General features: G+C 31.3%; 3 protein-coding genes and 1 long non-coding RNA gene across 37 annotated transcripts; 2 read left to right on the forward strand and 2 right to left on the reverse strand.

Moving 5' to 3' along the window:
• Positions 1–8,114: 8,114 nt before the first annotated feature.
• On the forward strand, positions 8,115–12,130 carry LOC107403778 (tetraspanin-3). Its single transcript, XM_016010692.4, has 2 exons — positions 8,115–8,765; positions 11,613–12,130. Exons 1-2 carry the CDS (start codon positions 8,253–8,255, stop codon positions 11,955–11,957), a joined length of 858 nt encoding a protein of 285 aa, XP_015866178.1. The 5' UTR covers positions 8,115–8,252; the 3' UTR covers positions 11,958–12,130.
• Positions 12,131–12,746: 616 nt separating this feature from the next.
• LOC107411307 (tRNA-splicing endonuclease subunit Sen2-1) lies at positions 12,747–27,276 on the reverse strand. Of its 27 annotated transcripts, none has more exons than XM_060811982.1 (7): positions 26,590–27,224; positions 26,246–26,429; positions 22,299–22,644; positions 16,084–20,339; positions 15,524–15,650; positions 15,329–15,405; positions 12,747–13,650 (listed from the first exon to the last, which is right to left on the reverse strand). In XM_060811982.1, the coding sequence occupies exon 7, from the start codon at positions 13,642–13,644 to the stop codon at positions 12,883–12,885; it is 762 nt and encodes a 253-aa protein (XP_060667965.1). In that variant the 5' UTR covers positions 13,645–13,650; positions 15,329–15,405; positions 15,524–15,650; positions 16,084–20,339; positions 22,299–22,644; positions 26,246–26,429; positions 26,590–27,224; the 3' UTR covers positions 12,747–12,882. The 27 variants fall into 27 exon arrangements, with proteins under 27 accessions (XP_060667965.1, XP_060667967.1, XP_060667963.1 ...); XM_060811984.1 differs by lacking the exons at positions 15,329–15,405; positions 15,524–15,650 and having other exon boundaries at positions 16,084–16,313; positions 16,799–16,883; positions 17,333–20,339; positions 26,590–27,222; XM_060811980.1 differs by lacking the exon at positions 15,329–15,405 and having other exon boundaries at positions 15,524–15,646; positions 26,590–27,223.
• A 12,294-nt stretch (positions 27,277–39,570) lies between these two features.
• Positions 39,571–44,175, reverse strand: LOC107405216 (probable dolichyl pyrophosphate Glc1Man9GlcNAc2 alpha-1,3-glucosyltransferase). Of its 2 annotated transcripts, none has more exons than XM_016012244.4 (5): positions 44,057–44,175; positions 42,492–43,217; positions 41,938–42,144; positions 41,112–41,349; positions 39,571–40,151 (listed from the first exon to the last, which is right to left on the reverse strand). In XM_016012244.4, exons 2-5 carry the CDS (start codon positions 43,212–43,214, stop codon positions 39,745–39,747), a joined length of 1,575 nt encoding a protein of 524 aa, XP_015867730.3. In that variant the 5' UTR covers positions 43,215–43,217; positions 44,057–44,175; the 3' UTR covers positions 39,571–39,744. The 2 variants fall into 2 exon arrangements, with proteins under 2 accessions (XP_015867730.3, XP_015867729.3); XM_016012243.4 differs by having other exon boundaries at positions 43,903–44,088.
• A 140-nt stretch (positions 44,176–44,315) lies between these two features.
• Positions 44,316–48,365, forward strand: LOC107405218 (uncharacterized). Of its 7 annotated transcripts, none has more exons than XR_009634538.1 (5): positions 44,316–46,352; positions 46,465–46,657; positions 46,949–47,523; positions 47,653–47,935; positions 48,037–48,365. It is a non-coding gene; the product is annotated as an uncharacterized LOC107405218 (long non-coding RNA). The 7 variants fall into 7 exon arrangements; XR_009634542.1 differs by having other exon boundaries at positions 44,316–44,548; positions 46,256–46,352; positions 47,653–48,365; XR_009634541.1 differs by having other exon boundaries at positions 44,316–44,503; positions 45,402–46,352; positions 47,653–48,365.
• Positions 48,366–72,089: the final 23,724 nt, after the last annotated feature.

Consider the following 72,089-nt stretch of genomic DNA (forward strand, 5'->3'; position numbering starts at 1 on the left):
CAAAGAAAATCTAATGCAAGCAGAAAATTGTCATCTTTTAATTGGCTGAAAAAATATAGTATAAAATAATACATATGAATCTGGTTGAGATAAGTTTGACCATAATGTCCGGAAAACGTTATCACATTAACACCGACACCTTTCTCCGAAGTTCTCTTTTTGCAGATTCTACTCCTAATTTTGAAAATTGCAAGAGGACCCCACCTCCCCCTTATCAACTCTGGACGGTTTGATTCCCTTTTGGTATCAAGCAAAATTGTCTGGGGTATTTGGTGTGCCGTGAGTGCCAAGTTTAGAAAATTGACTTGCCTACATTTGGTAAACCCAGTTTTAGCATTTAGATAAACCTATCTTCAAAATTAAAAAATTAAAAATATAATAATAATAAAAGGGGTTGTATAATCCTTTAAAGACCGAAAAGATAGGCTCTTTTCACACCGTCCAAATGCTAATAATCACTATTTGTTCATATTATTGGATAATGATAAAATCTAGTCTGAGTGAAATTCTATTTCATTTTAGTTTAGAATTTATATGGTCGCACTAAAAAAATTGGTAATAATTAATAATATTGACGTTTAAATTCTAGGGTTAAATCCGATTTGAGATTACAAATAAGAAAAATAAGTGATAGAAGGAAGAAAGCGGTTACGATGGAGGAGGGTTATCCAAAAAACAAAGAGAAAAAAGGATGGATGAGGAGGAGGTTTTCAAAATAAAAAAACAAAACAAAACAAAACAAAACAAAACAAAACAAAAAAGCAAAAAAAAATGGATGCGGAGGATGTCATCATGGTGATAAAGAAAGAATTAAGGTTGAGACTCATCGGTTATGCATTACCTCGTGATGGGACCCATACGTTGTCCATGAACTACTTGATATTTTTTGGTGAAATTAAGTATGAACCACTTAATCAATCATGATGTTCAATGACTAGATGATTATTGTTGCTCCGATTATTACTTATTCACTAATGTATATCTACCGACATCAACTTCTTCAAAATTACTCATCATAAAATAATAATATTGTTTTAAGAAAAACTCTCCGAAACAATGTTTCAATTATTATTATTATTTTTTTCTTTTACTTTTACTGCGTTCTCATTCCTCATTTTGCGGGTGCCTTATAAGCCAAAAACAAACCATCAAAGTGTAACAAAAAGTCATCATCAGGATTGCGCCTCAAGGCTTTTCTCCTGATTCTTACGGGCTATTAAAAAGCAGACAATTGATCGGTGTCCGCTCATTCCTCATATGCATATGTTTTTAGATTAATTACATTTTGCACTTCACTCCAATCAAAAGAAAAAAAAAAAAAAAAATTACTGTGCATTCAAACTTTTAGATACTCTCATATTGCATATTAAACTATCATTTTATTTTTCGTTTTCATCATTTATTAACACCATTTAAAATTTGAATGGAAAAAAAAATCAAATAAGCAAATAAAAATTTTTGAGTTAGATATATTTTTATTTATACAAGCAAGTACTTTAATATTCATTGGTCAATTTCATCAAAATCCAAACAAAAAAAAAAAAGAAAAATAGGACAAATTGAAATTATGTTAAAGTTTATGGAGAAATTTGCTTAAGAAAAAAGTTTGGGTGAAAATAAAAACATGGATGAATCTAATGAGGGTATTTTTTTAATTTTCCCTATTTATTTCCTAAAATACTTATATTTTATCCATTTCTAGTTGCTTTTGTATGAAAATATTCTACATTAGAAGGCATGTGCCTCATATATATATATTTTTTTAATCAAAATTTTGAATGGTATTAATAATTATACCAAAGTGAATTAAAATTATATTTTGTGATGCAATATGAAAGTTTTTAAAAATTGGAATGCAAAATGAAAAATATTTCATAGTTTAGAGAAGCAAAGTACATTTAACTTTTTTTTTTTATTTGAGTTTTAGAGAGAAAATATACCGTCTTAACCTGAGTGAAAACCTGATTTTTTGAACCACAATAACTAGTGAACGCAAAAGCAATTACCATGTTCCATCAAAAAAACAAAAGCACTTACCATTTTTTTTTTTTTCTAATCTTGTTTATATATATCCGTACCTAATCTTTTCGGCCCTTGTACAAAATTCAATTTCAAAACTAATTATATATATATATATATATATTAATTAAGAAAAAAAAAAAGATAGTTGAGCAAAACCATATGCACATAATATTTTATCACCTAAATGGTATATAATTTTGGATATATTTCACCTATCTCACATAAGATTTGTTTTAAATACTTTTGATTTAAAAAATATCATCATTTTTCGTAGGTTTTACAAAATCACCATCCTTCTTACCTATTATTTCATTTATAATTTATTCACACTTCCTTTTAAAATATTATTATTCACATTTTTATAAAAATAATATTTATAATTTTAAAACTTAAACAATTAAATTATAATTAGTGTAAATTTTAAAAGAATATAGATAAAATATAGCCTCCAACTTCCAATAAATGCCGAGTGAAGGAAGTCGAAAAGAAAAGCATCTTTCCATTCAAGAGTTCAATTTAAGGTCTGCACAAGTTGCGGACTCAACTCACATGGACCAACAATTCCTTCCACAGCACATAAATTAATTATTCTGAATCTTTTAGTCATACTTGATCTGAAAATACAATTAAAATATTCTAAGTCTAATCAACAGCTTGAGGTCATCCCTTCGAGTAGAGATGTGGTAATTTCTTCACGTTAAAACAAAGTAATATGATAAACTATTAATTTCTTAAAAAAATTTATTTGAGTTTGACAAATTAGGTGTCTTTATAAAATAAAGGGTTAACTATATCTTTGGACTTGTTTTAATGTACATACATACATACATACATACATATATATATATATATATATACATCTTTGGACACTTTAGTTTGTCCCCAATTTCGGTTAATTGTCCCAAGTTTTAATTTTTAATTGAGTACCTTAATTTTGATTTCAATTTCGGCTTCCATTTTCTTTTTCTTTTTCTTTTTTTTTTTTCAATTGAGATACTTAATTTATTTTTATTTCAAATTAGGCATTATATATTAATTTAACCTTTATGAAAGAAAATTTTATTTAGTTTTAATATTTTAAGTTAATAGCATTTTTTTTTATCTAAATAAGATATTTATTTTTGAATTACTTTCTTCGAATTTCAAGGATAACAACCAATGATCTCGCATTTTCATTTATCTAACAGAGGAGGATACATGAGCGAGATTGTCAGTGAACCAACCAAGTCAATCCCAAAATTTTCATTAGATTTTATTCATATCGAAAGAAAAACTAAAATTGAGAATTTTAATTAAAAAAATTGAAAATATAAATTGAAACCAAAATTAAATTGGTGGCACTCAATTGGAAATTTTGAAACTTAAAGGCACTTAATTGAAATTGTGTAACCCCTCATCGCACTGGCATTCTGACATTTTCTTCCTCCATCAATATTATGCCTAATTTATCCAATACATTTCATATGGTATGGGATTTGTGTTTAAACTTCCTAGGAGACTAAAGCACACTTAACTTTAGAATTCTTTAGAATCTTAAAACCAACCATTTTAAAAAATTCTCGATTGTTAATAGAGTGACTATTTTTATATTTAAATCACCATTGTTTCACATTAGAGCGATGTGCAATTAGACATTACGAAACTTTTGCCAGTATGATAACCTACCAGTGCCCTGCACCAGACTACACTTATCCTAATAGCATCATAGTAGTTTAGCCTAGTCATCATTATCCATTTCAGTGTATTGTTCACTATTTTATCCCATTTTGCCTCATATTCTTTAGGGTTCACATGTCTTACAATACACTCTCATTGGAACCCAGTGTCTGCCCAGCCACACTTTCAATCGGATACAAACTCTGACACCATTTATAATGATTCATTGAACTGGAATCTCATCACTCTATTTCTCGATTAATATTGTCTCCAATTTATTCACCACATTTCAAACGACATAGGATTTTTGTTTGGACTTACTAGAAGGTTACCCAATCTAGTATTGCTTTTACTAGAACAAGTTTAATCCCAAAGTTATTTCGAATCTTGAAGCTAACTACTCTGAAAAAGTCTTGGTTGTTAAGAGAGTGACTATCTTTACATTTGAACCATTACCGTTCCACATCCGAATAAGGTAGAATTGGACACAAAATAACCTTTACTATTAAGGCAATCTACCAGTGCCCTTCACCCATTCATATTTACCTTGGAAGCATCATATTGGTTCATCCTTGGTCATCATAATTTACCCTAATCTATTGTTCATTAATCTTATCCCTTTTTGCCTCGGATTCTTCAAGACTCACATGTTTTACAAATTGGGGCAAATTAAAAGGTCCAAAAGTATAGTTAATATTAAAATAAAATCTCACGCTGTCAAATGTATTAATTAGTTTAATATGGATGGATAAAACATCCTAAAGTACTTTACAAATCTATATCATTGTAAAATAACAAATGAAATAAGATCCTTTTTTTAATTTGGGTTAATTGTATTTTGGTATATAACTAGAATTTTGCCAGACTACACATTAGACCTTCAAGTTTAAAACATTCACATTGGGTTGTCAATTTACATTTGTTTCATATTAGCCCAATCTCATAATTAATTCCCAAGTTGACTAACAAAAAAGATTTAAAAGTTGAAAAAATTGATTAATTTTCTCATAGATCAGTTAACCAAAATTTTTTTTTCTTATCTTGTTTGTAAAATGAAAAAAAAAAAAAGGTCAATTTTCTCAATTTTGAAATGTTATGTTAGTTAATTTAGGAATTTAACTAATGTCAAATAAATTATGTTAACGCCTGGATTTGGGCAGGTTTTATAGTCTAAATTTGAAAGTGCTCGGTTAAGGGGCTCCAAGGCCGATAAAAAATATTGTCCACCATTCTCTTAGTTCTTCAACAAATGAAAGAAGCTTTCATCCAATTACTTGCTACCAAAGATGGAAGGCTAAGGGGGAATGAACGGTATTGCCAGCACAAATCCTCCAATGCCTAAGTTAGGCCGGATTTCAATCCAAGTTGCCATTTGCTTACAATCTAGAGAGTAGCAGTAGGAGGAAAAAAAAAAAAGGAGAGAAGAGTCAGGTTGAAGACTCATACGTACACTTTTTATTGATGTGGAGAGTTTATGGTTGCATGCATATTGCATGTAGCTTGTTGATGGCTGCTAATTGGACGTTCCATTGGTTTCTTGGAGCTTCTTTGCCTAGTGGAGTTGCTCTTATTTTATAGCCTTCTTCTAGTATACTGGAGATCATGATAAACCCTACTTACTTCGGTATTGTGCCCTAGCATTTAAGTCTAAGTAGCACTTTCCTATTAGCATTTTTCCTTTTCTTACTCCTCAAGTTGAAAGTTTTGCATATATGACTGATCATTTGGAGATGTGAATCCTATATGAAGTTCTTTGGATTATTCTTAGGTGATATATGTTTTCCATTCATATTCTTAACCCATGGAATTTGCTCAGCCTGGTTACAATTGCACCTTCTCTGCTCATGGTATGACCTGAGCCACCTTTCACTAGTTACCTTCTCAACCTACTTTACTTTTAGTTTTCAGGTTGTAAATGCCAAAGTCTGCTAAGACAAAGTGGAAAAAATTTTACCCATAATAATTGGCCCTTTAACCTGATTCTTCATTTAGAAAGTCAGGTCGAATTCGAGTTTCTCTTCTTTCTTGCTTATGTTCTATTATGAAAGATATTCAAAAGATTTCATCATTACCTAGATATGGTCCCTACCTCAGCATGGGGAGCATTTCTTCTTTCTAGGTACTATATTCACAGCTTTTTGGAGATCGTGTACAATGATTATTCAATATTAAGTTGAGAAATGTTTTCACATGGCAGAATGGTGGGCTTCTTATGATCATAACCTATATTAAGATCAACAGTTGAGATTTTCTCTATTATTTATTTTTTGGGGCATAAATAGGGATTTTGAACCCCCTCTTTCTCACTCTTCTTTTTTTGTGATAGTAAAACTTTGTCATATTTCAAACTTAAAAACCTTCCTAACCTACGAACCCAAGCTCTTACTTTTGTTTTCAAATTATCCACTTATTTCAAGGGTTATTGCCTTGCATGGTTCTTTCATCTCATTAGTTTATGTTTCTTTATTCCTCTTACGTGCCCCTTTGCTACAAGCTTTTGCTTCCACATTGGTTATTTCATTTAACATTTTTTTTTTATCACTTTTGCTATCTTTGAATGTTGTAATATTTTTACGCTTGATTTGCTTGCTTTGTTTTACTTGATTTTCTTGAATGCCTCGCAATTTAAGTTTTAGGACTTTCTCTTTTGCATTCTTTGATCTATGGATTTAGGATTCAAAATTCGGCTTGATGTTTTTCATTATTTATCCTTAGTTGTTCTGAGTTTCTTTTTGTTAACCTAAAACCTAAAAGCTTAATTGATGCATTCTTGATTTCGACTTTAAGCATATGTGGTTGCATTTTTCGAGGCTATATATTAGGTAGAAATTGTATGTTTAAGAGGGATTTCTTGGAATCCATGCTCCTTTAGGTGTGGAAGAAACTCTGAGGCTTAAGTTGTCTAGTATCCCAAATTCTTCTTGTGTAATTTCACCTAATCCCTCATATAATGCTCTTGGAGCTTTCCCAAAATCATTGCTTTATCCTTCCTTTTCTACTATCTTGGGGTTTATGGAGTTTGTGGTTGCTCGCCTTGAACTGATAGATATTTGTTCTTTTCTTTTTCAAGCTATGTTGTCTCATAGGAAGCTAATGCCTTGATGGCTTGAGGAATTTCCCACTTACCCCAACCTTTATCATGCTAATCAAGGTCTTCCACAACCTACTATTCCACCTTTACACACTTCTCCTTATGCTAAAACTATCCCTTTATCCTATCCTAGGATTTTGCCTCCAAGAGCCCACTTTGCATATCAAACTCCCTCATTTTGATCCATCATGGGGATTCTTTAGCTATATCCACTTCGAGCTCTCAAGGTACTAACCATAGTTCATCCACTAGTGACAATAGTTCATTAAGCCTACTTTCTTTAAAGGATTCTTTAGTGGCCATCTTTTGTGACATCGAGAAATGGATCCAAGCCTAGGCTAAAAGAAATAATTTCATCTCTCCTGAAGACACAACTGATTCTTCTCTTCTCGCTCATGACAAAGTTAAATCTCCTTCTCCAATTTGAGGTTCTCAATAGCAAATTGGTGTCTCTATTAATATAGGGAAAGCTAAAACAGTTATGACAGAGTTATGGGGTTTATTTCAAGCGTTGATGACTGGATGGTATATGAGTTTTAGAAAAGCTATATGTGAAAATTGATTCTTAGCTTGTGGTTTGCTAGATGAAGGAAGAGATTAATTATTGTTATCCTGATTATTCCTTAATCTTTTTGGTAAATGTGTTTATTCCCTAATTTGCATATGCAAGGAGCTTCTAATGGAAAGTGAGATATTACTTTTATCTCATTTCAACATAGAAACTAACATTAAAGTTGATTTTTAACTTCTTTTGTTACCAAAATTTGGGTTTGAAGGCACATATTTATATATTTTCTCCTGATTGAATGGGATATGTGTATTAGGTTAGTTTTATTTTGGGCTATGCCCCCACTAGTACCAAAGAAATTAATAATAATAATAAAGGTTAAAAAAAAAAAATAGTATTTTGTAAAAATTTCAACTGATATTTATATTTAATCCCTGTAAAACTAGTGACAATATGCATAGTTGTCCATATGTGAAGTTTCAAATTCAATTCACCCCAGTGATAAATAAAAGTAAAAATGATAAAAAATCAATAAAAATAAAAATAAAGCCAATAACTATATATACAAATGCTAAAGGTAAATACAAAACTAATTTTCAACAGATGTAAGTATGAAAGCTACCATAATGACCAGAACATTTACCCTCATAAACAAACAAAACTTACGTGTATTTTCATATAAATGTAGCCAAGCAATGTATCTTATTTTAAGAAACCCAAACCAATAATGTCAGAAACAACTGGACACGTGTATTTAATGCAATAGCGAGTAAACCATCTTTTATTTTCTTTACCAAACAACTTTTACATCATTTTCCCATTATAAATAATAAACCTGCGTTTGACAAAAGCTCCATTATGATTGTTTACTCCAAACTTCAACTTCTCTGAAAATACCAGTACAAAAAATAAAAGCCAGTAAGTAAACAACAACAACAACAACAAATACTTCACCCAAAAAACACCAAAAGAAAGATGAGAGCCAGCAACCACTTGATCGGAGTTGTAAACTTCTTAACCTTCCTCCTTTCGATCCCAATCCTCGGAGGTGGGATATGGTTGAGCAGCAGAGCCAACAACACGGAATGCCTCAAGTTCCTCCAATGGCCTCTCATCGCCATCGGCGTCGCCATCATGATAGTCTCTCTGGCCGGTTTCGCCGGCGCGTGTTACCGCAACACCTTCTTGATGGAGCTCTACCTCTTTGTCATGTTCTTTATCATCGCCGCACTTATCGGCTTCATCATATTTGCTTACGCCGTGACCGATAAAGGGTCGGGCCGGCCGGTTCAGAACAGAGCTTATTTGGATTATAATCTGGAGGACTATTCCGGTTGGCTGAAGGACAGAGTGACGGATAATAGCTACTGGCCGAAGATTAGCTCTTGTATAAGGGACTCCAAAGTGTGTAGCAAGATGGGTAGGACCGTTAATGGTGTGCCTGAGACCTCTGACATGTTTTCCTATAGAAAGCTCTCTCCTATTGAGGTTTGTCAAATATCTTTTTCCTTTTCTCTTTCATATTGCTTTTCATGATGTTCTTTGAGAGCTTGAAGAATATTAGGTATTTCTCTCTTCTTCTTTTTTTTTTTTTTTTTCTTTTTCAATTTAATTTTTTGTGGTTGATAAATATATGTTGCAAATAGAGAATTTTAAATTGGAATGAGAAAGTTTTAGGGGCAGTAAAACGAAACTGTTTTTTGTTCTTGTCTTTATTTTTGTTATTTTCTTTTTTTGGAACTGGGTTTTTAAAATGTGAAGTTGATGATGAACAAAGTTTTTTTTTCTCTTCTTTTATTTTATTTTTGCCGAGAAAGTTACTTTAAGGGTGGTAGATCTGGTTCATAATTTAATGGTTAACCACCTTTAAAGGGCATGTGGGAAAGCCAAAATGACAATCATGGCGTTGAGTCCCAATTATGTGTCCCAATTAATTATTAGCATTTTGCTTTTGATGCCAATACTGTTTTTCTTTGAATAGTGATGTGAGACCGCCATCGACGCAGGAGATTACTCAACTTGTACTGGTCGCAATCCTCTTTAATATTCATTTTTCAGCATATAATATTACTTTCTTAAAAAATTTGGTCAAGTTCAATTAGAATTGAAAAAGGAAGATATTTTAGATGATATTTTATGGCAATAATCATAATATATTATTTTTGAACCCTGCTGTAATGGTACTGGACCACTGGGGCGGTGGAGACTGGTGAGTACCTTATTGAGGAGAATAGAGCTAAGCCCAATAATTATGTCTGGTATTAGCAATTTTTGAATCTGGGAAATGATGTTTACAACACATCATTAACTCCACAAATCAAGAAAAAAATCACCGGCATGGTTTTGGATTTCACTGCTCAATTTAAAAATTGAAAGGATTTTTTTGTTTCTTTTTATGTTTTTCACTTTTACATTTTCAAATTTGTAAATTATCTTTTTTATACTTTTAAAGGAGGCCCAAATGCTTACGAAAGAATGTTCTTTTTTAAATTCTGTTTGGAGGTGTTGAGTAGACCTTTTTGCTTTATGCTTTTCCTGTATTTCTTTTGCCCTTTTAGGTGGAATATCCTTTTCTATCTTTTGTCTGCTTTTTATTTTTTTTGTTTGATACATATCTTTTGTCTGGTTGCCTGAGGATTGGGTGGTGAAATATATGTGGTTTAGAGAAACTTATCCTTAAATTGTTCTATTTGAAATTTTGGTAGAAAAATTTTGATACATATACTAATACAACTATTCACTTATCCGGAAGGAGCATGTGTGAATGTTATGCAACATATTGCAAAAGGTTGTTCTGTCACTCAAGAATTTTGGATAAATTTCTTCTTGATGAGAGAAAAATTATATGCATAATATATATATATATAGATATATAATTGTTTTATCTACTAAACCACTTTATCCATAGAAAACTTATATATAGTTTTGAATCTTATTTTATAGTGTCAAATAATGATGTAGTACAAAACTAAATAAAATATATATATATATATATATATATATATATAATTTTTTTAAAGAAAAATTCAATGCTATTTCGAAATCATGGGATAATTTAATTGATTTCTATTAAAAAATTAACTCTTTTTTATTAGGCTTTTAGCATTAAAAAATAAAAATAAATAAAATATTTTAAATCAATATTATCATATAGGATTTGTTTATCATATTTTTAAATAGTTAATAATAAAAGTAGATTAGGTAATTCCCTAGACTATTATATGTGTGTGTTTTTTTTTAAGAATGGAGATTATAAGAGATTCATTTTGTGTGTGTGTGTGTGTGTGAGAGAGAGAGAGAATGGAGACGATAAGAGATTCATGTTACTTGAGACCATTGTTCCATACTTCTTTCACAATCCTTATTCTTGTACATTGAATCCTTTAACAACTCTTGGACCATCCGATAACAGGTTACAAAATTTTATAAGGGAAAAAAATAAAATAAAATAAAATAAAAATAGAAAACAGGGTATGTGTAAATAGTCTTACGATGATAAGGTCAAGATAGTGATGAAGAATTATTTGGCTAATTTCGGACAATAGTCACTGTCTTTTCTTTCTAGGGTAGAAGGTGATTTTATTATTTTGTCTTATCCTTTTTCTAGTCAACTCTCTATGATACCATGAATATATTTTATATTCAGCACTAAACAGCATGTATATCAATATTACTAAATGGCTAGCTTTAATTGGTATATTTACTGTCAGCATGATGATGGGGAACTTTCCTACAAAATTCCAATAAATTGGGGTCCCATATATATATATATATATATATAATGTATATCATATAACATGTATATTGCTAAAGAAAAGGATCGCATTTTAATCATTAATTAATATGTGGTTTATCTAATACTAAAAAATTATATGAACGGTAAACCTATCCCACATGCCAGTAATTAAAATGGAAGGGTGATATCACATGACCATGTATTTATTAAATAAAGTATATTTTTTTAAATAATAATAATAATATAGGATGTGAAGATTGTATTTAATAGTGGTCTCCAATTTTCTCTGTTTTCTAATCACATAAAAAGAAATACAAAATTATGGATAGTTATCTCATCTGAACGTCTAAAATGCACGGTTTCCATGTTTCCATTGCAATTATGATAGAAGAGTACTGCTTTAGGCTCCAAATTTGGTTTACCAAATTTTAAATGCCAAATTACATGACAGTTTCTTGATGTTTGACAAATATAACCTAAAATTAAATTGTGAATCCTATAAAATAATGTCACGTGATTTTGCATCCAATATTTTGTGACTAGCATTATTGATGATAGAAATACTTTGATTAATTTACTCCCCATTTTGCTTTGTATAGTCTGGTTGCTGCAAGCCTCCAGCGGAGTGTGGATACACCTACGTGAATGAAACGACCTGGACGCCAGGAGGGGGGTTGGTCGGAGCCAACCCGGATTGTACTACTTGGAACAATGATCAACAAATGCTTTGTTATTCCTGCAACTCTTGTAAAGCTGGTGTTCTTGGCAGCCTCAAGAAGAGCTGGAGGAAGGTCTCTTTGATCAACATTGTGGCATTGATAATCCTAGTAATCTTTTATGTCGTTGGCTGTGCAGCATTCAGGAACAATAAGCGGATGGATAACGATGAACCCTACGGGGAGGCTCGGATGACAAAGGCACAACCTAGTAGGATCCATCTTTAACCATGTTGGGGAAAAACAGAAACTAATACTATGTGTAAACTGTTTGTCCAATATTGTATTCTGAGGTTTTGGCAATTTACTAGTAGGACTGGTTTGTATTATAGACGGTAGACATGAATCTGTAAACTGTTAAATTTAAGATACTTCATGGTATGCTATGTTATTAATCTTTATACATTTTTGTAAAGTTCATGAGAATTGCATACACTAATGCGGAAAGCTATGCAGGGTTATAAACACGAGACATTAGACATTTATATCATCAATCTAACCGTTTTCCTCAACATGTTATACTCCTATTAAATTAGGAGAGCCTAGATTCTCTGAAACCATTTCGTTCCCAAGAAATTACCAAGTTGAGATTTATTTTCCATTTTCTAATACTCTAAATCTACCACAGTGAACGTAAGATTTTAGACCGCTTATCTCTAACTGGTTTCTTTAAGGTTAAAAAACAAAATGGCTTCTTGGTACATTATAAAAGCTTTAAGCTGTGACCAATATGTTTAAACACCTTTGCATGCAAATGCCAAATATATAGTAGGTGAAATCTAGTAATTGTACAGTTAATTTGCTCAACTTCTAATAAAATTTAGTCACATAGTAGCATTACCGTAATTGAAAAACCAATTCTGTTAATCTACTATAAAAAGAATTGGGCAAATAAAAGGACAATTTATCATTCTTGAGAACTATTGGTATAAATAAGGAGCTCCCACAGGGCAATGCCGCTCATCTCATCAGCTTGAACCTGTTGACAGAAAGTTTGTGTTGCTGGAGACAAGAACATAATAAAACTGTGTCGAATATCTGATGCTTCCTATTTTTTACCAAGTAAACTTATGCCAAAAGAATTTTTAAAAATAAAAAATAAATAGCACCTGAAATATGGAACTGCAGGATGCAAAAAGTTAAAATAATAGACTTATTTTGTTCCACTTTCAATTACAGTATGATTATTTGTTTCACTTTCCACTACTGTATGATCTTCACGACATTTTTCTGGATTCCATCGTCTGATTGTGCGCTCCTTAACAGTGTATTTTTCTACACAAGATGGAGAAACAGCACCTTGACTATTTTCATTGATGTTGAGGACTAACAATGTCTTTACAACGCCGCCACAGAGCCGAGTGGTGCAATGAACATCAGACCACATCTTTATTCTCCCATTTACATCACCCCCTCCTTCTGTTGAGACAAGCACAGCAAATTCTGAATGAACCAGAGCCGGATGATGACGGTAGGCTACAAAGTCCACACCATATCTACTTCCTGATTTCACTACCCAGTTTTTCATTCGAAGATGAGAATAAGCTTTGTAAAAATCAGGGAAAATTGCTTTTTTAGACTTCATGAACGACCAAAGCTCTTCAACATTCATTAAGCGTTTGTCTTCACCAACTATGTTGAGGCATTTTAGAGAATAGCATAGGTAAAAGGCTTCCTCCAGGCCTAGCTGAAACCACTGCTTATCTTTCTCAGCTGCGGTAATGGGCTCACCAAAGCATGCACGATTTAGGAGAACAGCTTGTTCCGCTTCTGCTGCAAGAAGCACACTGCATCCACAGAGTAATCCTTGAGACTTTAACTGGATCAAAGAAGACTGAAGCTCCCATACTATTTTTGACATAGGATCTTTAACAGCTTTGGCTTCTGAGTCCTTTCCTTTCCACCTAGGTCCCATTTAAGCCTACGATAATATCAAAAACCAGGATTTGCTTAGAGTCCATGCCCTCTCAAGCAAAGTTAGATTCACTCAAACAGCAAATACATACCAATAACTAAAGGACAAAAAAAGAAAAGAAATGGTTTTGAATCTACATGCACATTCAGAATATTCTACTTGCTAGACTAATTACAACTTATAGATCAAATTTTTATTCGTACACATTGCTTTGAGTAAACACAAACAAAATATGTAGGGTAACCTATATCTTACAAATGTTTCTAAATAGTGCTCAGGATGTAATTTACACAATCTCAACCCAAGACTATTAAAATTCCGTTGATGCCAATCTATTTTCTTATCTTGTTAACTAAACATCCTCTATATTATAAGGGAGCTTTGCCAACAGAAAAGCATAGTTCTTGAACATGTTAGTAATTTGACAAGATACAATGGATCTATCATCCAGCTTGGATTGAAATTTCAGAAAAACAAGAAGCTTCCTTTGAAGGACAATTCAATATGCAAGATGTGGCTCAATTATGAGAGATATTGATCAGCCAACTTATTCTCTCTAACTAAATTCTATGGTAAGTATAAAAGATCATACACTCATAGCCTCATACTGTCTCATACTTTTATAATTCCGAATACAATAAAGTAGAATCTAACAATAACTGGGAACAAAGCATATTGGGAAGGAAATTGGAGTAAGTTTACATAACAATTAAAACTTTTGAAATTTTTGGAATTCTGGAAAGATTTAGCAAATATTACAAGAGACTAAATGTAGATTACCCGAAATTATTCCAGCAACTTGAGTAGCAATCATATTCATATGATATGAGGATTTTTTATGTCTGTTTACCCAGTCTTACTATGAAATGACTACTGCTCATCTACGAAAGTCTTTGAATTAGTGCAAAAGTAAGAATGAGGATTCTGGGATAAGTTATATTGATCATTATTCAAGATCAAAGCCTTCAAAACTTCATATTTACCCTAGTCCCTACCAAAAGTAAACATCAAGAAACCTAAGAAACTAAAAATTACTGCATCAAAAGAAAGAAGCACAAACAGAGGAAACTAAGCCGGAAATTTTTTTTTAAAAAAAGCACAAAAACCCTTGAATTCTTTTCTTGGTAAGAGAAATTTCCTCGAAACAAACTGAAAGAATGAGACTAACCTTGACCAGGGACACCAATATTAGTACCCAAGTTTGGTATAGGCTACAGCACAAACAAAGCGCCCAAGAAAAAACAAAAGGCTTTTCTTTTTCTTGGAAAGAGAATATTTACTCTGAAACAATCTGCCGGAAGACACTAAGCTTGAATGGCAATAACAACATACTGAAGGTTACTAAACCCTGTTTTAATTAGATAAAGTTCACTCTTCATGCAACTGGCTTGTTACAAGAATAGCAATGAACTATCCTTCTCATCCTTCATTAATAGGCTACCTCATAAATGCATATGCAAAAGATCAATAGGTACTGACCAGACTTGTCCTGAGTTGGGATTTTCACAAAAACAATCGCTCATTGATTGGGGTTTGGTTTAGGCTTGGATTTGAACACATATTATCTTGAAGATTGTCATGCACTTGAGTTGGAAATTCATACATATAAATTGGATAATCTCAAAAAAAAAATATATATATATATATATAATCTTGTTGAAAACAAAGCATAATAATTCCTCACGTCTAAAAGCATATACAGTTGCGCTCAAAGGACCAAGCAGTAAGATAGTTTTCCTCAACTCATATAATAAAAGAAACCTGGGAACAAACTTTAGTCAGTTTGAAGGCAAAATCACACCTCCTGTTTGCAATCAAATTAGCTCAAAGGAAAAATAAAAAATAAAAAATAAAAATAAAAGATAAATAATTGCAAAACCTTCACAGCATTAAAGCATTCGAACTTCTGTTTCAATGTCCCGAGAAGAACCATAACATAGCCAACAAGAGGCAATGACTAATCAGAAGCCTAGCTGTTTAAAAGTTATTGCCAAGTGGTTGCCTGCCTAATCAAAAGCCCAGAGTAAAGATCTTAGCATGAGATTTGACACTTATAGCGAACCACACAAGACCAGACAAAGATATCAAGTATTCAGGGGAACTAAGAACAAGGCTCTATCTAATGCTGCACTACACGGTAAGAAACATAAAACTCTTAGCATGATTTAATTGGTAGCATAAATATAACAACCATGTCCAAACACAAAAAAATATGCAGTTGCAGGTATAACCCAATTGAGAAATTTAGCAAGATTATATATCTAATATCTCTGCAACGTGGAAAACAGACTGCATATGCAAAAGTCTATAATATTGACACAGTAATTTTATCAAACAGTATACAGTCAGAACAACAGCAGGAAGAAATTAGCGAAAAAGCAAAATGAAGCATATAGACAACAAAAAAATATCAGGATCAATATGGATATTGGGGTTTACCAAATTGCTCCTCCTGAGGGGCTTTCCAACCTTTTTCTAGGATGCGATGCAGATCTATTCCAATTAAATCCTTCAAGAGGGGAATATGAGCTCTGCTGGTGATGAATGTTCAGAGTTTTTGCCCCTTTTCTTTTACAAATCCATAGGAGAGTGGAGGATGGACAATTATGGTGTCAAAGGGGTAGTTTCTTACTTGAAAGTATTTAAGTCACAGTAACTGTAATTAGAGCCTGCTAATGTACACAGTTAGAACAAAGTGGAGATAGACCTTATGTTCCAATATATATAGGTTTTAACTTAATTTTTAGTCTACTTAGGCAACAACTCTAAACTGAGTTCATATTTTTCTTTTTATTTATTTAATTTTAAATGCTAAACTGAGTTCCTATTAAACTTAAAACATATGAAAAATCTAAATTTTATTACCAAATAAAATAGGTCTCCCACACGAAATCCAAAAAAAATTTAAAATGGGTTAAATTAATTCGATTTTGAGTGGAAGACATATTTTATTTGGTGATAGAATTTAAATTTTCATATGTTTTATTGCATATGAAAAATTAATCTCCAATTGACTTATTGCATATAATCTTTTGTTATCGAATAATCTACAGTGATTAGATAACAACCTAAGATAAGTATACAACGCACTTGTCAAAATCATTGGTTCTACTTGCAATAGACAATCCCATTTTGCCAAAAAAATGCTCACAACCTCAAAACACAGCCATAGATTGTCATCACTATAGTCTCCAGCAATAATTTGCCTCAATAGAAATACCCCAATAAATCAGTAACACCTGTTGCGGAAACATCAATCATTTACTTAGTAACCCAAATCAACTGAATTTTCAATGTGTCAAAAAGTTTTATGTACAATTCCCTTACAACCTTTATAATAAAATTAACAAAAGAGCAATATCCATCAGTGACAATGGCATGCAAGTGCTTAATATGGGTTTTCGCAAAATGGGGTTCAACCAAAACACCATAAAGGATGGCCTGGTTGAGCTGCAAGTATTCTCGTGGGTTTGGAATTGTTAATAGAAATGGGGGTCTTAATCTTGGTTCAAGAAACTCAATTGCTTGTCGCAGCAAAAGTTCCATTTGGTTTTTGGCCTCATAGGGAGATGTTTGTATTAATTTCGAAGCCATTAAACTCCATAATAACTCAAGCACAACAAATTCCAGTAAACAATTGAGGTAGCTATATTTTAGTAGGATTTGAGATGGCATAGAGATAGATTACCTGATAGCTGAAGGCGTAAAAACCTTGAAGATTCAAAAGCCAGAGCAAAGAAGTTGAATTGATCTACACAGTTTAAACCTTGAAAGCGGCAACAAACTTTCAAAAAAAGGCCCAAAATTGTTTTTTCACAAAAATCCACAGACAAAAATCATCAATCCAATGTAGAAGGTAGAACCAATCAACCACCAAAACGATATCAGTTTGAAGAAGCAATTGATTCGATCACTGGAATAGTGTACTTGTGAGGGCATGCGGAAAAAGACAGACCTTACAATCCCCTGAAGATTATGAGGACGTAAATTCCAGAAGACCAGAACAATTGGCAAGAGAAATTAACCCAAGTAAAAGCTGAACCAACAAATCAAAATGAATTATATATAGAAAAAGAAATAAAAGACAATTACACCTTTATATGAACAGAACAGAAAAATAGAAGTTATATACAAAGGCTTAGGACAAAATATGAAAAGGGTATTTCGAAGTTAACTATGTAGTTATGCCTGCTATAGGAATAGAACTTGGAAAAACTACCTATGTGGTTATGCCTGCTACCCTATGCTTTTCAAGTTAAGCTAAAGAAAGCTGGCACATCCATAAGGCATCATATACCGAGGTTTGCAACATTAAATCAACATGTTGTAATAAGAGTGGAAAGTTTACCAAGTTTGGGTTTCCTTAAGATAAACAATATTCACAAGAAGCAAGATACATAATTGAAGTTGGGGTAGGAAGATGTTATCCCTTTTAACTAATTGCCTCATATGTCCCATATACAGCACCTGATAGAAGATATAATTAGGTAATCTTTTTAATTATTATTATTTTTTTGGTAAGATTCATTGATAGAAAATCAATACAAAGTAAATAATGAAAACAACACTATAATCCAACTGCAATAGACTTGAAGCAATGACTAAAACATGCATTTATACAAGCAAATACATATAAATTATAGCTATTTTATCAGGCTTGCCTACTTATTTGATTTTAGTTTGATTTTAGTATTTTCAACTTAAAACTTCCATAAAATAATTGCTTCAGCAGCTATACAAATTTTATTGGAGTCACGATAATATCAAGATTTTTGGAAACAGATATATAATGATAGAATCGCTCCACAAAATAAATGATGCTCAACTAAAGGTGCCTGCTTTGGGATGCATTGGAAAATAATTTCTTGTATAGATTAGGATATCAAAACAAAATCTTTCCTAGTTTTTTCTTTTCATTTTTTTTTCAATTTTAACTGGTATAATGGTGCTGGAACATTCAATCTAGATAAAAATGCCTCCCTTGTCAGGACCCATTTGGGATCTCTTCTCAGAACCCTAGATAAGTCCTAACCACAAAAGAAACCCTATCGGACCGCCCTATGGAAAATCCAGTAATATCTCTCCTGAGGATAGAGCATGCTTCAAAAATTTTCTGCACGAAAACACACTTTTATATAATACCCTCTTACACCTCCCATCTTACTACAAATAATTCCACAACTATTCAAGACTTCCATAATAAAAATACAATTATATAGATAGGAGGAATAACTTAATAAAATATAAATACATTTTTATTTCATGTCTGCCCATACCACCCCCTTAGTACTGTACAACATTTCAATATCGTTTTACAACATATTAATGCATAATACAGATAGGGGGTAATACAACAATAATAGTGATAGCGATATTAGTAACAATAATAATATAACTTGTTCGAAGACTACCACATTTGCCCAAAGACTTTCGTATTATACTAATAATAATAATAATAATAAATGATAAGAATAACAATAAAAATAATAATAATAGTAACGATAATAATAACAATATTAACAATAATAATAAAAATCACAAAATACCAATAATAAAAATAGTGACAACAACAATAATGATGATAATAATAGATAAATAAATAAATAATAATAATAACAATAAAAATAGTATTAATAACAACAATAACAATAAAGGCAAATAAAAGTAATATTTGAAAATCAAGTCTAAATAGATAAGATAATATAAGAAAAATAAAATTTTAAAATTCATAAATATGCTACGATATATACATACTCGTATCGGAGATATACAATACCATATAACATGCTACACGATCCATGATTCCACCTATTGCCGACACTCTGCTACCAATACAGAGTGGGTGTGGTTCCCTATTTGAAAATCAAGTCTAAATAGATAAGGTAATATAAGAAAAATAAAATTTTAAAATTCATAAATATGCTACGATATATACACACTCGTATCGGAGATATACAATACCATATAACATGTTACGCGATCTATGATTCCACCTGTTGCCGGCACTCTGCTACCAATATAGAATGGGGGTGGTTGCCTAAATTGGCCGTCCGATCCCGTAAATTCGCAGGCAACATAGTTACGAGATTAGTTGTTCATGAACCACATTGAATCGTCACCCCCATTACATACAAACCTAATATAGTATAACATATATATATATATATAAGATATTTGATGCACCATACTATATACCAGTGGTACCGAACAGTATTCGGCATCCCGAGAACTACCTGATAGGGAGGTTAAAGAAAGAACATGCAATCAAACAGCTTGACATCCCAATGGCACAGATACTAACAACAACCATCCTAGCCATGGAAGGGGTAGTTGATGCTCAATTTGCATTATACTTGCCTACCCTTAGGTAGTTGATGCTCAATTTGCATTATACTTGCCTACCCTTAGGTCCATGGCTCCCACAAGACGATCCAATATATTTACGCAGTAACAACAAATATAATACAAAACACCATTACATATATAACAGTGGTGACAAGCAGTACCTAGCATCCCAAGTACCACTTTGACGGGAAGTTAAAGACAAAACTTGCGTTCGGTCACCTCGGCGTCCCAACGGCACCGATGCCATCAAAAGTCATCCTGGCCACGGAGGTGGCTAATACTCACTCTGCATTATATCTGTCTACCCTCAAGTCCATGGCTCCCACAGAAAGACCATATAAACTTGCGTGCTAATCACAATCACATATATGGTACAGAACACTAGTACTGTATCGTGCATTTAAAATCATAAAATCATAATTTTTTAAATATGAAAATCTCATAAATACCACTAGATTTAGTATATCTTATTCAAACCCATAAAATCCAAACTTTCTTTAAGCCATCATCATAAATCCATTGATATAGATAAATCAATTTCTACCATAATGGAACAAAATCCATAAACTTTTGAATTCATAAATACACTTTTTTTAGCTCAATAATTTAATATCAATATTCTCATAAATTTCCTTGAAATTTATTTATACAAAATGTTATTTAAAATCACATAAAAATTTATATATATTTAAATCCATAGAATAACATTTTGAATTTACATAATAATTCAAAAAAATTTAACATTAATTAACAACATTTAAATCCATAATTTTTTAAAAATCGAAATATAAATTTTGATGCACATATATTGTAATTCACCCAAAATTAGCATCATAAATTCAAATAAAAATTGTATTAAATATCAACACATAAAATATGTATATAATATATATATATATATATATTTATATATTTGATTAACACAAAATATATACAATTTAACAATTCCAAAAAATGAATTTGAAGGTTCACATATATATATATATATATATGTGTAAATGTATGCACACACACACACATATATATATATATGCACAAGTATATATGTATATGCATATACAAATATATTCAATATATATATATATATATTTCTATACTCACACATAATTGTTCATATACGTATACACATTCCTTCAACAATTAAATAATTATATACACATACTCTTGTATTTACAATATATATATATATATATATATGTACATACACATCTATCAATCTAACACATATCAATGGTATACACCCATAGTTATTCGCTTATATGTATACAAAACATATATATTTACTAACATGAACGTATATATGCGTACAAAAACATGAATATATATATATATATATAATTTACACATTAGCACATAAATATAAATATTCATATAAGGACGATAATAAAATCTAAAACCACAAAGCTTAGTTAACGAAAATAATTTTCCTTCCTTATAAGCTCAAGAAGGGCGTATCAATCAATTAAGCACTAATTTCTATTAAAGGGAGAATAAAATGTATGCTTTCGTGCCTCAAATCTTTCAAAAGTATACATTAAATCATTAAATTGAAATGGACCCGATATAAATATATACATATTTATTTATAGATACATATTGATATATGCGCATCTCTATATAGATATTGAAATACACAAATATATATATATATATGTGTGTGTGTGTGTGTGTGTGTGTGAGCGCATGTATATTATTCCAAAACTCACAATATGAAGGCCAATTTATTTTAGCCACCCTTCTACATATACCTATACATCTATAAATACAACATAAATTATAAGCTAATTATTCATAGAGTTTAACGACTACTAATATAAGTGCTTGTTTGGCAGAGTTTTTTTTTTGGGTCAAAAATTTTACTTAAAGGTCAAAAGTTCTTTTATTAAAAAATAAAAATATTTGGCAAAAGTTAACATGCATTTATTGACCAAAAAACAGCTTTTTTAAGCTATTTTAGAGGAGTACAAATTTTATGTTTTAAAAAATTTTTTTTTAACTTATTTGGAAATTCAATGAGCATTTAATACGGTTTTTTTATTTTATATGAAAATTCATTGAGCATTTAATACAGTTTTTTTATTTACAGCCAAATACTTATTAACTTTTTAATAATAGTTCTTTTTCAAAAAGATCTATTATACAAACTTTTATAGACTGAATCTCTATTTTTATCAGCTATATCAAACGGACCATAAATATATATCTATTTAACAAAACTTTACAGACTGAAACTATATTTTTATCAGATATATCAAACGGACCATAAGCATATATCTATTTATATATTTATATATAATTTGCCCACTCACAGCATTTGAGGTGCCTAAACCAAATTCACAGGACAGTCTCTTTTGTTGGCTTCTTGGTTCGCTCCTTCCTTCAATCTTGAAAGAAGCCAAAACGATCCTGCCAAGTGGTGGCCGGAATTCACAAAAACCGGTGAGGCAGGGCCATTTTTGAGTTCAAAATCCAACGATTTAGATGAAAAATTAGGCTCTAAAACTTGTTCCAACAAATTCAAAGGCTTCAAATCCTTGGGAACAAGTTAAGAATCAAAGTAGGTAGACTAGGATTTGAAGAAATCTCTTTCCCCTTCCCTCCTTTGTTCGACGGCAAAACTAGGGACAGAGAGAAAGTGTGTGAGAGAGGGGCTGTCTGGACAGGTGAAGAAGCAGCAGAACAAAAACAAGAAAAGAAAAAGAAAGAGAACGAGTGGGAGAGTGAGATGCCGTCAGGGAGAGAGAGAGAGAGAAGAGAGAGAAAAAGAGGGAGGAAGAAGAAGAAACGGGGTGTGTGTGTTTTTTCCCATATGGGGAAAGAGAGAAAAAAAAAGAAAAAGAAAAATGAATAAAATAAATTAATAATATAATAATATTAAATAATAAAATAATTATATAATATTTTATTATAAATGATACATGACACTTTATAAACGTGACACGTGGTGAATCTGAACTAGTGATACATGCCACAATTGAAAAACTCTTTTGAATATTTTAAAGTCCGATAAAATTAGTACAAAAAAATAGATATAATTTTACATATGCGTAATTTTTCAATCGCAGATCCAAATTAAGCATGCCATCAGTTTATGAACTCATATAAATAAGCACTTTTAGAAAACATATGGTCAACACCAAAATCTATGTAAATAAAAAGTTAACTCCGTACTCATTGATCAGTTCGGATCGCATTTTCTTTTGACCATAACTTTATATTATTGGCTTTAATTTTGGCATGCCAGCAATCTACGAACTCATACCGTGGCATATTTTGACATGGTATCTCAGTCAACATAAAATTCAATGCGCAATAAAAAGTTAAATATATGATCTATTTGGTCAATCCCAATCAACCTTTGTCAAACTTAGTCAAAATTTCAAATTGGGGGTATTTTTTGTGTCAGGATGTTACATCCTTCGTGGCTTAACCTAGCTAACCTTATTCAAATACCATTAGTTGAACTAACATTCCTCTCAGATCCTAGTTTTTGTTCCATACATATGATTGTTCGTCCTCCCCCACATACTTTGTGAATCCAAATGAATAGTACCACAAATAAACACAACTTGACCAACTATTTTAATAAATGTTATTCTCAAAGCAAATTGGTGCCACAATGTGTTGGTGTGAAGGAAAAGCTCAAAGAGATAAAAGCAAATAAAAACTTAAACAAGGAAACTAAAAACCTCTAGGGTTCTAGAAAAGTATCTATCTATACGCCAAAAATCAAAATAACCAGAACCTATAACAAGATCCATACTAAAGCTCACAAATTAAAAAGACAAGCTGCTTAGTCCAACCATGTGAGCCCGAAAAAAAAATCGAATATACCAAATGTGTTTCAGTTACTTCCTAGCTCCTTTTTTCTTTTCTTTAACCATTTGGTTTGCAACTTGAGGCTTTGGCCACAATTTTCCTACACTCTTATTACAAAATCAAGTAAAATCACTCAAATAAAATGTTGCCAAGAAATCATTGTAGAATTGATCTCTTTGCTAATATTAGTTTATTCATTTAAAGATAAAACACACACTATGAAAATCAAAGGAAAAAAAGCACTTAAAATTGCCAATTGACCAAGAATAGGAATGTCAACGGGACGGGGCGGGGTCAGTTTTGAAAATCCCATCCTCGTTCTTACAGGAAATTTTTGATCTCGTCCCTGTGGTTTTTCCCATTTCTTTAGATGCAGGGTGAGGATGGGGATTTTCCAATCGGGGATAGGATAGGATGGTTTTCCCCCCTTTTTTATAATTGATATATATATATTTTTTTTGAGAAATTTATATAAAAGAATTTTTTTCATGAATAAAGGTGCTATTGAATAATGTTATTCATCTCAAATTTACCAGCTAAAGAGAGACAAAATGTCAAATAGAGGCATGGTTTATTCTTCTGATATAATAAAAGAAAAATGAGAGAAATGTACTTAAAAAAACTGATGAGAATCCACCTGAACCCACACAACCGACAACTTGCTGGGGTGCTGACCCAATATGGATGAAGATCTTACTGATCACTAGAGCTCAAGCTAAGCTTCCAATTCTTTGGTTGCCAGTCTTTGCTTCAATTTTTAGAATTTTATTGTTTATTACTTTAACCTATTTAAAGGCTTATTTTTAAGGAAGACACACCTTTTAATAATATTCAAAATTTATTTTGTGAGATAGAATTTTCTTTGTTCTCTTTGAATACCTAAAACACCATTAGAGAGTGAGTGTTTTAGTTTTGACTTATCAATAGGATTTCCATAACCTATTGTGGCATCTTCATTATACCAAGGTTTCTAATCACAAGTTGGTTAGGGGTTAAGGTTTCCATAAGAACTTGAACTTAATTGAGATCAAGGCTAATATAATACGGGTTTAGGCGCGAGTCGACCTAGGTTCGTATCATTGAGATCCAGACTAATATAATACGGGTTTAATTAAGATATAGGTAAATCCTTTTTCAAGAGGAGGGGAATGATGAGAATCCGCTCGAACCTGCACAACCGACAACCCGCTGGAGTGCTGACCCAATACAGATGAAGACCGGACCAATCACTAGGGCTCAAGCTAAGAGGTTTAAGGACAACCTTGCTGCCTTTATACAGGGAGTAATTCATTCTCAAAAGGGCTTGTCTATACCCAAAGATACAAGGCCTGTTTTGAGCATACAAGTGATGGAAGCCGATACGACCCGAGTAGCTATTTTCATGCAAATATAGACTCCAATAGCATGAAATGGTTCAAATACTTCATGGATTCAATGAATATCTCTAAGATCTCATGAAATCAAGTCAAGGCAGCATCAAAGGCAAACAAAATGGGCTTGTACGCATAGGAGGAGTTTTGGCCGATTTTACTGTATTTTGTTCTTAACTTGACTGTATTTTGCTAAGTTGGATTTTTCTCTTTGATCCAAGCAATAGAAACGTGGGGGACTCAATGATCATCCTAGGTAGCATCCTACAAGGCATATGGAGGCTGATTTGGAGCTTAAATTGGTTAAAGACAACTTAGTCAAAAAGATAGTATTTTAGTTTCCTAATTTGATTATGACTTTTTGTTTTAGAAAATTAGTCTTTATTTTGGTTTTTATTTATTTATTTGCTGGTCAAATAAACTTAGAAAAGCTATTATTTTATTATTTTCATTTTAAATTAATTAATTCCTAATTCAAAATAAAAGAGTTAATTAATCTAAATTAGTTTAGGAAAGTAGGTAAATTTCAGCCAAGCTAGGTTTCTTATTCTTTGGTGGCTGGTTTTTGCTTCAATTTTTAAGGATTTATTGTTTGTGACTTTAGCCTATTTAAGGGCTTATTTTTTAGGAAGAACACACCTTTTAATAATATTCAGAATTTATTTTGTGAGATAGAATTCTCTTTGTTCTCTTTGAACATCTAAAACATCATTAGAGAGTGAGTGTTTTAGTTTTGACTTATCAATAGGATTTTGATAATCTATTATGGCGTCTTCATTATACCAAGGTTTTTAATCATAGGTTGTGGTTAAGGTTTCCATAAGAACTTGAACTTAATTGAGATCCAGGCTAATATAATATGGGTTTAGGCGCAAGTCGACCTAGGTTCATATAAAAAACGGTTAGAATACAAACATTCTTTATGTGCATGCTTTTCTGCTTTGCTTTTATGGAGTTTCCTTTTCATCATTATTTCTTAAATACCAAATAGATAACTTGAAGGAAGAAAATAAATAAATAAAAAATGAAACAAGAAAAAAAAAAGGGAAAGAGACATAAGATCCTACCTAGGTGTCGAGGTTAAAACCGTGAGGGGTATGATTCCTGTGAAGTGAAGGTGGATGATGGTCGGCAGCTTGGTGGCATTGAAGCTTGGTGGTGGTGAAGCTTGGTGGCGGCAGCTTGGTGAATGGTGCGGCAGTAGCTCTTTGTGAAGTGAAGGTGATGTCGGCAAGATGAAAATGAGGGCACCTGCAAAAATTAAGTGAATAAAATGCAATAGTAATTCCCAATATGATCTAAATAGGAAAATTTGAAAAAAAAAAAAAAGACATATTTTAGAAATGAAATTTCAAAAGTTGTCCAAAACTAGAAGAAATTATAAGAGAAAAGTGTTTGAGATTTTGAAGACCTTGAGTCTTAATCAAACCGCAAGAAAAATGAGGATGAACATCTTTGTGGAGAGCTTGAATCTTGAGGTGTTTAAAAATTGGCAAAAAAGAAATCATTGTACAAGGTTCTCTTCTTGGACTTAGGAGGAAAAGAAGGTAAAGGAGGTTAAGAAATATAAAAGGTTGACACAATTTAAAGAAGATATAAATTCTTTAAGAGAAAAATTAAAAGAGGCCAACATAAATATGATGTCTATTTCATCCATGGAAAGGAAGGACATTACTCAAAGAACTGCTCGAAAAAATAGAAGAAGGTAGTCAAGCTAATCTAGCAGCTTCAAGCATATGTTCTTCTCCCATAAGAAAAAGAGGTAGATTTATAATCTATCTTTTTTGAGCAAGAAGAGGTAGATGAGGATACTATCTCCGCTTTCCAAAAAGAAGATAGTGATTCAGACACAGAGTCTTCAGAAAATTCCAATGACAATGAAGTACAGTTTATCTACCAGACTCAACTAGTTCTTAACACTAAGCCAATTCCAATGGCTAACATGGAAATTGCAATACTTCAAGACAAGTATGCCACACCTATAAAAGTGATTGTTTACATGGACACTGGAGCCCGTAAGATGATGGTAAAACTTGAAATACTACCATCGTATATGTGGAAACCATACAAGGAAAAGTTTAAAAGCTACAGATGATAAGATATTCTACAAAGAACTTATCACCAAGCAGCCAATAAGCATCAAGTTCTGTCTAGAATGTGTGGTTTGGACAAAGGTGATTGGATGTTCATTACCAGATAAGGACATCTTAATAGGAATGGATGTCTATTGCCACATCTAAGGATCACTCTCCAAGGGATCAGATATAAAGGATATTTTTTAAACCTTTTACTCCCTTATGTAAAATATACAGTATTGTCCTAAAGACATCCCCAATCTTTAAAGAAATCCAAAAGAAGCTTCATACTCTATGTGCAGATTATCATAGCACCTTTGATCATTCTCTTCTTTTATGGGAACATGAATGATTCTTTATAAAACTCCTTTTTTAAGCTTAATGAAAATATCAACCCTACGAAGGCAACACACCCAGTTATGACACCAATTAATTTGGCCTAAGCTAAAGATGAATGCAAATCACTACCTCAGCAAGGGTTAATTGAGCTGACTACCTTCTCATAGGTGTATCAAGCAGTTTACGTAGAAAAGAGATCAGAGAAAGAAGTGAGAGTGAAGAGACTCATAGAAAGAAAAGAGATTTGTGATTGATTATAAGCCACTTAACCAGTTTCTTCACGACAACAAATTTCTTTTTCCTAAAGTCAACTCACTATTTATTCATCTCCAAGAGGCAAAGATTTTTTCTAAATTTGATCTCAAGGTAGGATTCTAGTAGATAGGGATACACCCTAAAGATCGATGCCCTTGAAATTTCCCTTTTTGAAAATGCATTGGGCACTTGGGTTATTTACTAGAAGTAAAATTAGACTTAGGGTAAGTTTGTTATTTTTTTTATTTTATTTTTTTGTTTTCTATCTTAATACATAAAAGTATTTTATAAGTCTAATAAATTTATTATCTTGTTCAAAAGAAAATAATATAATTTCAAGGAAAATAGATTAAAATATTTGTTATGAAACATGAATCAATGTGAGGATAAGCAAAAACCAAATCGGATAGACTAAACTGATCAAACTAAACCGCATAATTTATTTGGTTTGATTTGGTTTAATTTTTTATTTATATTCGATTTGGTTAGATTTGAATTAAAAATATTCCAAGCCGAACATATTATATATAATATATTTATCATTTTATTATATTTAAGTATATTTTTATATTTTAATATTAAATTCAAATCATTAAAAAATAATAATATCTTTTTTAAAAAAAACTTATTAAAAGTTAAAAAAGTATTAAAAATTTAAAAATATTTAAAATTAAAATAAAATACTCAACTTGACCAAATAGAACCGACTCAATTCAATTAGGTGAAGTCTAATTCAATTTGATTTAGGTTTTCTCCATGATCTGGTTGGATTCAGTTTCCCAAAAAAAAAAAAGAAAAAAAATGGCAAATCTAATCAACTTCCACCTCTAAATCCTTTCATTTCACCTTTTGTAATAACTAATATTTAAAATTTATATGTTTGTCATAGTATTATATAACAAATATGATATTTTACTTATAGTTTAAGTTTCTTTAATCATACCTACTATAGTATTATCAATTAACATCAAAGACACAAAAGAAATTCAATCAATATATTTCGAAAAGAAAGGAGTGCATATATATATATATATATGTATGTATGTATACATAAATTAAAAATTATAATTATCAAAAAGATTATAATTTTATGCACTTAGAGCGACTTTTAATTTAGTATATTTGATCGAGTTGGGACTACAAAATTTTATTAGTTAGTGGAGATCTTACTATTTTTTAGCATTCAAATAAACTGATAAGAAATATAATATATATATATATATATATGTGTGTGTGTGTGTGTGTGTGTGTGTGTGTGTGTGTACTATTAATACGTTTCCAGCTCTTTCTTTTCCTAACGCCTGTTAAATGCTCAATGTATCATTTTTCTTTTCGTCTTTTTTTTTTTTTAATATAAACATAATTTTTTAATAGACCCACCCTATCCCCGTCAAATCGAAATGACAAGATGACATAGTAAATATAATCATTTTCCTCTATGCATATATATAATAAAAATTTTATTTTTATTCATTATTATTATAATTTCTATTTTTTATTTAAAAAATGAAGAAATAATATTATGACATTTTAATATATTATTTTAAAATTTAATCTTTTTCTGATAAACATACTGTGTTAATAGCACAAAGAAAGACCTCTCAAAATAGGGTTACAAAGACTCCAAATCCCCAACTAAATATTAAGCATAGATAAGGGAAGATCCATGCTTAAATGAAGAAACAACAAAATGAAACATAGAATTACAACGAAGAGAGCACTTGGCAACCTGATCAGCTAGTGTATTAGTGTCATGAGTTTCCAATACAATTTTCTAAGATTTGTCAGCATGCCTTGAACTGAACAAAAGAATTTCATTGTCATTCCTTGTTTGAAAGGTTCTTTTGGAGCCTTAATATCATTCATCACTACTCCAAATAACATTGTCCCACGAGAAACTAGAAGCTAACTTCGAAGCCTAAACCAGAGCTTTAGCTTTAGTTACTTCTGGAAAAAATACTCTGTCAAGATGACAGATTTAAACAAAACTAGCTCCCTACAACTATTTCTCATAATTATGGCTAAAGCCGAATTGCCACCTTTAACTGTCATTTCCATGTTAATTTTCAACCATCCCTTGCACGGGGAAGTATAAAATCTCCTCTTGGATAAGTTTGATTTAGATGGAAAAGGGTCTAAGTTGCCAATACCAAAGCTGAAATCTTTCATGTTTATCTCAAAGATGAAAATTACTCGCTCTAACTTAACAAATCATTCATAAATTCTCTTATTTCTCAGGTTCCAACTTGTGTGAAAGGGAGATCCCCAAAAAATAATAGCAAAATCCTTATCCTTTTAAACTCCCACCCACCCATACCCCTGCCACCCCTAAAAAGAAAAAAAAAAAAAAACGATGTTGGATAGTTCAATGCATTGAAATACTACTTGTAAAAAGCTTAAAGATTGAAAGCTTTCTAATCTTATGCCCCATTTGCTTCCGAAAGCTATTGCCTTTATAAGGGGACATTATAAGAGCAAATGTTAGACTGATTTTTTCTTCAAAACCGCACAATTTACAACTTTTAGGTAGGAAGAGCCCTAGAAATAGCCCTCAAGAGAAAGAATTTAAGTCTTTCATAAGTCTTACACCATCACAATTTACTTCGTATCTCCCTAGGATTTTGGTTGAACTTGTGCCTATATCAGTTAAGGTAATTGCATTTCACTGAAAATTTCCTACTCATTATAGCCAAACCATATAAGCTTATCTTTCAAGGAACCATTGGCCATTCAATCTAGTAACAAGTAGAAATTCTTCTTGAGAACATATCCCATGTAAGACTTGGAAATCTCAATCCTCCTGATTTTGATCTTCCAAATATGCTATAGTCTTAATATTTTGAAATAAAACTTTTGAGTCACTCAGTAGGTGATTAAGTTAGATCCATGGTATCCACGAATCAGTCTAGGAATCAATCGAAGTCTTATCTCTTATCCTTTAACAAGAACCTTTCCTAATAGACTCCTTAGTTCTCATAATTCATTTCCACACAGCCGAGTCTCCTTGCTTAACAGAATGATTAAAAAAAGAATTGCTCTTCATATAATTGGCTTTCATTAGAATAATCCAAAGGCATTCTTCCCTACCAACATTCTTCCATCCTAGCTTTGAAAGTACACTTTGTTTATGTCTTTAAATAATCTAAAACCTAAGCCACTATACTCCTTTGGCTGATGCAAAGAATCCCAAGCTTTAAGGGCCAAAAACCTATTGCTTCGTGGTTTTGTTCCTGACCAAAATTTCCTAATAAGAGAATCAACTAGTCACACATTCCAATAGGTAATCTGAAAGTTTCCATAGAGTAAATGGAAATTGCTTAGGCCACAAATTTTATCCAGGTCGCTTTTCATACCTTTGATAACAACCTACCACTCCTTGGATTTGTTCCTGCTCATCACCAATAAAGCCTAAGTAGATAGTGATAGGGTTCATCTTTTGGAATCCTATAATTGACTTAATTGCCATTCTGACCCTTTCCAGCATGTTCTTTGAATAAAGAATACTAGATTTGAGAAAATGTGTTCAAGCATTCCCTTAAAGTTGATGCATTCTTTATATCTGCTCAGCATGCTACCAATACATCATCTACATATAGCATATGTGAAATTACAAATGCTTCTCTACATATCTTAATCCCATTTAAATCTTGCTTACTTTCATCCTAAGAAAGAATTCTCAAAAAATATCTGCACATGATATGAAGTGTTATGGGGATAAAAGGTCTCCCGGGTGAAGGCTCCTAGAAGGACTGACCTCCCCAATTTTGCTTCCATTAATAAGCATTGTATAACTCACTAAACTTAAACTACTAAGAATTAGATGTGTAAAATCTAGGGAAAATCCCCATGCCTCTAAAGTCCTCATCACTTAATTCCAATCTAATATGTCGTAAGCCTTTTGCATATTGATTTCCACCACATTAAGCCATTCCTCCCTTTATGTCTCTTTATCTTGTGGATAAGCTTTTGGACGACAATGGTCTCAACAATCCACCTCCCTTCCACAAAAGCAACCTGGTTTGGAGATATCAATTTTGGAAGAATCTTCTTTAGCCTCTTTACTATAATTCTTGAGACCACCTTGTATGTGAAGTTGAATAAGCTGATCAGTCGGAACTGTTTAAAATCATTTGCCGACTATGACTTTGGTATTAAGATAATGAAAGATTAGTTCATCCTCTGGCTCTGGTACAAAACATTCCTTACAAAATTGGTTAGTTGAGAACAAATAATATTCCAATATATTCTCTAGAAAAGTCTTGGATATCCATCTCGCCTAGGGCTTTAGATGGATGCACTACAACAAATATGAGATTTTATAGCATATAATTATTATTAATAATATAAAACAATAGCATTTTAATAAAATTTTTATAGGTTAAAATGTGTTAGATAAAATTTTAATTTTTAATAGAATTTTATGATTATACGTAAATAGCATTTTGAAATACTATAAAATATACTTAACATTGCATTTACAGTTGCTATTAAATTGAATTACTATATAAGAAAATCCTAATATAGTGACGTTTATTTTAGTGTCAATTTAATACAAAATGTCATAAACTAAATAATTAGTAACTAAGGTGAATAAGATATAAATAAATACAAATGAGCCCACACTAATTTTAAACTTTCATAACTGATAATAATTTATCCTCTCTAAATTAGTTTCAAAATAAAACAAGAAATTAAGATGGAGAAATTTCACAAAGGAGGAAAGTGAAATGAGTAAAAATATATACATAATAAATAATAAATAATAAATAATAAATATTCATACCTTTGGCTTGTAATTAGAGCCCTAATAAAATAACGTAAAACCATAAATATTGTATTCATATTCATGACATTTGTAATGATTGTCACTAGCTAATTAAATGTCAATATGGTATAACTTTAGTAGCATTTTAAAATGTCATAATTTAAAATAATGTACTTAACATAACGTATCAAATACAATAACATGCTATTAAATAGTTATTTATAGCATTTAATATGATATTTCAAAAATGTTATAACAAAATATGATTTTATGGTCCTCTTTTTTTATAGCATGGCTGTTATGACATTTCTAAAAATACAATCATGTCTTTTATAGCATTTTTGACATGCCATAAAAAATAATGTGTTGTAGTAATGCAAGCTCCGCACCTTCACCACTTCTTTTATCTCCTTTCCTATGTGAATTCTTAGCAAATCCTGATTTTCATCATTTATTATGCTTGGAACAATCCTTCTAGTCCATGAGGTATTTTGGGGTCCTCCGACTTAAAAAGATCCAAAATTTCTCAAAAATTAGCTACTAATAAGATTCCTATCCTTCAAGCACTAATCACCATCATTAATCACATTGATTTTGTTTCTCCTCCTCCGAACAACTAAGCTTGAATGGAAAAGGGAATAATTTTGCAACCAACCTTCCCTAGCTTTTTGCATAAGAAAATATTCATTCTTTGCCCTATGTAATATAAGTTTCTTCTTTGATTTCATTAAATTACTTCTATTAGGTGAGGATTAGGTCTGGACTATCTTTAGTTCATCCTTTAGGTCTCTGATTTTGTGATGTGTAAAATCAAAAAAGCTTTTATTCCAAATTTTGAGGACTTTTGGAACGTACTTACTCCTCTTGCTTCTTTCCTATTCATACATATGAGAATATGGTAGTGATCTGATTGTTCCATGGCTAAATGCTTGACCTCTACTAACTGATGAGAAACTACCCATTTGTGGCTAACAACTACCTTATCAAGTCTTTCCTTTATGAAAATGTTCCTTGGTGCTTACTTTCCCATGTGAAATGTCCTCCAATAAATCCTAGGTCCACTCCAACCACGTCAAAAAGGAAATCTATTAAAAATGATCTAGATTCGCAAATTCCTCTTCCTCCACTTTTTCACTCTTGTTAATAACCTCATTCAAGTCTCCAAAAAGGAGCCATAGTTGATTATCCCCTTTAAGAAATTTTATGAGCTCCGACTAGAAATTAAGTTTTTCTTTGAGATAGGATGTTCCATGACAACCTACTATTTTTCATTTGTTTCCTCTCTCCTCCATGACTTCATAGTATATTCTTCACTCCCCTTTCCAAACCAATTTCAAATTGATATTATTTGTTCACATCATCATTAAACCTTCTAAAAGCCCTTTTTCATCCTCTAAGATTGTTTGACCAAACCTTTTAGTACAAAAAAGTTCTCTCCTGTATCTAACCCTCTACAATTTCATGAAATAAATTTTGAAAAATGGAAGGCTGGAGGGGCTTGTCCCTGCCCATCTCTCTGGCCAAATAAAAATCCTAATTAATTTCCAATATTAAGCTCTATTGAGATCAAAGTTTTTACCATGCCTAGATGAGCTCCCTACTTTAAACTTGTTTCTTCTACTTTCATGCTTCCTCAGAGAAATCTCTCTTCTTTTTTTTTATACATTTCCAGGTGTAGGTATAGAGCTTCTGGATTCTTCAACTTTATAAACAGAGCACCAGTACTTTATATTAAGTCATCAGGGCTCAGATTTAAATTCAAGTTAAAACCTATAAGATCCTGGCCCTTTGGAGGCTCTTATGGTTAACACATTCAAGACTAATTAAGTCATTCTTTTCTTACTAATAACAAGCCTAGGTCCATTTTCATGATCCTTTGAGTCCTGCATTAGTATCAAAGTTGATGGGCCTGGTACTAGCCAAGCTAAAATCTCTGTTCCTACTGAAAGCAATTGAGTGTTTACTTGACTTTGGATAAAAAACATAGCCCACGTGATCTCAGAGACCCAAATAGATAGTTGAGATTCGTCCATATTTTATTCTCTAATACCTTTGATAACCACTCTTTAAAAGTATCATTTGACTCTAACCAATGTCCTTCTAGAGTAAAATTCAAAGAAATTCTAAAGTATTATTAAAAGCATATAAATTGTCATCCTTATCTCCAATGCTTTGCTCTTCAAACTAGGGTTCACTACAATAGCTAAACCCTCTTTTGATGGTATCATTTTTCAATAGGTTGATGAATGATAAAGTTTCTATGTTGTCCTTTCTAACCCACAAATCGTAAAGCTGAGCTCAAGGCTCCATACTTTATGGATATGTTTGTTGTTTCTCCAAAACTACATCGTCCTGTAACGTGATCAATCAACCCATATCAATAACAAAAGTTTGAAAGTTACTCAAGCTTGAACTGAATCCATTTCTCCTCACCATTCTCTTTTTCTTGAAAGAACCCCATTGGTAAATGATCTACTACCGTAATGTCCACCCATACTCTGGTAAAGCAGTTTACAACTATGGCTCTTTTGTTCAGGGATTCAAGATGTACTTGTCCTGTTTGTCTTCCTATACTTTCAATGTTGTCTAGATGTAGTAAAATCAAGGGTAGGCCATGGATTTACAAAAAGAAGATGGTTGTTAAGAAGCAGATAACTTCCACCATCAGATTTTACTACTGTTCCTTTAAAATCAAGTGTACTCCATTGAAAGAGCATGGCCTCTCATTGAAAACAAAGTGTCTGTCCTCCATACTAGCAAAGCGAAACTTGTAAATGTTTTCCTTCTCATTGACCCTCTTAATGGAGACTGTCTGCTGGATCCTCCACATTTTGTTGACAATCTTTTTAAGGCTAAATCAATTATAATGTCTCATCAATAGATGTCTCTTCAGAAGAACAACTTCTTTCAATACTGTGAGTTCCATAGACTCTAGGGATAAAGCATGAATGGATTGCTGCAAACTTCTAGTTTTGGCACAGATTGGGTTCTTGATTGTTTATGTATGGAAGCTCTAAGGTTGACCTAGAGCCCCATGGAGATAGAGGCTTTACTAGCTCCTGATGGCATCCTAAAATTGAGTTTGTTTGTTTCTAGATTTGTCCTATCTAGAAAATGAGGAGTTCTAGGTTAACCTTAGAGTTTCCATACTTAAACAACGGGGAACCCAATCTCCTTCAATAGTGTAGGCTTTCTTTCAAGCTTCAAAGATGGCAAAATTTAAAATTTTAGAACATTAGAATTTTAAACAATTTAAATGGAAATGGAACAAAAAAGGGAGATCCTTGCCCAGCTGCCCTTCTCTATAAATAAAGAATGGAGTGGAACTGTTGCCATCTTTATAACATGTAGATTGGTTTTAATATGGAATAAAAAAAAACGTTGTTTAAATCCAAGCAGCATAAATATATAATCAATTGTAAAATTGTTTTCAAAGTGAATTGTACACAAAAAATATTTATGATTATTAATGTGCATTTGATGTTATTTTTAAACTCTTATTTTCAGCTTATAGTAGAATTTTTTTTTTATTAAATTTAGTATTTGGTGAACCTATAGATTTTAGATTCTTTAATAATTTACCAATTTTAAAAGCTAGAATATGAGAAGCAGCTAGGGAAAGCTTTTTAGATTCTTCTTCTAGCATAATCAAAATTTTAAAATAAAAAAAATACTATTATATCTTTCAACTAATAATAAAATTCCTTTTTACTTATTTCTACATAATAATAATATATGCATAAATAAATAATCATTCATATCTATTTTGGTTATTACATATAATTAAAACAGTTTAATATATATTTTTTTTATCAAGCACTCAAATTTTAATTTGATAAACATAATTAGATTGTCAGAAAAGTTGATGGTTACTTTAATAAAACTTTTGCTGATTCTTTCATATTCTACAGCAACCTAGATTAACCTTTATTTACATAATCTACATTTTTAATGGAGATTCTTTTAGAATCTTTAACATATATTAATTTTTATTAATCCTTTTATTTTTTTTCCTATGCCAAGTCTTTCTCTGTAAATTGCTTAAGAAGTTTCTTACAATATTAATTTTTTTTTGAATAATTAATATAATTTACAAACTATTCAAAATCTTCCATTTCTATGATTCAAACTTATACTTTTATAGGCACAAATAGAGATGCTCTACCATTGGAACTACCTGTTTCGTCAATATTAAAATTGTTCACCGCATTTTATTCTTTTTATTATTATTTTTATTTTATTTTTTTGGTAAGTTGGCACATTTTATGCTTTAACAAACATATTACTTTTTGCACTTTGTCCACTATACTACAAAATCTTTCACATTATATATGGACGTTATTTTCTTATCAGAAACACTAATTACATATTTTGACTAATGAATTTAAAGAAAATAAATATATACAATACAACCAAGTAATTTTGTTTAGAAATTGTTTTATTGAATTTTATTTTATTTTTTGACATTTAGTATGCCTAATTTTCACAAACTTATTAGGAAAAAAGTGCATGATCTCTAAACTAACAGGAAAATAATAATTCGTGATGCAATGCAAGGGATTTTGTAGTTTATGAGACCAAATGTAATAGCCTTTTTTTTTTTCTTTTTTTTTTTGGCAAAAGAAAAAAATTATATAGCTAACCGGGCAAAATGTTACTACCCTCATATAGCAATACCCAGCCGTCAATTCTCTTTTCTTTTTCTTTTTTAATATTTTGTTTTAAAATATATATATATATATATATATATAGTGAAACAGCCATATGTTGACGTCTGCCGCTCTCATTTTACTCCTACATCTCAAATTCAGTTTTATAGTTTTTTCTTCCTTCTTACTTTTATTTTCTTTTCTACTTTTTGTTAGTTTTCACATTTATCTTATTTTTTTATTCTATTTCTTAATTATTTATAATCATAATTATTAAATATTAGTTATAATACTTTTTGGCTCGTTGTTAACAGTATCATAGTTAACTATAAATTTTTAAAATAATGATATTTAAAATTACAATAATTTAATACAATTAAATTATATAATTAAACCAAAAACCTATACCTATTTAAAAATTTATATTTATTTAATTACTATTTTATGTTGCTTTAATTATAGAGATACCAATTCGTCATTTTAATTACTAGTTTTATTGTTAGTTTTTCAAGTTTCCAATTTATTTATAACATTAATTTCTAAAGTAATCTAATATATATATATATATATATGTGTGTGTGTGTGTGTGTGTATATATATATATTTTTTTTTTGCTTCAAGGGAGGATTATGTTTTTATTTTTATTTTTATGTAAATTTGGAATATATTTATTGTGAATGTTAAATCATTATCAAAATATTAAAATCATACTGTTCTTAAAACGTAGAATTAGAGAAAAAATTGAAACCTATTCAATTTATTAAAAACTCTAATTTGTTGGGCTAAGCTACACTATAGAAAAAAGAAAATGTTATGTGTGTGTATATATATATATATATATCAGATACATCTTAAAAATAAAAAAATAAAAAAATAAAATAAAAAAGAAGAAAAGAAAAAAAGCAAAGAAAAGAAAAGTGCTATTACAAAACATAGTGGTACCTCTCTGAAAATAATTTCCGGCTCTGCGACTGGTATTAAGCGAGGGCCATCAAATGAAACTTAAAAAAAATGTATTCAATTTAGAATTGATGAATTTTTAGGAGTTCATGGAAATTTTTTTTTTTCTTTCTTTTGGTAAAAGGGGTTCATAGATTTATTAATGGATGACGCACAATTCAGTTGAGAGAGTTTGTAAGCCAAATGACGGTGGAATCAACTATTCCTCACATAGAATTTGCTCTGGTGGGTCCGTGAAAGATTATAATGAGACTATCTATACTAAATCTCCAAAGTACGCACTGTACTTTATTTTAAACATGCTGCAGAAAGTATGGTAGCAAGTATTCCGAGTCAATTGCTTAAAAAAAAAAAAAATATGGTTAAAGACAAAATTTTAGAAGCAATTATTGTGAAGTACAAAAAACTGCCAACAAGCATGGACGTGCCAAGATGATTCCAAGTTTCCTTTTGGTACATATAACAAGCTAGGAAATGAGCATGTAGTCGAGTTAAAATGAAAATCTGTAATAATCTCTACGCTTTTTTACGGACATAGTGAGCAGAATTTGCACAGGAATGTATAAGAAATTCCTAAAGTTCATTTTCTTTTAAAGAGTTTGTCTACTGTAGACGTTCAAAATATTTTATCGGACGTTCACAAAAATGATGATTTTTTAAAAAATTATCATTAATATTATCATACAAACACGAATATTGATGATATTTTTTTAAAAAACTGTCGTTTTTTAATATATCCACACGATAAAAACAAGCAATGAACTTTTATTCTTTTAAATATTAATAAAACCCCCATGCTTAAACCATGCGAAGCATTCTTGCCCACATAAGCATTTTCCTCTTGCTTATTTCCACCAATTTTTTTTTCTTTTTGGTACCACTGATATCTTGTTAATTCAAGAATATAGAGACTTGAATAAAAAGAAAGAGGAAGACTACATGGCAGCATAACCTTTCCAAGATGTTTCCACACCAAATGATCAAAGATTGCAATGTCATGAAGTAGACTTCAAAAATTCATTTACCCATTTGAGGAACTATATTTGGTACAAACTGATGAAAGAAAAAAATAAGAAAGAAAGAAAGGGCTCACAATCAAACAAAACGTCTGCTCAAAAAATTCCTTCTTCACATGGTTTGTCAAGTTAAACTGATAATATGTTAGGTCTTTCACAATTTTTAGACATTTTATATGCAATTGAAGAGGCCAAAATATATATATATATATATATATATATATTCTCCACCAGGTTCAATGCTCCAGCAGTTTGATCCTCTCAAGATAGTCCTGCATTTACTTGCTAACATAAACGGATACCACATCCCGAAGATTAGAAAAGAAAAAAAAATAATAATAATAATAACGGTTTTATTAAATTTCCTCTTATATTAATATCCATGTTGTACTACAGCCTTTTTTCTTTTGTAATTTTTTATTTTGGTCAATAGTACTTGTTTATAATTTTCGTAAAAATAATAATAATAAAAAAGCAGCAAATTGATTTTGTTTGTCAAAAATCCGCTCAGAAATTATGGATAAATGGTTCTGATCTAATTATACATCTTAACTGCCAAATCCAAGAGTACAAGACCCCTATCGCACAATATACTGAGATCAATATAAGAGGTAGAAAAGGAAGCTTATCACCAAGAATGAGAGGGTGCAAAAACTGACCCCATATCTCCACAATAACAAGACCAACCAGATAACTCTTGCCAACCCAACCAATGTCGAACCCTGCTTTCTGGCCATCTTCACTGAAACTGTCGCTTTTCTTTCTGTATGAAGTGGCTTTAACTGCTACACCAATATCATTGAATTGTGCAGAGAAACCTAACCACATTAGAATGGAGTGCAGTAGCAGCAATAGCATTTTAAGTGGGTATTCTTGGGCTTCAAATAGAAGCGGGAACAACGAATAGCAGGATACTGCAAGGCAAATGGAAATTATAAAACAAATTAGTCGATAAATGGAAACCTTGCCTGCAAATTGTATTGGAAGGGCCATACGAGAGGATGGCAGCAAGCATCAAGAAGAACAAGAATAACTAGATATGGAAGAGAAAATGAGTATATCGATCTATTGGTAAAAGATGTTAGAAGAAAACAGAAAAAAAGAGAATGTTCAGGAATTAAATTGCTCTTCAGGTCTTTGTCTAATCAGTACTTTATTTCTTAGCCTTATAAGGAAAAAATTGTCAGCTGACAACAACTGGTCAACACACACTTCCTTACAAAGATCATACACTGATAAAAGAACTGAAAATACCACTGCCATTACAATATACTTCATAATAAATAGGCCAAATTACATTCTAAGAACTGAAAATACTTGCCATGCATTACAGTATACTTCATAAGAAATAGGCCAAATCACATTCTAAGAACACATGATGACCGACTCCTCATTCTTCTTAGTATGTACCATTAAAACCACACAACTATTTTCTTGTTCAGGAAGGTGGAGGACAGGGTTATAGCTCAGTTAACTATGATAGTTCACTCAAATAATGCAACAAGGAAATTTTTATCCATTATCAGTACAATTCGGACATAACTATGGAACTTTTCTATTATCATTACTATTTGGACATAACTATGGAACTTTTCTATGATCATTACTATTTGGACATAACTATGGAAATTAAACAATGCTTCTCATTAAAATTTCTGGAACAAAAAGTGTCGAAGTCCCACTTCAAGAAAAATGTTATGCAAATCAAAACAAGAAAAAAAAAAAAAAATCAAGCAGTGAATGGTATTTGCAACATCCAGAAAGTGTGACACTCATATCAATTGACTTTGAAGAAAAATAACTTTTGGGAACTAAGTCTCCCAACTAAACCAACAGGAACTCAATAAGAAATGATATGAGCACAGAAACTATACCTATTGATAGAATGAAGTAGTGCCTAGCATCTTCCAGACTCTGCACTGCAACAATGGCAAGGGGAATCACAAAATGCAGTGATGCCTTCTCATGTACATGCCATCCAAATAAGAATCCACACATGTAGGCATAAGCTACCCATCTAGTAATCATCCCTGGACGTGGATCCTTGCAAGCCTTAATAAGACAAGGAGATAAGGCAAGCAAAACCATAATAAAGGTTGTAATGGGAGTGATCTGTCATTCGAAAATAAGTTTAGGTCTCAAGTTGGTATAAGCAAAATAGTTACGCATGAACGAGAGATTCATCTTAAAAGTGAAATCAATAACTACACAGGAAATTGACAAGAACCAATATCTAGTACTTAAAGAACTGAAAGAAAGATGTGATGCATCATGCAAGCTGAAATGTTTAAATACAAGTTAAAACTGAAAGAAAGATGTGATGCATCATGCAAGCTGAAATGTTTAGATACAAGTTAAAATAATTACAGCTGCAACTGAAGTAAGGCCAAGTGGTGAAACACTAAAAGAACAGTGTCAACCAATTATCTGCTGCTTTAGATTTGTTGAAGATGATAGTACAAGAACCATCCAGAAATTTATAGTTAATTTAAACTAAAAAAGGTTCGCTCTTGTGTCAGTCTAATAATAGTACAAAACAATGATAAAGTGCTGGTGTAATCAACCCAACTTGTCTATGCAACATAAAAGTGATGCCAAACAGTTTTTAGTTTATCAAACGACTTTTAGTAAAAGCAACATGTGAGATGATAATGATACAAAACTATGTACCTTATTCAAGTTAATGCAGTAGATAATTACCTGAGGTAGAACGGAGAAAGGTGAGGAATCCCCAACCAGTCCACCAGTGAATGAAGCTGCCGGTGCGCGAATGTTAAACCCAAGGTTTCTAAGCAAGAAAGCAAGCCCTTTGTCTAATAAAATATAAAACACCCAAAAATTTGGTGCCCAATATGCATGACATAGTCCCCTGCCAAATGGAAACATGCGACTGAGGACTTGATGTATCTGCAAAGTTAGGGTTAGAAAATTAACACACAATAAAAAATAGTTGGGACTCATCCATCATGTAAAAACTACTAATATAGGTAACTGGGGAGACACAAAAAAAAAAAAAAAAAAAAAAAAGAGGGTAAGATGCAGGCCAATTGTTCTAACTGCCATTTTGGAATAATTGAAATAGACCATTGGGCATCATGCTTACAAATCCAATTTGGTAACAGTCTAGCTAACTAAATTCTCTCATTCATGTTTTGTATTGTGCAATATAATATGCATAATCACTGCAGATCGAGGCAAGATCAAGACCACTATAGAATGATTATGTCGCAGACGTTAGAACAAGTGATAATTACCTGCCCCTGATATACAAATGGCCCATATGCTGCTGCAAAAACTGCTGCAACGACCGCTCCCATAATCAAAAGCCGCCCAAAACCCCTGACCAATCCCCGCCAACAATAATGCCTCAACAAGTACACAAAGTAAACAGGTGCAGCCACAGCAAACAAATGTTTAAAGCACAATAGAACCGCAAAAGCAAACCCACCTATCAAATCCCTTCCTTCCCCCAGAAATGAAAGAGAAATCAATAGAATACCAAGGAGAAATCCATTGTACTGAAAATGCAGATGGTCCACAATCACAAGCATTGGAGACCAAATAACCAAAACCTGAATCAGATTTCGCCTTCCTGAGTCCAAATTTCGTGTCAATCTATAAGTCCCATATAAAAGAGATAAATCAGATAAGATCACTGTGATTCTTTGGAAATAAACTACTGTATTTGGGCTGTAATTTAGGCCCTTCTGAAGGTGAACAATTTGAGGGTCGATAAGGTTCGCGAAAACAGAAAGGAAGTGTTCAAAGTGAGCAAAGAAGGGTGGATAATCAAGGGTCCAAGGGCTAGTCTCATCGAAGTACCATTGAGAAAGAGGGAGAGAGTGGGTAAGAGCGAGCCAGTGACGATGGACCTCAAAATCTGTACTGTGGTACGATGGGATAAGAAGTAGCTTTACGCAGGCTGCTATGGCAAATGACCACCAAAGCGAGCACCAACAAGAATTCTGCACCTTCATATTCTGCATAGAGACGCGTACAAAATTAAATTTCAATACAAATATATGGTTACGCAGCTTACACAGCTTTTGGATTTACGGTTCTCTAATTTGTAAATAAATTTTAGTAGTCATATTAATTGACAGCTCAGTTTAATAGCATGCAAACTATATCAGTGCTTATTACCCCCAAAAAAAAAAAAAGAAAGAGAAAGAGAACAGAGACAATAAAGAATACAAAAGACAAGTAGCAAATTCATAGACGTGATGAGTTGGGACTTTTCAAATAACAATTTAAGTTCTTTTTAATCAGGGGATCCCCATATCCGGCCCCAAATCCCATTTAATTTATTTTTTAAATAGCTACCAGATTTTCTTCTTCCTAACTTACAAATTTTTTCAAACAGATTATGAGCAAGAAAAAGCTGTCAAACTCAAGATAGATAGCCCTCAAATTAAAACAAACAATAACTTGAAGAAAAATCTATGGTGGATTGAAAAAAGCTTTACAGAAACAATTTTTTTTAATTTCTTTCAAAGTTTGATAAAAATAAATAAATAAAATAAAAACAAATGCACAAAGCTAGCCCGATTAAGTGAAAGGGGAAAAGCAAGAAGAAAGAGAGAGAGAAATAAGAAAAGAAGTAAATTTCTAAGAAATGGAGGTGCAAAGCATGAGAGATGAAGAGGGATAAATAGAGCCAGATACCTAGTGAATGCCAAAATGCAGATCTAGCACGGATGCAAGTGAGAGAAAAGAGCGATAGAGGTGAGCTGATGGAGCTCCCTATCATAAATCTTTACACAAGCTAACAGTTAACCAGGCTCACCGGAGACGTTTCACCAAAACAAAAAAAACTCACCGCGTCCAAGAAGTGCGTTGTTGAAGTGCCCAAGTGGGAAAAAGAAAGAAAAAGAAAGAAAGCAAAATTGTTCCCAGGTTCGTTTTTACATTTATTTTAGGTCAAATACAAGAGTTTTGTAATAAGGGATTTTTTGGGAAATAACCACTTTATAAATTAAAAATTAAAAAATAATAAAAATTATTTATTTTTTTAATAAATAGCCATATTTTAGCTTTTTCGGACAAAAACACCTTTACAAAGCAAAACATCCTAAATAGTTTTTCTTTTTTTTTAATACAGATAAATGAGAAGCAAAGATAAAAAAATTCAAATCCTTGTTCTCTTTCTCACATCTCCTTCACACTATCCGATTGTTGCTTCTTCTTCTCACATTGTTTTGTCCAATTTCGAGCCACTCAAGAAACAATCACGAGCCCCTATTGTCGGATCACAAGCAACCCAGAGGTAATCTCACACCGTCGTCATCCTTACCATCACTCCGACCCAGATGTAATCACCCACTTTGTTCCTCATTGTTTTGCAGTGTAATGTTAAAAGGAAAACCAAAATATATTAAAACCATACTTTCTTTCTTTCTTTCTTTTTTTCCTTTTTTTTTTTTTTTTGAAGCTATGTATGATTTATGGTTTAAAAAAAAATTAAAAATGGACAAAAGGAGATCGAACAATTTTTGGAAAAAAAAAAATTCCTTTTTTTAGTTTTTCTTTCATCCAATCCTAAATTGAAAACCTTGATAGTAATAGTTTCAATGGTTGCTCTTTTAACTCCAACACTAACGAGGTGGACAACCATTGCAGAAAGCACCTCCTTCCTGTTAATTTCAACAAAATAAGATTGCTTATATAGCTCAAGATGCTGCAAGGCATATATCATAACATCTCTTAGCCTTTTTTTTTTTTTTCAACATACATAGGATGTCAAATATGCTAAGCAGGGCTGGGAAGTTTCTTGAAATTTGAAAAGATATTAGAATCTGGCATTGGAGGATTTTTCTTTTTTCCTTGGCTACTGGGACTGACGTTTGGGTAATGTCTTCCTTTTTATGAGTTGCATCTGGTCTACTATCTTAGGCTCTTCTTTTTCTGGGAAGTTAAGCTCTTCATCTGAGTCACTCCCAAAGCCAACCATGTTATTAACTAGAGAGTGCAGCAAGCTTTCTATCTCCAATGTCATCAATTCTTCTAGCTATCCATTCTTCACTTCATCCTAAAGTTTTTTGACCCCGTTAGATTCATTACAACCAACATCAGAAACCAATTTTGCCTTTAAATCCTTCAAATTTAGTCTGGTGTAGCTGCTGTCTTAGTCACTTTGTGATCAGAATTAGTTGAATCTTGATCAGATTTTTGGATCAAATCAATATCACTCTTTGTTGGCTTCTCTATTCGATGGGAACCTTGCATGTGGTTTTAGATGGGTTTTTGGTGAGATGTCATCGTTGAGTTTTGAAGCTTTTTAAGTTTGGATTTCTTACATTTCAGCTTGAACAGATTTGGCAAGTAAACTTCTCTTCCTCTTTTATCTTTTGATGATGAATCTAGCTTTCTAATCAAGTTTTATGAGACATGGAGTTTAATTTTTTTTTTTTTTGGTAGAAATAACATGAACATTTAGAGCAACTAGTCCATGCCATATACGTGTGCTTTAAACTAGCATTACTAAATTAAAGCCTTGCCTCCACCATGATCAACTATTACTTTGTACCTGGTTTCAAATGCATAATCTTCAGTAGTTAAAGCTCAAAAATGGTCTAAATTTTGTGAACACTGCAACTTGCATCCACTGATATCATATTCTCCCTCCAATTCTCAAATTCAGAACTACCAAACACCACTTGTTTGATTCCTACATAAATGTTTGACAAAATATATATATATATATATATATAAATAAAAATCAATGTACAACTTATCAAGAAAAGACCAAAAATAAAAAGCCAAGAGGAATACATAAATAAGGAGCTTTTTAAGTGCACTTTTTAAAATTAAAAAATAGAATAAAAGCTGATATGAGAGCAAGGAAAAAGTAAATCCTAGTAAGAAAGTCATGCTTATATGATCTCTCCCCACATTTCAATTATATTATTTAAAAAAAAAAAAGGTCAATAAACGATAATTTCACAGTACTTTTACTCTCTGGATGACTGTTATTATTGCAGTGACAACAATGTTTGTGCTACTGTTGATTGTTATGTAGGAGACAGATGGAAAATTTTTAAGAGTCAGAGATGTAGTGGAAGCCATATCCACCACAGAGTACTGGAAATTCAAAGAAATGCTATATGATGATAATGGTATGTATGTTTCTCGATCAAATTAATTTGAGTTCTTTTGGTTTTTTTTTTTTTTCCTTCATAAACTTTTATATTTCTATTGAAGAACAACATTTTGTCTTTTGATTTGCAGGGAAAAAGATGAAAATGCATTGGAGGTGGATTTTGTAGCAATTGAACCCGCTGTTCCTCACTCAACCCTGTCATCTTCAATAGGAAATGGATTCAGTTTTGTTTCCAAGTTCATAACTTCCAAGTTGAGTGGAAGATTGGAAAATGCACAGCCTCTTATGGATTACTTATTAGCACTGAGTTATCAAGGAGAGGTATGATATCCATAAAAAAATTTAGTTTCATTCTTATAAAAATATTTAATTTTTAGTTTCATTCTTATAAAATTTGTTTGGTTTCTAATTCATGTTTTTCTAAAATTTGCAAAACTGAGTGATAAACAAAACCCTTAACACACCATCTAAGCTGAAGTTTTTCTAGCAGCTCTTGCCAAAGATACTCCATACCAAAATTTTGATTGAAGGTGAAAAAAACAAAAATCTATACTCATATTTCCTTTGCTAACCTTATTTTAAAACTTGAATTAACACTAAAATATTTCACAGATTTAAGAAGTGGGGATTTGAGAAAGGAGGGGGAAGTACTACAGAAAGAGTAAAAGAGACAATAAGATCTCTTTCTGAAGTACTACAAGCACCTGTTCCTTTCAACATGGAGAACTTCTTCAGCAAAGTTCTAACAATCTTCAACATTAAGATATAGATTGTCTATCAATTATATCAAAGCATGTTATTATTATTATCTGTTATTAAGAAATAGCCATAAACCCTTTGAAATCATGCAAGCTAAATGTTATAATGCATTTTTGTTCATAAATGTTAAAAAGGCTTATCTAGAATCTCCTAGTTTGCCAGGATCATTTGACATGAACTGTCCTCGCCCATTTCTTGTCATTATATTTGTAATAATTGTGGTGTTACCCTGGCTTCCATTTGTCCACCTTGGAATTTGTTGGCAACTAACAATATGTCTGCATCTTTTTTTTATCTTAATTTTTAAATTTTTAAATTTTTATTTTTTCTTGCAGAGGGGTTGGATCTATGGAAGGGGTTGATCTTGTAAATTCCGTAGATGAGTTTATCTGTGTATTGGCAGAAAATTACCCCTAGCAAACTAATAGGTAAAGTCCTTGAACACTTACATATTTGTTGAATAAATTTTAACTATTGAATATGATTATAATTATGTTATTGTTTTATTCTAATAATAAATATTTTGCAATGGTGATTGTGGCATTTTTGTGTTCAAGTGCATGGGGATTTTACATGCCAGATTACCATTGATTCCACTAAACAAGCGAAACATACATTGCTTCTAGGGCACGTGGACTTGAAAGAGCATCATATGACTATATATGACTCAGATAAGCCTGGAAATCGAAACAGAGAAGATACGTATTTTAAGAAATTATGCATTATGTTACCTTATTTATTGTGGTCTGCATGCTTTTATGAGAAGTGGACATATGTTGTAGACTCCGTTGATGAGTTTATCTGTGAATTGGTGCAAAATTCTCCTCAGCAAAGTAATGGGTAAAGCCCCTTAATACTTACATGTTTATTGAATAAATATTAACTATTGAATATGGTTGTAATAATGTTATTGTCTCGTTGTAATAATTGTTTTGTTGCAGTGGTGACTGTGGCATTTTTACACTCAAATCCATGGAGTTTTTACATGCTAGATTACCATTGAGTTTCACATAAAATGACATAGAGTTCTTTAGGAAGAAATATCCTCATGAGGCTTACAACAAAGAACTAAGCATATGAGCTGGGTGTGATGCATTTTTTCTTTACTTTTGTCATGTTTATAGATGCATCTTTTTTATTATATTAGCCTTTTAAATGTAAAGCTAATGATGGCTTATAATGTTCATTTAACGACGATAATGATGTGTTTTGATGTAAGGATAACTAATTTATCTTATAGAAAATGTTCCATTTTTATTTATTAGAATCACATTATGCACAAACCTCTTACATCTAGCTCAATTGCAGCTTCTGTAAATTTTTCCACTTGGCGAAAAAATTTTCCTCTAAGTGGAAACATTTTCTTCTTGTCGAAAATTAATTTCCTCCCGTTGGAAAATCTAGTTCCAATAAATGAGTAGATTAATATTGGGGTGAAAAAAAAGAGAGTGGAGACAAAATACGTCACAAACCTAATGAATGGAAGTTCAATGGATTTAAATGTAAAGAAAATGATGGATATTTTGATGTTTATTTATCAAAGATAATGATGGGTTTTGATGTAAAGAAATCTAATTAACTGTCTACAAAATATGGCATGTTTATTAGAATTTCATTTTGCACAAACCCTTTATATGTAGGTCAATTCAAGCTTCTGGATAATTTTCCATCCGTCGAAATGTTTTTCCTCCAAGCGAAAATCATTTTCCTACTGTTGGAAAATAACTCCTCCTGTTGAAAATTGTTGGAAAATATTTACTCCTATCGGAAACTAATTTCCTCCACTTGAAAAATCAATTTCTAATAGATTACTTAAATTAATATTGGGAAAAAAAAATTTGAGAGTGGAGACAAATATTATATAAGATGAAGATGGATTTAACAAAAAATGTATTGACTTTTAAAATCAATAACCAATTAAAAGAAAAGAAAAAAATGATATAGATTTATTTTTCTATTCAAAATCATTTGAACATTTCATAAAATGAGATGTAAACTAAATATTCAAAATCAACTCTAGAATACCTCTTTTCATTTGAGATTAAATTCTTAAAAAAAAAGAAAAATTTGCTAAATACATACTACACCATTATCACAATATAAATAAAACATTACCATCAAGTAAAAAATATAATATCCAATATATGAAATAATTATTAAAAGATATTAAACCATAATACTAAATTAAAGCTTCATAATTCGAAGCATAAGACAATGGATTCGTACATCTCTGATTATAATGTCCAACACCACCGCATCAGCTACATTTAGATCCAATAACATCTTCACCTTGAGATGGTATGCATTGTATCCTTGGCCTACCAGCTCGCATATGTGTCCATCTCGGTAGAAGAACAATACGACTTGACACATCATCCAAAGCATGCCACTGTTTTTCATTTAACACAGGGTAAATGGACTCAGCATAAGTTGTACGATATGCATCCACGATATAGTAATGAGAACACATGCCATAAGTTCTAATTTTGCGTTATCTGCAAGCAGCAATACAATGATCACAAGGATATTGATCAAGATCGAAAATTTTACATGAGCATTTTTTTTATTGGAGGTTAACTGTACCCCTCAAACTCTCACCTTCTACAAGAAACTCATGCATATTAACGGCCTTAACATGTAGTCCGATAGACTTCAAATTATGGAGTTTGAGTTGCTCTTCCATATGGTTAGTCACAGGCTTCATTAATTTTGCACCTGCAGTACGTCACTCATAAAACCATCTTTGCAGTAAATCTCATATATGCTCAATTAATGCTACTATTGGCATCTCTATAGCATCTAACAAAATACCATTCAAGCTTTCTGCAATATTGGTGGTCATAATAGTGTACCTTCTACATGGAGAAAGAGAACATGCCCACCTTGTAGGGTCACATGATTGGATGTACTGGGTAGCCCTATTGTCTTTTACCTCAATTTGCACCATATAAAGCTCAAAATCTTCAACCAAATCTGCATTAGCCGTGAGCATGAAACATTGTATTATTGTTTCATCTTTTGCATGTCCATTTGCTTTAATATTTCTGGTTATGTGGTACGTGCACAGCCCATGGTATGCATTGGAAAAAACTTTGTGTATTGTCTTTTCAATAGCGGGATGTCTATCACTCACAAACACCAAATCCGGAAAATCTCCAATGGCATCCTTGAGGTTTTGGAAAAACCATGTATATGCTTGCTCATTCTCTCCATCTCCAATGTCAAAAGCCAAAGGATATATTTTCTTATTGCCATCCATGCCCGATGCAATATACATGTACCCTTTGTATTTTCCTTTCAATGTAGTCACATCAACAGCCAACACGGATCTTATGTGGGATATAAATCCCCTAATGCATGCTCCAATTGCCATAAAGAAATATATAAAATTGTTATTATCGTCTATTTTGATACGTGTAAGAGTCCCAGGGTTCTTCAACACTAACTCATAACAGTAGGCAGGCAACTTAGCAAAATTCTTCTCTGGAGATCCCCTAACACTGTTAAGTGCATACTCTTTATCTCTCCATGCGTTGTTGTAGCTTATATTCATCCCATATTTTTGCAAACAATCATGTTTAATTTCTTTGGGTTTGTAAACACATGCAATCCCTTCATATTTAGATTTGATACATTGCCTGATAACCCGGCCCGGCTACTCTCTTGCTTATGTTCTCGATGCACGATATGTAATGAGCAACTATGTACATTATCAAAAATTCTCACAATAAATATTTCCCCATTTTTAAATTTGGTTGCACGTAGTCACCATTTACAAGTATTTTCCAAGCATACAACCTCATACTGTTATATAGTTGACCGTGTCACCTTAAGTTCTTTATTTTCACTCATGTAATAGATACTCAGTTTATTCTGAAAGTCACATTGCGAAATAATTGTCCAACTACTATGCTCTCATAGCCAGTGAACTTTGATGAAAATATGGCCATAGAACCACTTCTGCTGCTCGATGATATATGGTCAATTGTAGCACGATGAACCTTAACATCATCAACTCCTTCATTGTTCATTTTAGGATGCATATCATTATTATTGTCCGACAACTCAAGTTCAAAATCTACATCATTATGATCAACATCATCCGATTATATACTACCATCATTCCCTACTACATTGTAATTCTCATAATGATCAATATTACGCAACTGCTCATACTCCTCATCGTTAGAAAACCATTTAGCATAGTCACCTCTAACATCAACTTTTTCATGGATGTTAAATGATGTCTAGGCCCCACGAACATCAACTTGATCTCTAAACTGAGTTTCATGAACCATAATTTCCTGAGATGTAGCCTGAATAGGTTCAGTACCGTGAACTAGTGGTAGACGAAATCCAATTGGAGGACAAGCAAAAGAATGAAGATTACTCCCACTATCCGAAGCAAAGGCTGTTTAATGAATATTTCTAGATACATGTTCAACTTTCGAAATCACCTCAACATACAATGGAGGCCGCATCATTGTCATCCCTCCATTCCTCACTTCTTGAGAAAATCATTTCACATCCCTATCACTGCATATTTCTGTAGGATCCAACTTTTCTGTACATCATCCATATATCTATTTTAGCTTTAGCAATATTCATTTCGGTCTATCTCAATAGAATTGAAAATCTCATCCTCTAACTCTGATTTTATGCATCTTTTATCGACAGAAACCATTATATTTTTACCATTTTGATACTCCCAATGATCACCATCATTTTGTACCAATGTTCCATTGTATAAAACCGCAATTACAATATCATCATCTTCCATTTTACTACAAAATTAAATAAATAATGTTAAGCTAAATTATTAAATATATAAAAATATAAATAATACTGAATAAACATATTAACTGTCCCAAAAAAACCACTTTTGATTTTTTTCCCTCCAAATATTACGTTTTCCTACTGGCGGAAAATTAACGGGAAACTAGTGGAAAACTAGCGGAAACTGGCAGAAAATTGGTAACAACTGACAAACTGGTGGAAAATGGTAGAAGTTCATCTTTTTTGCCAATTTTCCTCTGCTTTTATAGAATTTCGTGATTTTTCATATCTATACAATTTTTCCACTATTTTCACACCATATATCACCTAGGTATCTTTAAATTCAAATATAAAAGCTTATAAACTAATTTATTACATGCTCATATAAAAAAAATCTTTAAAAAAGTGAGAAAATATAACATTTGCCAAGGAGAAAATATAAGACATGCCCATATCTAAATTTTTCCCTGATTTAAGCTTTGAAGGTGAGACAATATGAGAAAAACAGAGTGAAACCAAATGAGATGCCAAGGGAATCGGTGTCAAAGTGAAAATGTTTTTTTCAAAAGAAAACCTATGCTTATTTGAGAAGGGAGAAAAAGAGAAGGGTAAGAGAAACAACATTTTGTAATTTTGAATTTAGTCAAGGGTTTTTTTATCCATAGTTGGCTATTTTTAAAAAATATATATATATTTTCCTATTTTTCAAGTTTCCATTCGGGATGTGGCTATTTTTCAAAAAAACCCTTGTAATAAATACTAGCTATGGCACGTGCGGTGCTCGTTGTCTAGTTTAAAATATGAGTCTTTAATAATAGTTTTTAATTAGTTTGGAAAAGTTGTAATTAAAAAGTTTTTAAATTACAAGGATACATATACATATATATATAATTCGTCTATAGTGCAGATGTCCATACATTTTTTCATGCAGATCTTAGTATTGATGATGATTTCTTCAAAAACCATCGTCAATATTGAAATCTGCACCATAACATGATGTGAACCATTTGCAATGTAGAATTTCCTTATATATATATATATATTCTTTGGGTAGAATGGGGGACCAACAACTCTCAAAATCGAAATAGGATTTTATAAATTTTTCGAGATCTAACTATCTTATTTTTAAATTATTTTAAAGGGATTTAATCTTAAAACAAAGTGTTATATACTATTAATAATCATAAAAAAAATTAATTATTTTATCCCAAGCTAGATTAAGCCTAATATACAGACCATCTAATGTAATTCAATAGCAATAACATTTCTAACTCCCAAATTAACATAAAATCTAGAATGGCAACAACTATTACTATTTCTAATTAGATCCAAGATCCATTCTTCTATAATTTTTTTCATACACCCATCAGTATTGAGTTATGTTTGAACATTTATTAAGAATAAATTAATTTTAAAATTGATAAAAATATAAAAAAAATTATTTTGATTCTAATCATAAATCATGAGATTAAGTCATTCATGGATTTATATATTAACTAAAAGAAACATAAAAAATAGAAATGATCATAGGAACTATAAGGACAATCTTAAAAACTCATAGTTCATATTAATAGTCATTTGTTCATAGAAGAATATAATATACTTTCATTAAACAAAAAGTTGTAGTGAAAATATAAAATACTTGTATCGTAGATGAAACTATCTTAGCATCATTGATATCTTCCTAAGATAAATTGCAAGATTTAATAGAAATATATTAGGTTACACTTAAATCAATTTTTTATTACATCTTGCAATATACAAAATAATAATGTTAGTGCTACTATCACATAAGATAGTCAAATAAGTGTTATGAGTGCATAAAAATTGATAGTAATCTATCATGCCACATTAACAAAAAGATAGTTCCCACAGTGACAAGCTGAGCATTGGCTTTAGGTTTGGTAAACTGCTTCCTACTTCCTTCATCAAACTCTAAATTAGAACTTTCAGCATTCAACATTTTTGGATTAGCCTCAACTGCACTTTTGGAAGCCAACGACTTTAATTTCTTTGTTGCATTGTCTTTTATAGTAGATTTTGAAACCAAATTAGCTAGGACTTCATCATCATTATCCACTTGTTCTATCTTAGCACTTTCAATATTTCTAGACGTATCTGATCTCGAAAGTTGCAATTTACATGCATTAAAACATTAAATAAAAGTCCATATAATTTTACTTAAGACAAAATATATCAAGCATTTTCAAAGCTCTCAATTTAGCTATTTCCAACGATGTTCCACTCAGCTTGTTAGCAATTTCTAAGATCACACTAACTTCAGCATTGTTCGAAGCATTTGTTTGTGTCAGTGTGTTGATTTTTTTTTAAATAATATCACAAACAGAAATATAGTGTGTCACGATATTTCTGTTTAGATGCTTTAACTTGAATAAAAAACATATGGTTGCTGGATAGTGCGGCAATTTTTTCTATATCTTTAATCATATCCTTAAAAAAAGATGGGTTAATTGCCAAATAATATCCTGAATTTGAGTAATGTGTGAATCAAACTTTAAAATTTTGGATTGTGTAAAATAAACCCTGAATTTTTTAAATTAATATAAATTGACCCAATTTGGCAATTGGTTAATGGTTTTGTTAAAATGGTTGTGTGCGTGCTGATCACATGATTGATTTGGTGGAATTAATCAGATAAATCCTCATGTGCCCAAGACCTAGGTTTCATCATTGTTAAATGACACTGTAATTTCAAGGGGAATTAGGTTTTCAAATCAAGAGGAGAACAAAGTAGAAGAAATAAGAGAAGAAAAAGGATAGGATAAGAGAAGAAGAGAGCAAGGAAGATTGCATTTAAATGAGATCATTCATAGTCGAAGAGACGAATGACAAATTGTAATGGAAGTAAACATAATTGAAGGAGAGATGAACGACCAAAGGTAAATGATAAGAAGCTAAGTCTTGCGAATTCGCCTGCATTGAAAAAGGTGTGAGATGCCAATGCCCTTGTGAAAAAGAAGGTATAATGAGAACCTTTTGGACAAGTTCAAATCCTTAAAAAAACCATAGTTAAGGTAGGAAAAATGGATGGTTGCTCCTAACCCCCAAAATATTTATGGTTTATATGACTGATTTAGTTTTGAATCTATTCATCTTCATAATGAATTAATTTAATTAATTTATCAATATTATTACTATTATTAATAATCTTGGGTGGTGGAGGGATAAATTATGTTATTAACAAACAGTATAGTAGTATACTTTGTGTTTAATATGTTCACAAGACAGTGATTTATGATTTATATGGTTTATGTCTTGTTTTCATGTATTTTGTAGAATTCAGAAGGTTGCAACTTTTTCAAATGGGTAGATACAAGTACCGATGATTGTGGTAGAGATGTTGTAAACACATTAAGAGAAAACTTAAAAAGTTAGAAGATGAAAAGGAATTTAGAAAATGTGATTGAACAAAAAAAGATAAGATAAGTAAATCATTTGGAAGATTTGCAAAAATTGGTTAGCCATAGTAGAAAATTAGAGAACAAATGTGTGAGAATTGATGATATGTGTAAGAAAAATGCAAGCATGGTAATAAGTAATGTATTATATTATTTGTGTCTTGGGCAAGTTTCTTTTTTATTTATAGGTTGCTATACAAAAATGGATGCAAAACCTGTCAAATGGAAAGTTGATGTATCCGGACATTTGAAAATCCAGCTAGTTTGGTAGTTTTTTGTTATTGAAACGGCATGTAGCATGTAACTAATTTGTAACTGACAATGAAATATAGTTGTGTGTTATGGAATTTATGGTTGGTATGTGAGTTGTTTGTTACCTATAATAAATTTTCTTTGTTATATTGCGTTTAAATAATGTGGTGTAATAAACCTTAAACTAATACTCATTTGTAACTGGCTTACAAGTTGTGATTTATGTGTAACAAATTCATCAAACACACAACGAAAACTAATACTCTATTGAAAGGATACAATTGAAATAAATACTAAATACTAACATTCATTGATCAAAATTACTAACAGTTGAAATAAATACCAAATACTAACATTCATTGATAAAAAATACTAACATTCATTGATCAAACTTTGCTTAACAATTTAGTTCAAAATAATGGCCTACCACATATCAACTCGTACCTTCTCAAAATAATGGCCTAACTACAGACCCTGCAAAATGTGTACTTAAACCTGACCTTTACATCACTATGAAACAAGTTGATTTTTGCATCAAACTAAACATTGCCTTTACAAATAAACATGGAACTTGTCCCTAGCCTTAAACTTAGCTTAACATCAACTTGAGAACCTAAATAGACAAAATAACATTGGCCTTTAAACTTGAGCCACAAATTGGTCCCAATTAACATATACATCACCAAAAGAGATTAGCCTTTTACATAATCTAATATTTCAAAATAGATACAATGTCAGTGGTCTGGTCTTTACATCACCACAACAATCATATATCAAAGTCAAAAATAGCTGGACTCTTCCCTTTTCCTTTTGATTTTTTTCCCTTTGGTTATATGCCATTTCAATTGGTGCAAGTGCTTGGTCCTCTACTTGTGCCTCCTCTTCGAATGCTATTATTTAACTTCATTCCTTCTATCGATCTCCATGATGCTCCCTACATGAATAGAAGTAACTTGATAGTAAAGTAAAAAATAGTACCACCAAATAAAAAAACAAAAGTGTGCAAAATCTTTCAGGAAATATTATTATCATCAATACTAAACACTAAAGCACATTAATGTTATATAAATTGATATATAATTACCAGATTAGTAATTGTAGCTTGATTTGATTAAGTTAAAATTAAACATTAAAGCACATTAATATCATTTAAATTGATATATAATTACTCCATTAGTAACAATAGCTTGACTCAATTTAGTTAAAGTGACTTATAGTAGAGTTGATTGAGTTTGGGTATTTGAATATGTAATTGTTGGTGTTGTTGAACCTCTACTGTCTCTGATATTGCCACTGCCTTTGCTTGTTACCCTTATTCCCTTGCCTTTGCCTCTTATCTATATTAACCTATCTCAACCAAAACTATTTGTTAAAATTCCTTCAATCAAAATGCTTGGTCCTTAAAATAACAAAGGAGACAGTTTATTTTGTAACCGAAAAGCAGTTAAAGTAAATATAAATACTAGAAATTTGAACTTTATACCACATGTGAACTTAAGTTGGTTAGGATTTAATTTGTATGCTTGAGGCTGCATTAATTACTGCTGGTGTGGTAGAATCATTACTCTTCTTGGTTCGTTTTGGTATATTAATTGGTAGCCTTCTATAGCTCCTCTTATTGTGGCCATATTTTTGACAATTAGTGGATTGAATGAATCTTCCTATTTTTGACACCATGTATGCATTCTCTCTCTTGTATGGGCCTTTTTTCCTCAACTATTTAGGTTTTCCAGGTAGTCTAGTAAAGGAAGGAGGGTGAACCAATGGACTGTTAGTCTTCTCCCACAAATTGGATCCACTCAATGGATATATGAGCCCGTTACGTGCCTTCATGTAAAACTCTGTCTTGTAACAAGCATCAACATAATCTTCAGATTTTTCCTTGTTAAAGAATATGCATGAAATGGCATGTACACATGGTAGTCCACTTATCTGCCCCTTCCTACATGTACACCGATATGAACCTAAGTTGATTTGCTCCTAAACTCGTATTAAATTAGCCCAGATCGAAAATTAAGTTCAGATTCTAATTGTCACCTTAACTCCTAATCAACTTGTGATTAGAGATCTTGGTATATGATGAAGACACCACAATAGATGATGGATGTTCTATTGATAAGTCAAACTAAAACACTTAGATCTCTATTAAGTGTTTTAGGTGTTCAAAGAGAACAAAGAAAATTCTTCTCACAAATAATTTTTGAATAATAATCTAAGCTATTTTCTCATTGAAAAATAAGCCTTTAAATAAGCCAAGAGTACAAAACAAAAAACCCTAGAATATTAGGCTAAAATTCGGCCAATAGTGGTGAACAAAAGGAAATTGTCAAATTTCACACCCTTTCCTAATCTAATTTATATTAATTAATTTCATAATTTTGAAATAGGAATTAATTAATTTACAATCAAAATAATAAAATTCTAACTTTTCTAAAGTAATTTGTCCAACAAATAAATAAATAAAAACCAAAATAAAGACTATTTTCTAAAATAAAAGTTAAATGTTCAAATTAGGAAACTAGTTAACTAGTTTGCCAACTAAGCTGTCTTTATCCAATCACCAAATAGTTTAGCTCCAAATCAGCTCCAATATGACATGTAGGATGCCAAATAGGATTAATATTGATTCCCATACATTGCCCATTGATTGGAATACGTCAAACTTGCTTGATCAACAAAGGAAGTCAAAGTCAGCGCCAAAACATGCATTTTCGGCCAACATGGTTAATGAGCAGCTTGGCTTCTGCCTTGGCATGATTTAATGATCCCTTAGAGTGCTCAATCACATTCATAAGTCAACAAATTCATTCCTTGTTGTCCGGAGTTCGTAGAAGCACCGAAACAGCTTACCAAGTCCATTTCAGCTTTTATAGCTTAGATGCACAATACGGGCTTTGAATCTTCATGTATTATCATGCCTTCTTAAGATTTAATGACACCTTGTATGAAACTAATAAGGTTTTCCTTAAACCTCTTATCTTATGCCCCAGTGATTGGTCTCGTCTTGAGTTGCATAGGATTGGCACCCCAACGAGTTGTAGGTTGTACGGGTACAGGCGGATTCTCATCAAACACATGAAGCTTTTCAAATCAATAACATGTTTTTTGGGTCATAATTCTACTTCATACATGTCTCTACCAGCCTAAGGTGTCAAACAACATCTTCTATCAACCTTAAGCTTTTCCAATTTTTCCAACACTGCAGGACAAATTTGTTTATTGTGGGTTTTCATTTTCTCCCTCTTTTCTCTCATTTTAACCATTGCCTTTTTCCTAATCTCTACCAACATTGTAATTATAGGCTTCCTTTTAGTTTCCTCTATATAGGCATTGAAAGTCTCATTAGCAAGTCACATTTCAAATTTTCTCTAAAGTAATGCCTAGGGTATAATTTCTCTAGCCATTCCACTGCTTTTACATTAACCTTCTTCATGTTCTCTATTCTCATCAAATAATCAGGGGCCTTTGTAGCTTTAGTCATGCTCCACACCATCTGTTTTAATAGCATCCCTTTGTAAATATTACAGAAGTTGGTATGCAAATGCTTCATACAGAACCTATGGTAAACATTTGAAATGAGCTCACCCACTGCAGGCACCAAGCCCCACATTAAAGTGAATATTTATAAAACTAACCTAATCAAATTAAAGTAAAACAAAAGCAAATAACAAGTAACATCTTAAATTTTACATGAAAGTAGGGCTATAATAATTTGATTACTACCTCCCATGGAAGCAATCAAATACAGTAAGCATCACCAAGTTGCATGTTATAATAAAATATGATAATTCAATAAGTTGCATTGCGCATGAGCAAGAAATTGCATGAAACACAACATGCTCTTTTTGTGATAACAATAAGCACGTATAACAGAAAACCATTAAGTAGTAAAAAACATAACATCAATTCGTAAAACAAAAAACTATAAAGTAATAGAAAACACATCACTAATTCATGCAAAATAGAAAACCATAAAGTTAACAGAAAATCATAAATAGAAAACACAATAATTTTTCATGCAAAATAGATAACAGTTATCCTAAAATGAGTAAAAAATAAATCCATAAAGTAAGATCAACACATTAAACCAATAGAAAATTAGCAAAGCCATATAGTCATAATACAGTCACATGATAAAAAATTATTCAAAAAAAAAAAAAAGTTTACACACCATGAGTTGGTCACTAATGAAAGTGATATCTCGGCCATCTTTTGTGTGACCAATATCACCAATTAGATATTGAAGGTATCAAGTCCACAAATCTTTGTCTAGACTCCACCATAGCATATGCAATGGTGTATATTTATCCGTTGAGGTCTTTTCCAACAACAAATAGTAAAATTCCTCCACATGCACTTTTTAGGTGGCATTTATCCAACTCTACTAATGGTTTGAACAACTTAAACCCTTCTTTGCAAGAAGCTAAATAAATGTAAATACTTTTAAAAATTGACTTTCCATTGTTTCGATAACCATCTTATATTAATCAGCTAGTTGTCACATGTCCTAGTGCATGTGTGAATAGGTTTCATCATCTTCACTTGAAAAGTTTTTTCTTTGTTCATATTTGATTCACACAACCTCCCTTCATATCCTTTAACATATTCCATTGTCATCCTGTATGAAACACTCTTTACGAACCTCAAATTAAATCCATTGGCCATAAAATAGTTAACTAAATGTTGTACGATACTTGGTTTGGAAACTTCATTCTTACATAGGATATTTGATCCTTTCACTATCCTCAGTAATAAAAATGCTATTTCCTACCTCATGCTCTCCCTCATCCTCAGACTCATTCAAGCTTTTCAACTTATTCGGATCCTATTACACAAATTCTCCTCATTTCTAGACCCTTTAACACAAACAATAGTAATTACAACCTCATTTAAATCATTACCATTGATTTCATCATTAAATAATCTATCCTTAGCATTCCCTTTGACTCTAGCTATATCAGTTGAATTCTCATTTAAAGCTACATCATACTATTCATTTTTAAAACTATTCATATTATCCAATTCATTATCATCACCCCCCAATCATCCATTCCATACCATCAATTTTATCATCAAATAATCTATCCTTAGCATTCCCTCTGACTTTAGTTGTATCAGTTAAATTCTCATTTAAGGCTACATCATACTACTCATCTTCAAAACTATTTATATTATCCAATTCATTATCATCACCCTCCATTCATCTAGTCCAACAGCAGCATCTTCCACTTCATCACCCACCTTACCATCATGAACACCTTGCGCCACTTTTTCCACATTAACATCTTCATCTTGTCCACATTTTCCACTTCACCGTTGAAAAGTGTGCGATCTTACCCTAATATATTTCAAAAAATGATTCTAAATGAATTGACCACCATGATACATTTGAATAGTGATTTTATCATTTTTCCTGCAAAAATTTAATAAAAAAAGATTTTAAATCTTAAAACACTACATAATTGCACATGGACAACACTATATAAATGTGATCAGAAAAACATATAAACCACGTATTCCATTTACATAGTATTATACATGACACACATGACTAATGTCTTACCCCACCTCTGTTTGTTCAAATAATTGAAAAATAAAATGCTCCTCAAGTCATTACATAATGATTATAATGTTTATATCATGCAATTGGACCCTACTATTAAAGTTATGAAAAATTTGGTCAAACACACTATTCAACAATTTTCTTATCCTTGCTACCCATGACCTACAGTAATAAATACATACATTTCAATTGCAATAAAAAATTGAAAGTGACAAAATGGATATAATTTTTTAATAATTAAAGCTACATTCTACTAATTTTACTTATTTCACTCTTTTCTTTTTTTATAAAAACTATATCCTTGTTAGTTCTATCCATTGACTTTTCTAAAAAATTAATTATTATTATTATTTTTATTTGGTAATATACATTTTTAAAAGTGAGTTAAGACAGGCAAAAAACAATTTTTATTACTACCTTTCAAGCTTAGCTACTTGTTTAGTTGTAGGAACATCAATAATATAATCAAATTTGATAAATAAGTAGACTAGAAAAACTCAACAGGGATCACATAGAGTAGTTATTACTAAAAAAAAAAAAAAAAAAAAAAAGAGGGAACACGTACAGTGGAAATGGCATTAATTTATACATTACAGATGATCTACAATTCAAACGGAAGCTATAATTTATAAAAAAAAAAAAAAAAAAAAAATTACCAAAACCCCAACCCTGTCAATATTTGTACATGGAACCCACAACCCAAAACATGCTTTAAAGATTCTTCCAACATTTATAAAAAAGTTGAGCCACATAGCATTGAAAATGAGAATGAAAATGACATTTGGAAGTTGAGATTGTTATCTTTAAAGTGAAATAAATGTGACTTCCAAGACAACCTTTATTCCTGAAAAACACTTTTCCACCCTTTTTTCTTTTGTATTTTTCATCTTATGAAACCCTTCCTTTATCTTAATTGAAAATTTTCTCAAATCTCGTTGAACTAATGATATTGTTGGAAATAGTTCATGAAGAAATTACAAATATCTTGAGAATGGACAAATGGCTCTATGATTTGGAATTTATGACTTTCTGATTTGGGATGAGATTGAAACCCGAGGTGTGAAGGAAGGATTTAATGGGGTTTTTTTCATCTAGATCGAATGGCTTTTTCCTTTTTGTTTTTAATGGGATTTTTTTTATTGTTCTATTCAACCATAACCAAAATAAACCTGATTTAAATCGTTAAATTATTTATATTAAATTTAATTTGCAGTTAGTGTTAAAAGACAATGCCGTTTATCTGATTAATTCCACCAAGTGGGTCATGCAATTGATACGTGCATGACTATTTTAACAGCATTGTTAACCAATAGCCAAATTGGGCCAACTTGTTTTAAAAATATTAATTTTAAAACTTCAGGGTATATTATATGTGATCCAAACTTTTAAGGTTCGATTCGGACATTGCTGAAACTTCAGGGTATTATTTGGCAATTAACCGGAAAAAGATTCAAAATTAGTGATCACATAAGCATTTGCATGATTTATATATGTTTATTCAAAGAATAGGTTAAAACTGAAAAACCATTTCCTCAAACAGATATCAAAAGAATTATCTTACCCCATCAGTGTTATTCATTAACTCATATGTAGCGCAACCAAAAAATTTCTCTACTTAATTTTCAAACAATGTGGCATTCAAAGATGAAGAACCATTTATCAAATCAACAGTGACTCGACACTTGAATAAAAGAAAAATTACCAATTAAAGGTGGTGATAATTAATTATAAACTAAATAATATGAAATGCATTTAACGTACAACATTCACTTGTGCTATAGCTGAATAAAGTATTTTACATTACACAAAACTGAATATGATAAAAAAAAATTAGGCTTCATACCAAGTTGTTTTTATTATATTATAAGACTTATCGTGCTAATACAATCTTAAAACTTATGCATAATAACCATACAATAAAACCACATAGTTAAAAAAAAAATAAAAAGCTTATGCATTGTTGCTTGCCATGTGCATAACAATAATCTTCCAAATATCATATATGTAGTAACTAAAACTCTATATATTGCAAGATTTCAAACTAAGAAAAATTGTTACATTAATATAATCTTGTTTGCTTTGTAGATAACTATAAATTTTGAAAATTTAGGCCTGTTGATGAAAAAAGAAATGTTTTTTACTACAAATAGTGGTTCATTAATTCATTATTTATTTAACTTAGCAATTATGAAATTATAAAAACATTCAATCACTTTATTTTGTTTTTGTTCCTTATAATTCAGTTGCTTAATTGGATAAACATAATAATAATAATAATAATAATAATAATAACAAATTCTGTTTACAATACAAGCAGTTTAAGTTGCCTTTGTACATTTTTCACGGCTTAAGTACCAAAAAAGCTAAATCAAATTTGTTACTTTGATATAACTATTGATCCAAAAACTTCTCCTCTGCTTACATAATGAAAGGTTCAAACATATCTTAATAATGTAGTTATAATATTTTCAGAAAATAATAATAATTATAAATAAAATAATAACCAATAAATTTACCGTATTTAGTTGATTATCTATCATCCTAATGGTAATGATGTCCTCTGCAAAAAGAAGTGTAGAAAGTGAATTTGTCTCAAGACCAACTCTTTCATATATTGTCTTCATAGCTTTTTAAACATTAGCATTATACTTATAATTGTTCAAATTAATTTTTGCTATTTTTATTTTTTATAAAAAAAATTCTTGAAATTTAAACATCAATATAGATTGATAAAGTTGTTGCTGTGGTATCTCCAATTCAATGAAAAATAAACTGGAGAATTGGTTGAAAGTGAGATACCTGTATAATAAAATAATACAAGAATGTGTGTAAAAAATTGAATTAAATTAATATAGAAAATACGTGACTATTTTCATTACATAAAAAGTGTTTAAAAATAACATTAATGGTAGCATAATTGTTAAAGAAACATACTATTGTATGAGCTAACTTTATGTCAACATCCAACTATGATTGGTTTCATATTTATAATATTCAAAATTTGAGTACATTCATTGTTCACAAATTGGTTTCACATGGTAAGCATCATAGTGTCCATGCTATCAATAAAATTGAAAACAAAATTAATAAAAATATTTATTAAATTATTTAATAATTAATAATAATTGTTATTTTTTTAAGTACTTAATTTCATTCATCAAAGTCATCTCTTCGACAGTCTCTAAACTATCATTGGTGATTATTTCCTTTTTTGGCTTGACATCAATTAGTATTCCTATCACATTTGATGATAAATAAATTTAGAACTTAATTAAAATGTTATAGACCATAAGAAATTTATCCACATGACAAATTAAATATAAATGAAAAGTTCTTAAAATAATTCCAAACAAATTTACCATATAGACAAACATACCAATTTGGGATAGAGAATTAACATAAGTGTAGAGTAGTAAGAAAGGTACAATGCTATAAATAACATGCACAACTATTTCTAAATCTCCAGTCATTTCTTCCACAATGTTCTGACCATTTATAATCCATTGAAAATTATTTTGAACAATCTGATATTGTGCATTGATTTCTTTAACCCATGCATTACAAATGTAGTAATCTTTTCCAATTCTAAGTGTGTCTTGAAATATGTGAATGCCCCCCATATATTGTGGCTTGAATTTTATCAGCTTAAATAAGAAGACAAATGACCTTAAAATTGAGTTATATATGAGACAAATTACACAAAATAAATATCTTATCAAAATAAATTTACCTCATCAGCTAAGATTAACCTTTGATATTTGTCCAGACTTGATTTAAAGACACGTAGCATTTCTTCGCAATAACTACAATTTTTGCTGCCCAACCTCTTTATTAAGCTTGAATATCCTTGATTAGCTTTGCTCCTCTAACCATTTTGTTATTTAATATTTAAAAAACCATAAGATGAAGGCATTATCAATCAAATAAATTAAATTGTAAATGACAAAGTCATAGACATATAATAAGCAATTTAAGTTAAAAATAAACAAAGGAAAGTAAAATTGATAAATATGAAATAAACATAATACTAGATCATTAAATGTAATTAGCAAGCTATCTATATTTATAGTTGATAATGCTACTCTAAAGAACATTATCTTTTATTTTAACTTTGCTGGTATTTCCATTATGATTTCAAAATTGCATACCTAGCTAATTAGCTCTATAAATATATATTCAAAATCTTAAATATGTTGAATCCTGTTTTAGGAATAGAAAATTCAAGGTTTAAAAATAAAGGAGAAACAAAAATGGATAAAAAGATAAGATAACAACATACAAATAAGAAGAAAGCAATTTTTTTACTTTTTAATGTTTAGTTATGCAAGTTTAGTAACCACACATGCAATACAAAAGAAAATTTTAGTAACTATGCAGATATATAAAGACCTTATAAAATTTAAAGTCATACTTTGCATGCTAGAACAACATAATAGGAAAATTAAGCTACTTGAAAAGTTTAGTAACCACACATGCAATACAAAAGAAAAATTTAGTAACTATGCAGACATATAAAGACCTTATAAAATTTAAAGTCATACTTTGCATGCTAGAACAACATAATAGAAAAATTAAGCTACTTGAAATCTTAAACTTATCTTCAATCTTTTCCAATTATATCCAAAAAAGTGATTTTTTTTCCTAATTTCTTTGTTTATATCTATTTGAATTGGCCTCCAAGTAACAATTGATTTGCTGCAAGAAAAAGAACAATTATAAAAGGACCATGTGAATCATGACTGTTGACCAACGAGCTATCCATGACTAACTAAAGCTCTAATATTTAAAACTCAAACTATGCAAGTCATTATAGTTACACAGTTAAAACTCTAATATTTAAAACTAAGAGATAAAAAATGGCTTATAAATATATAGTTGTTTTCCATGTACTTTAATGTAAACATAAAACGGTTTTTCATATATCCATTTTGTGCTATTTGGTGAAGGACTGAAGTATATATCATATGTATGTGCACACAAAAGCAATGAAAAATACAAAGATCCATCACAAAGAAATTTAGGAACTCACAAAAAATTGAAGCATAAGAAGAAATTAAGTTATAAGTTATCAAATAAGACAAAGAAATGAACGAATTTAAAGTTACCAATTTTGAAGTGAATAGCAAAATATCTAGGTTCTTTAATGTAGCCATTGATAAAGAGAGTAGAGGGGGAGAAAAATTGAAAACAAAAAAAATAAAATAAAATAAAATAAAGCCAACGACAATTAAATACTAAAAACCAAGGAAATATAATTTTTAGCTTTAAAACATTATAAATCAAAATCTATACTTACATGACAAATCAAAATCCTTTTTGAAATATTGATGAAGCCCAAAATTTTGCATAAAGTACATCAAATTCATCCTTACCATATTGCAAATAATCATAACCATATTACAAGCCATATCGAAAACCCTTGCACTCATACATTGAACTGAAAATAAGAAGCATAAAACATGGATCTCCCCAGTACGACAACTATCGAAAAATCAAATATCTGATGGAACATTCAAAGGATCTTAATTAACCTAATGGATAAAAAGGCTATTACAAAGCAATAGCTAGATTCAGTCCAGCCTATTGTTTATAGGAGGAAAAAAAAAATTTAATCCAACATATATGATAAAATATTCAACAAAAATACGTGATTTTTTTTTTTTTGGTATGCACATACTTATATACACATGAAAGCATAAATTATTTCTTCCTTGTATGTTTATTCTTTTTATTGGATTAAATCAATATCATATATATATTGGTATATTTGATAAAATATTCAACAAAAATATTTGATTATTTTAATTAATTTTGAAATTCGATTTATATGTACACACATGAAGACATCATATATTTTTTAATAGGATATTGTAAACTTCAAGTTTTCCTTATCTTGCTCTAAAAAACTCCTCATACGTTTATTTTTTTTATTGGATTAAATCAATATTATGTATATAGATACCAAGAAGGCCTATGACATTGCTAATACAGAGAGTTTGCCCTATAACAAATTCCCATTTCAACCATTTTGGATATAAAAGGCACTTGTAGGCTACCTTATTAGTAGGCAACTTGGTGTCAATCCTACATTGATTAAGCATGAAAAGGTGATGATTCAAATGTAAAGATAGTTATTCTTTTAACACCAAGGATTTTTCTACGCTATTAGTTTCATCATTAGTAAAAACTCCAAGTTTAAGTGTGCTCTAGTGGGAGCAATAATGGGATGGGTAATCTACTAGGAAGTTTGAATGAAAGAACCCATACTGACCAGAATGTGGTGGGTAAATTAGGAACAACATTGGTGAAATAAAAGAGTGGAATGCCAATAGGGGCATTATAGATGGTATATAGGCTTGTACTCGATTGAAAATGTGCCATCGACAATATTAGGTCCCAAAGGGGATGGATAGCTGTGAGCCTTTAAGGATGTAAGGCAAAAAGGAGTGAGATTAATGAACAATATGCTAGACCCCAAGGAGGTTGATTGTGATAACCAGTATATGCGAGTGCAAGAGGCACTGGCAGACTACCTTATTGATAGACTACTTGGTGTTAAACGGGTGTAGAACATTGATTATTCAAATATAAAAATAGTCACATTTTTAATACTAAAGCCTTTCAGAGTGGTTGACTTAGGGTTCAAAAGAACTTTGAGGTTAAGGATGTCTAGTGGGAGCAATCTTAGGATGAATGACCCCTTGAAAAGTGTAAAGTCTGAACAAAAAAATCTTATAGACTGTTTAAAATGATATGGCTAAATTGGAAATAATATGAAATCTGAACAAAATTAATTTCGAATCATCTAAAATGTAATGGCTAAGTTAGGGTTAGGGATAATATGATGAGAACCCGCTCGAGCCCACACGATCGACAACCCGCCGGGGTGCTGATGATACGAACCTAGGATGACTTGCTCCTAAACCCGTATTATATTAGTGCGGATCTAATTATGTTCAAGTTCTAATGATCACCTTGACCCCTAACCAACATGTGATTAGAAACCTTGGTATATAATGAAGATTCCACAATAGGTGATGGAAGGCCTATTGATAAGTCAAAACTAAAACACTCAATCACTAATGGTGTTTTAGGTGTTCAAAGAGAATGAAGAGAATTCAATCTCACAAATAAATTTATGTATAAAATTCAAGCTTGATTTCTCATTGAAAATAAGCCTTTAAATAGGCTAAGATTACAAAGCAAAATTTGTAAAAAATTAATTCAAAACCGGAGACAAAGCGTTGAGAAAAAGAAAGTAGAGAAAAGGAAAGTGCCTAATTTTTCTTAGTTTCCTAAACTAATTTGGATTAATTAATCCCTTTATTTTGAATTAGGAATTAATTAATTTACAATTGAAATAATAAAATAATAACTTTCCTAAACTTATTTTTCCAGCAAATAAATAAATAAAAATAAAAATAAAAGACTAATTTTCTAAAATGAAAAGTCAAAATCAAATTAGAAAACGAGTTGACTAGTTTGACTATTAAGGTATCTTTGACCAATCTCTAGCTTGTTTGAGCTCCAAACCAGCTTCTATATGCCACTTAGGATGCCAAATATGATTAATAATGATTCCCACATGTTGTCCCTTAATTGGAATAAGTCAAACAAGAAGAAAAGGCAAAGCCAACGGCAAAACATCACATTTTTGACCAAATTGAGAGGCTGTCCGTACAAGTCCTTTTTAGATGCTTTTGATTCTGACTTGGCTGGATTCCATGTCCTCTTAATAATATTCATTGAGTTCATGAAGTGTTAGAACCATTCCTTGCTCCCTGAAGTCCAAATTTGCACGAAAATAGCTACCCGAGTCTTCATCGGTCTCCACCACTTGCAGGCTTAAAACAGGTCTTGTATCTTCAGGTATTATCATGTCCTCTTAAGATTGGATCACTCCATGAATAAAGCCAGTCAAGTTGTCCTTAAATCTCTTAACTTGTGCCATAGTGATTGGCCCGATCTTCATTTGTATAGGACTCGTACCGCAACAGGTAGTCGGTTGAATGGGCACGGGCGGAATCATATCAGCTGACCCGATACGGATGAAGACCGGGCTAATCACTAGGGCTCAAGGTAAGAGATTTAAGAACAACCTGACTGCTTTTATCCAGAGAGTAATTAATTCTCAAAGGGGCTTATCAATACCAGAAGATATAAGACCTGTTTTAAGCATCCAAGTGGTGAAGGCCGATACGGACCCGGAAAGCTATTTTCATGCAAATATGGACTTTGGGCAGTAAGAAATGGTTCCAACACTTCATGGATTCAATACATATCTCCAAGAGGTCATGGAATCAAGTAAAGGCAGCTTCAAAAGCAATCAAATAGGTGTTGGGCGTATAAGAGGAAGTTTGGCCGATTTTACTGTATTTTACTACTTGGCCAGTTCATTCTTTAGTGGTTGGACAGATTCATTTCTAGCCTCTCTCTTTGGCAGATTTGAACTTTCTTCTCCAACTTTCAGTTTTAACTTGTTTTCATAGATAGGATTGTTTCTCTAGCCACTAGGATTTGACCTTCCACTGTTGGAAACACACCCAAACCATGAGCTTACACCCCTCCTCTTGAATTGATGCTAAAGTTTAATAGCCACACGCAACATCTCCTTCAATTCCATATATTGTTATAATTCTAGTTGATTGGCTATCTCTCGATTCAAATCACCTAAAAACCTTACCATGGTTGCTTCTCTATCTTCATTCATGCTTAACCTCATCATAAGCATCTCCATCTCCTTGTAATAATCCTCCACGGACCTATTTCCTTTAGATAAAGATTGAAGTCTTTGATGCAGCAACCTATGATAGTGTGATGGTATAAATCGCTTCCTCATGGCTCCTTTCATTTGTCACCACATAGTAGTCAAGTCATCACTAACTCTTCTTCAGGTGTTTTGCTCATTAGTCCACAATTGGAGTGCATAGTGTCCAAATTCCATTGCTACCAATTTAACGTTCTTGGCCTTCAAATAAGTTGTGATAGTAAAAAATCATCTCCATTTGCTCCTCCCATTCCAAAGAAGCTTCCGGATCACTCTTTCCTATGAAAGGTGGAATGTTTACCTTGATATTCCCAAGATCATCATCTTCATTCCTTGTTGGTTTCCCACGGTTTTGCCTTCCTTGGAGTGCAAAATTTTCATCAAACTCCTCCTCCAAGCCATCTTCAAAGTTACCTTCCCACAATTCCTCTCTAGGTTGCCCTCGGCCTCCTCAACCTCGACCTCAGCCTCCATGAGCATCAAACCTTGTATTTTGCATTCCTTGGGATGTTTCTAATCTATCCATCATTTTACTTATATGGTCAAATTGAGTATTAATCCGCTGTAATTGCTCCAAGACAGCTCTCATGTCCATTTGCTCACCACTTCCCATAGCTTGGGAATCTCCTTTGAATCCTACGGACTCTTCTGCATTAATTCTCAATGGTGTTTCTCCTTTTCTCATCCTTGACTCTTCCATGTTAGTACAAGTAACACAAAAATAATATAGGAACTCACTAAATTCACTCCTTCACGTGTTTCACTTAAATAAGGACTCAACACTTATGTTTGCACATTAGTTTCAACTTTTACCCTCTTTTAAGCTCACACGCTCTTGCCTTTTTCTACTCAATGAATTATCTCAAAGTTCTAATTAAACACACTTAAACAACAACTAGATCATAAGTGTTCCCCAATTTAAACTTATCAATAAAAATAATAGTAAAAACCAAACAATACCGAGTGAATTTTAAACAGCTAATCCTTGGCTTTTTCTAAACAAAAACAAGGCAATTTAGCAAAGTAAATTTCGGAATAAATTAGAACTGAACCAGATGGTAAGAAATTAAGAATTCAAGAACAAAATTTAGAAAAAGAAATTCAAACATGAACAAGAATCAAATCGAACAAAAATATAGGATAGTTGTTGGTTGTTGTTCTTTGTAATTCAAGTTTTTATATCAAATCCTTTAACTAATTTTAATCCAAATAATTTTAGCACTCACAAATACAAATTTCCAGCAGCAAATAAAGTTCCAGCAACTCCAAATAATGAACAAAAACACAACAATTCATCAGCTCCAACAATTTCCAGCAAACAAAATAAACTCTAAATTCAACAAACTGTAGTTTATATATATATATATATATGTTCGGGCTTTCTTCTTCCTTTTTTTTTCCCCCACTCATAGAATGTAAAACAACTCCAGCTACAAAGATCAACATCAAAAATGACAATTCCAACACCAAAAACTCTCCAAACCCGTGGCCTCCAACAACAAAATACAAATTTGGAATTTTTTTTTGTAAATCTATATATGTTGTTGCAAACACACTTCTTTTTTTTTTTTTTTTTGAATATATGAATGCGAATATTTAAGACCAAAAACAGCAAAAAAAAATCAACAATAAACTAAATTACTAAAAACAATGATGAAAACAACCATCAAACTAGAAAACAAAAATACGATAAAACAAGGAAATCCTAATTTAACTAGGAATGAAATTTTTTTTTTTTTTTTAAGATGCTGAACGTGTATGAGATGGATGCAACCTTAACCTAATGCTAAAATTGCAGATTAACACAAAAACAAATAAAGCAAATAAAGATAGATAAAACATGAACAAAATTTTGGCTCTGATACCAAATGATACGAACCTAGGTTGACTCGTGTCTAAACCAGTATTATAGTAGCCCGGATCTCAATTAAGTTCCAATTTTAATGGAATGACCTTAATCCCTAAGCAACCTATGATTAGAAATTTTGGTATAATGAAGGTGCCACAATAGATGATGGGTATCCTATTGATAAGTCAAAACTAAAACGCTCACTCTCTAATGGTGTTTTAGGTGTTCAAAGAGAACAAAGAGAAATTCAATCTCACAATTAATTTTCCGTAAAACTATTCAAGATGCATTCTCATTGAAAAATAACCGTTAAATAGGTTCAAGATATGAAACAAAAAACCCTAAAAAGATAAGATAAAACCGGCCAT

This window comes from Ziziphus jujuba, chromosome 10 (assembly GCF_031755915.1).
Source record: "Ziziphus jujuba cultivar Dongzao chromosome 10, ASM3175591v1".
In the NCBI taxonomy this organism is placed as follows: Eukaryota; Viridiplantae; Streptophyta; class Magnoliopsida; order Rosales; family Rhamnaceae; genus Ziziphus; species Ziziphus jujuba.

Excerpts from the sequence above, each read along its gene's own strand:
- LOC107411307 (XM_060811977.1), bottom strand. The coding sequence starts at position 13,644 with ATGGGACCTAGGTGGAAAGGAAAGGACTCAGAAGCCAAAGCTGTTAAA.
- LOC107403778 (XM_016010692.4), top strand. The coding sequence starts at position 8,253 with ATGAGAGCCAGCAACCACTTGATCGGAGTTGTAAACTTCTTAACCTTC. Across the intron at positions 8,766-11,612 it reads GAAAGCTCTCTCCTATTGAG|TCTGGTTGCTGCAAGCCTCC; the intron begins GTTTGTCAAATA and ends TGCTTTGTATAG.
- LOC107405216 (XM_016012244.4), bottom strand. The coding sequence starts at position 43,214 with ATGAAGGTGCAGAATTCTTGTTGGTGCTCGCTTTGGTGGTCATTTGCC. Across the intron at positions 41,350-41,937 it reads CTTTCTCCGTTCTACCTCAG|ATCACTCCCATTACAACCTT; the intron begins GTAATTATCTAC and ends TTCGAATGACAG. Across the intron at positions 40,152-41,111 it reads CTACTTCATTCTATCAATAG|TATCCTGCTATTCGTTGTTC; the intron begins GTATAGTTTCTG and ends TTTGCCTTGCAG.